The sequence below is a fragment of the Condylostylus longicornis genome, unplaced genomic scaffold (genome assembly GCF_029603195.1).
Source record: "Condylostylus longicornis isolate FDR11 unplaced genomic scaffold, ASM2960319v2 ptg000055l, whole genome shotgun sequence".
NCBI classification, from domain to species: Eukaryota; Metazoa; Arthropoda; class Insecta; order Diptera; family Dolichopodidae; genus Condylostylus; species Condylostylus longicornis.
In genome coordinates, this window is record NW_026578024.1 from 15,658,700 (window position 1) to 15,730,788 (window position 72,089).

Sequence of the window (72,089 nt, forward strand, 5' to 3'; positions counted from 1 at the left end):
TTTGCATTTCTTCTGCTGAGTGGTTCAATATGACTATGTCATCTGCATACTCCATACTCTGGAGTTTCGGCGAAAGGTTATCCCCTTTCTACGTGCGGCTACTTCTTTCATCTGGTTTATCGAAATATACCAATCTTAATTTTATTGTTAATTTTAAAGTGATTTTTTTTTGTATAAAATTAAAATGTCTTGAAATTCTAAACGTATTCAGAAATACAAAACGTTCATTCGTGAAAAATAATATCTATATTGTGAAAATTTTATGAAAATACAAGAATAAAAAAAAAAGCAAAAAATTATGCTAAACTTTTAATATATCAGAATTTTTAAATCCTTGCAATAATTTTCAAGGATTTTTAATATTTTTACAGCACCTACTCACTTTTTAATAGACAGATCAGATAATGAAAAAGAAAAATATGGAAAAAATAATTTTTTGTTTGTGGTATTTTGTTAGCTTTAAGTAAATTTCGGTATTTCAAGTATGACATTATCCATGAAATTTTTTTTATTTTATAAAAACTCACACTAGCTATACTACTCGTACTATTTCTTTTAGCTATATATAAAAATTTTCAAAGAAAATTAAAAATATTTTCCATTAATTCTTCAATCAAGTTATGTCTTTTGAATAGGCACTTTTGAAGAGATTTTGCAATATTTTATGCTCATACCATTTAATGCATATAGGCTACTCGGAATTCTTTTCTGTATGCATATAATAAAGAGATTGAAGGCACCAGCTCGTAAATAAGTTGAAATATTCAATAGAAATAAAAATTTAATTTAAGTGCTAAATTTAGTTATGCTTTTAATTTGTATTTTAACTTTTTTATTAGTTACATAGTCCTGTGGTGGCAGCTATGCGTATAAGATATCAATATTTGTTCTCAGAAACAGTTTATTGGAAGTATATCATTCTATATAAGCACTTTTATAATTAAACCACTAGTATAAATTTTACTTAAGATAAACTAAATATTAAATTCACTAAAACGGCGTCATTAATTTATTAGCGACAGCTTAAGTAGTAAATATAGAAGATGTCACTATCGGCTTTCATTACAGCAATTGATACCTAATAAATTTTTTAGATACCTATATCGAAATTTTAAAAAAATTGTTAATATTAATGCCTAAAATTTGAGAAGCTTAAGGTGGTAAATTGTGATTTTCCTACACCAAACCAAAAATTTAAAGTACCATTTTACAATTTTGAATATAAGAAAAACTGGGCGAAGTACTTAATTCTTAAATACAAAAAATGTGGCAATTACAGAAGCGGTCTCATTTTTCACTTAATCATTATACACTTCATTGTTTTTTCTTAGAATTTCTTGCTTTTCTTGTTAACAAAAAGAAAAAATCTAAAATACACACATGTGTTAGAGATAAACTCACATTCTCCATAATATTAACAAACAGTATGTAGAGATCAAGTGTGTATTAATATTAACGAGAAAAAAAATAGAGTTGACCTTGTCAACTCTGTGATACCCGTACGAATTTGTTATCCTATGTGCGAATAACTAATGTGCCATAACTAACTATGGGGCAGACTATGTCTTTAAGTTGCCGTATTAACATATTAATTTATGCAAAATTTCAGTACTATGTGTTATTCAAAATACTGGTTGTGCCAAACTACTATTGATGTTGTATGACAGCTACCAGAACATCGGCCCTACTAATATATTCACTTGTGTGAAATCTCAATATCACAGCTTTTATAGTTTCTGAGATATAGTCAAAAAACTTTTGAAGTTGTATGGCAGGTACTAGAAGGAGCCAAGTAATTTCAACGACTTTTATGTGACACATTGGCCCTACTAATATATTCGTTTGTGTGAAATTTCAATACCATAGCTTTAATAGTTTCTGAAATATAGCCAAATAATTTTTGAAGTTGTATGGCAGGTACCAGAAGTAGCCAAGTAATTTCAACGACTTTTATGTGGCATATTGGCCCTACTAATATATTCGTTTGTGTGAAATTTCAATACCATAACTTTAATAGTTTCTGAAATATAGCCAAATAGTTTTTGAAGTTGTATGGCAGGTACCAGAAGGAGCCAAGTAATTTCAACGACTTTTATGTGGCATATTGGCCCTACTAATATATTCGTTTATGTGAAATTTCAATACTATAACTTTTATAGTTTCTGAGATATAGCCAAATAAATTTTGAAGTTGTATGGCAGCTACCCGAACCGGTACCGCGATCATGTCCAATTTAAATAGGGTTCTGGCACTTACTACAATAAATCATTTGTGAAAATTTGGTGAACTTAGCTCAATTAGTTTTTGAGTTATCGTTCGGACGGACGGACGGACGGACGGACGGACGGACGGACGGACGGACGGACGGACGGACGGACAGACAAAGCTAAATCAACTCAGAATTTGACGCTGATCAAAAACATACACTTGAGTCTATATCTAACACCGTTATTTCTTAGCGTTACAAACGGTAAGGCAAATTTAGTATACCCTTCGAACATACGTTCGTACGGGTATAAAAATAAATACAAAAATCCTTTTAGGATTTTTTTAACATTTTCGACACAATAAAAGTTAAAAATAAGAGAAAAATGAAAAAAAAAAGAAAACATTATAAGTAAACAAAAAAGTGAGCAACTGAAGCGAAAAGTGAACGATTTTTATTTTCCCGAAAAAAAAGGATTTTTCATTTTCTTTTCTTTATTGTTCCTTTTTTCTTCTCACTCGTTTACTTTGTTTCGTATATATGGAAAATTAATTCAATTTCGGTGACTTGTTTCTCATTTTTTTTTTCAATTTTTTTGTGTACTTTTTCTCTTTTTTGCACGTTTTGCTTCCAATTTTTCTCTTAAAAGCAATAAATTCTGTGCTAACAAATAAAACAGTATTGGGAGATAGACGACGGTCATATAAACACCTTTTAAGAAATATTTACTTTTATAACAATCTAGTTAAAGTGGAAAACAAACATAAAAATCAACAAAATCAACAAAAAAAAACAAAAATTATTAAAAAGAGGGAAACCAAGGGGTAAATATTAAGGTAGTTGGAATGTTTTTGACAGTTTAAGCAGATTGTTTTAGAAAAAACTTTTAACTTTAATTGTTATTTATTCTTAATCTTTATTTTGTTCTATTATTTTGTCCAAAGAGAATTTGTAAAAGAATAATAATTGAAGTTTATTATAACCATATAATATGTAAAATTTCTGTACCAGACAGACTGAAATCAGACAGGACAGGTTGTTTGGGTGATTATTTTAAGCTATTTAAGTAATATCAAGTGATAGTTTTATTACAACAACCTAATCACCATGCTGTAACCCAAATCAATGTTCATAACAATTTTTAGATTATCAGTCCCCTTTAAAACCTAATTCATAAAAGCACATTTAATTTTTTCATTATGTTAGGCTAAGAATTTTCAACTATAGGAAAATATTTTTTTCTGAATAATTTTTCACATCGTTAAATTGAAAAAATTGATAATTTAATGGCATGTTATAGAAAACTTAATATAATTAATTTTATAAAAGCTACACCACAATGAAATTTGAATACACAATATATTATAATAATGAGTACACATACATTCGTCATACCCGAATATAATCTAATTTATATAGTGTAATTATGTAAGAGCAAAAAATTTTTTTATATGAATCGCATAATGATATTATGTTGTAATATAAAACCAATTTGTTCTTAAGGGAGCACCATTTTTTAGAATCATAACATGAACTCATATATTTCGTAATATTCATACTATTAGTACTGTTATACACCGCATAAAATGTTCATATGTGCTCTAGTTTGAAAACAGTATGTTTCTATTGTAATAAATAATGTTAACTAGAAAGGATGTCAGGAGAAAGAGTACAAAAATTTTTACTGTAGTGGAAAAAAAAAAGAGAAAATATGGGTCAATGTCATAATTATTATGAAAGAGTAGAAAATCACAAAAGTTGTGTTATAATGCAGAATTTTATATTTTATATTTAGTTAACATTAAAAATGGTATGTTCTTATTTCAAAAATAAATATTGTTTTTTCTTTTAAATATGTAATTATATTTGTATAAATATTGTATGCAGTGTTATAGTTTACATGATATTTAAATAATATTTTTATTGTCCTTTTATATTGAGATTTATTTGATTGTAATTATAGTAATAAAAAAACATTGTACATGTAGTTTTTGTTCTCATGATATTAAAGATTAATGTTTTGTAAAAAAAAGCTGTTTATTTACAGATTCCATATGGGCTTAAAGAAAAAGAGTTTTTAAAAACAGTTTGAATGTCAGTTTTCACATACAATACGAATTTTGCTGTTTCAAGGATAAGTTATTGTAAAAAGCCTTGTTTCTCAACAAGGGCTATCCCCATATAGCGCCATTGTAAATGGGGATACGTTACGTTGTGTTAACACTCACACACGAAACAAAATTATAGCTAGAATGCTAGGCAACAAGATTGCTAACGCTTGCGTTAATTTTCTCGCGTTAGTTGTGCATTAATATTTATTAAAATCGTGTCCGACATTGTTTTTGAACTTGTTTAAAATTGGGAAAATTCCTTCTAAAATTATGGTTTATAACTTTTTACTGAGTAATTTTACAAAAATTTATAATGAGTATGGATAATTTCTCTGTTATGACAATCTTAGATAAATTTATTTAACTATAATATATTAACAATTTTTTTTTTTTTAATTTTGCTAAATAGAAAGTCATTTATTGTATTTATAAAACCAAAAAAAAAAAAATTGTAGGAAAAGCATTCTAAATGTTCTGCTTATGAACGTATGCGTGCTGCGAGGTTTTTTTTTGATTTTAAGCAGGATTGTTATTGAAACAATCTTTGAATCAAATAAGAACGGCAAACTGTTTTATAGTGCAACTTAATCGTTATAATAAAATCATTAAAATTTATCGTATAAATGTTACGGAGAACCAATGAAGTATCGTTCTTCTAATAAAACAACTGCATACTGCTAATTAGTTTGAAATCTTGCAAAAATTTTACCCTACGTCATTTACTGACTTATTCGTATTAGAAATATTTCACTACATAAAATTTCTCAATGAGATTTATAAAAAAATTTTTTCGAAAATGCTGCACTTTTTTTTTTGAAAATTTTCACAGTAATAATATGAAAATTTGAGCTAAAAAAATTTGAGCCACAAGCAAAAAAGCTTGAAAACCACTGATGTAAATAATTTATCGTTTATTTTTAAAAATATTCTTTGTTGTAATTACTATATTAATTATTCTGTTAAATGCTATGTTCTAAGATAGTCCTAAAAATTAACCTTCGTTGTTTCAATCATAATTATGCAGTTTATTTTAAGACTGCAATGCACAGAGCATTATTCAAGAGCCAAAACGGAGGTACACAAAATAAAATCATAATAATTATTAGTTGTTTAGGAAATAAGTACACACATAGTTCCTAAAATAGAATGCAAGAGTAGTATTGACAAAAATTATAATACTTACTAGAAACTTGTTTAAATTTAAAGTTCATTGCTTACTGAATGTTTACATACCTGAAATAGAGAAAAAAGAAAATGTTATTAATAAATTTTCACCTATAAAATTTAGTTTTTTTAAAAAGTATTGACTAAATAAAAATTCAAATATTTCCATTTTAATAATGGGTTTCCGCTCCCGAACTTTTATAAAATAAATTAACTTAAAACGAATTCAACATGCCAATATTTCAAAATTAGATTATAATTGCAGTCCGGAAGGGCTATTAATTTGTAACTTTAAATCTCTGTTACAATTTTTTATTTTATGATTCATACGATACATTGTAATTAATGTGTACATAATATTCATTGTTTAGTCACTTGGATTTTCCCTCTACAATGCAAAATATTTAATTTCTTGTCTGCGGAAATATTCCGTTTTTTTCCTAATTTTCCAAGAACAATATACGATTTGATCAAATATCCTTTTCCGTAATGAAGATATTATAATGTACAGACTTTTATTATAATAATAATAAAAATAAGCTCTTCATTGGAGGTTTTTTATATGGGAAAAAATTCTTATGTATATTTCTGATACTCATAATACCTTATTAATAAGCATTTATACAAAATAGAAACTTGTGCAATTGCAGTAAATATAAATACAGATTACTAAATATGAAAACTTGAACATTTATAACACATAAATAATATATTATTAATCATTTGAGTTGAGTTAACAACAGGAGTGTGTTAAGGAAAATACAAGCCAAATTTGATAGCAAAATGTATAATAAATTTTTAAATAAATAAAATTTTTCATAATATTTAATAGCGGATTTCAATGAATGTTAATTTAAGGCGTTAAGAAAATTTTTCAACAACAATTATTCAGGCTTTATTGTATAAAATTTAAACAATTTTTTGAATAAAAAAAATCGTGCAGGTTTAAGGATATTTTAAAATACACTAATTTTGTGCTCAATATCATCATTCAAAGTTTATGAAATCCCTTAGATACTGAATCCCAACACTGTTAAATTTCACAAAAGCAACAATACAATTTATCCTTTTTTCTATTACAATTTAAATTGCATTGGAGCAAAAAAATAAACAAAAACTTTTATAAAGAGAATTATTAAAGGTATTAAAAATATTTTTATTTATTTATTTTGCAAAAATTGAAGGACCCTTGTATGCACTTGTAACTATGAATATTATTCCACAATATCCGCATTTAACTTCTTAATAAATAAAAATTAAAAGTAAGAGATGAATAAAACGTCAAATAAGGGTTAATATTAAAGATCAGATACAATAAATTTTGATTAAAAAATTTGCAGTTTCAATTTAAATGGAGTAAGCGATTTTATAATATTTAAAATTTTAATTCTGTATTATCCTGAATTTGATTCTTGTACAATTTCTCAATAGTTACTAAATTTTTTTATTATTTTGCATAGCATAAATACATAATAAGTATTTATAAAGAAACTGAGGGCTTGATCTGAATTTCAGACTTTTTTAAGAGCATTATTTCTCGCTATACATTACAAATAAAATGTAATGCCATAATTCCTTAATAGAAATTTCGAATCATCAATTTTATAATTCTTTTCAATTTAGATATAACAATAGTGTTGTTATTGAAGTGCTTATTCCTTTTTTTTGTGGAAAAAGAGTTCATCAGAGCTGTGATTTGCAAAAAAATTTCACTTTACAATCTGATGCTTAAAAATTTGCATTATTCATTAAAACTATTGCAATATAGAAACAGTTCAATAATATTGTTGAAGGATTAATAGTCATAAAATAAAATGAAGTAGAAAATTTTAAGCTGAAATTGCAAAATTTTCTTGATATGAGAGTTATAGGGTTTCTATACAAAATTATAGTTATAAAATTGAAAATTTTTTGAAAGATAAGAAAATATTTTATCTGCCGCATTTTTTTTTTAGCAACAAAACAAAATTTTACTAAAATTGCATACTTCTTGGTGTCGTTAAAATTTTGAAAGTTTGATTTAAATTTTTTGCCGCCATTTTAAATACAAATGAAAATATTTCCTTAAATAAAAATGATTGGAGATAATTTCGTCTCAATTGCTCTAGGTTCTGGATAATAGCAGCGTATTATTTTCAAAATGTGGTAGAAGACAAAACCTTCTAAGTCAGGTAATAATAAGATTGTGTTCTTGAAATTTATGCATTATGTAATTTGAAAGAATGTATAATTTAGATGAATTTGATTTAATTGTGACAAATTTACCTATTCAATTAGAAAAAACCTCGGAGGTTTTAATGGCGCAGATGCATTTTAATGTATAGTGCAGTTTTATTAACACTAAATTAATATGTTTATATAACTTTCATATTTCAAATGGTATTTTCATTTTCAGCTTATTTAATGTTTAATACTGTTATACAAATGTTAAATTAAATTTTTATTAAAAAGTACAAACTAAAAATTTTCGTCCAAATAAATAAATTTTTTTATTTCATTTACGTTAATTTGGAACGTACCGAATTTCGACTTCAATTTGAAGTGAAATCATAAGCCAATTTAATTTTAATTTTCTATATTATAATATAGAATTTTAAATTTACAAACACGTTATTATGCTTCATTTATTTGCTTTTATATTTTTATGAGGTCACTTCACTGCTTTGTTAACGCTCAATTTTATTCAATGGCTAAAAATTCATTATGTATAACTGCATATAATGCGTACACGTGAAAATGAATGCATAATAATTATTTATACTAGATCCTGATTGTATATATATATCATAATATATTATTTTTAAAATAATATTCTTTTGAAAATTATAATTTTATTATATTCATTATTCATAAAAGAATAAAACTAAAAAGATAATTGCAAAATTTGTAGGAAAGATATTAAAAATTTAATAGAATTGTTTTGTTAAAATTTAAACTTATAATTATTACAATACAATGAATTTCACGATCAAATAATTTTAGTACATCCTATTCTATTGTGTACTATTTTAATTCAAATGGTGTGTAAGATAATGGCGTAAAATAATAAAAGAAACTTAATTTTTAACATTATAATAAAATAAATTGAGAGCCGGAACACAATCTATGCTCTATAAATAAATAAAAAAAAACAGAAAGAGCTTCCCATATTTTTTTATGTGAAATGTGAAAGTGTGCGTAATAATAGTTTAGAATATTTTAAATTGACATTAATATTTTTTTTGCTATTCTAATATTACTGGCAAGATAATATTATGAGCTACTCATTTCTCTTTTGAAAGAAAATTATTTTGTCCGGTAGTATCCGTAAAAATCCTGAATATTTTAACTATGAGCTCTTTATATAAAGTATAAATATAAAAAATAATTTTGATATTGTATGAGAATGATGTGCAATTTTTCAAGCACACATACATATTTGAAATTTATATTTGCATTTATATACTGGAACAAATGTATGAATTACAAACGTACAAATGTACATGAAAAGTTTCTGATTTTTTAATTTGTACATTTTGTGTTTTGAAATTTTGTGTTCTTTTACAAAAATCAAAAAATATTTTTAACTAAAAATAGTAATTTATTCACAGTAAAGTATGAATGTCAAATATTGTTATTATTATACCTTAAATTTAACACAAAATAATTTACTATATAGAAAAATTGATGTAAATTTTGCATTTGAAATTGGATACATGTTTGTAGATTAAGTTGGGAATGTTTGACCACAGTGACTATTTTTTGTATTCCTCTTTAAAAGCCTCGCAAGTAATATTTAAATAATTTCCTTTCTGATAAAATGAATGTACATATCAATTATTACTATAGTCGGCATTGTAACAATTTACTGTCGCTTAAAATTTTGGTACATTTGCCAATCAACGACAACCTTTAAGATTAGCTTTACTCAACAAGATTTAGTATTCGATTCTAAATTCAACTACATATGAGATCTTTTCTCTTGTAATTCAAAAACTTACGCAATTATTTACGATAACTTAATTTGATCCGATTATAGTGCGTTCTTTGACCTCAATTCTCTTAATGCAAGAACAAAAAAAAATAAAATAACAAGAATTTTCAAAATTTTCTCTTGGATTATCATGACGTTTTTGATATCTATTCTGTACTCATGCAATTATACATATATTATATACATATATATGAATACACAATATGTACGTTTGTAATTTTAAAAATATTCAATCTAGATATTTATAATTTTTTTCATAATAATAATAATAAAATGCTAAAATGAAAAAAAAAACTAGATTTCCTTAAATTGGAGAATGGAAAATGAAAAAAAAAACAGCCAGATTCAGATTCGATTTACTGAAACTTCAATAAATTTTTTAGGTTCACTTATTTGTACATATCACATATGGGTACCGCAAGAGAAGAATTTTCTTCAATATTTTAATATTTTAGGTTTTGAATTTTTTTTTTTAGAGATTTCCATTTCAAGAACTTTCTGCCTCAAAGAAAACAATGTATGGAGGAGCTTTATATTTTCATATACTATTTTTTTCTATTTTATTTTGCAAGGAAAAAAAAATAATATTTTGAAATTCGAAAGAAGATTGATTGATGTTTTAGACATTTAAATAAAGTGTACCTTACAGATAAAATTTATTTTAATTTTTTTTTTTGTGCGTAAATAATATTAAATAATATATTTGTACATGTATATGTGAATATATGTTTATTTATTTTATATAAAAATTTATAATTCAAATATTATTATAATTATACATATACTATGCGTATGTACATAAGCAATATATTCGTATATACACTATACACGTAAAAATATTTACGATAACCATAAAATAGATTTTTTTTTATGTCAAAAACAAAGATTGATAAAATAATGATAAAAATGTCCAAATTGTTTCACTCGCATAGCCAATTTATATGATTGTTTCCTCAATTTTCTTTTTTCAATTTAATTTTAATAAAATAAGTTATACATAATATTAAATAGTGATATCATTTATAATTTTACTGAATTTTTTGATTTATATTATACATCTGTATAAAAAAGTGTATACAAAAGCTTGTGTATTAATATGTCAAATCGGATAGCACATTCAGTTCCGGGTATGGGTCAGAGATCAATTATTAAGAAGCATAACAAAAAAGAATTGTTCAAAGTGAGTCTTTTACAAAAAGAATAATTTTCAAAACTCTTAAAATATTATTTTATGAGATAGAGTTCGAAATTTTGCAAATAAGTAATCTTACAGTATTTCCTGAAGTCACTTGGAAAATAAAGAACACAATATAATATTTTAATTTTAATTGAATTAAAAAGTAATTATTAATAAATTCAAATAAATTGTATTTGCTGTGATTATTGTTAATATAAAAGAGGAGTAAAAATATCTCCTCCTTTTCGAATATTATTCTGGGGTCTAAAAATTTGCAGAAATATTTTCAAAACAGTTGTTGAATAGAATTTGAAAAGTTTTCGACACCTTCTTTATAGAAAATCTTAATTGATTTTTTTTTATTATTAGTCTACAATAGTAAAAGGCCTTTCTTAGAACGGAGGACAGTTAAGGGCCGATGATCAAATAGTCGCCAAACAAAAGTTGAAGAAATTTTGGATACCTTTTTGATGTATGGCTCTCCTTGATAAATTTTTTTTCGATTACTCGGACCTTATGCAGCAGGTATCAGTTTGAGCCTCGTTTTGAATAGCGACATGACGTGTGCTTGACAAATGGCATTCTTAAATCAGCGTTCGAACAACAAAAGGGCGGACACGGCTATAGATCTACTTGGAATTCGCCTAAGAACAACAATATATCAATAAACACATACTTTTTTTAGAGAGTTGCAAATGTTTCCTTCTTGGTTTTGCATATAGGTTTATATAATATACATAGGCTAATTGAATTTTAAAAATTATTGCTTATTAAGCGTGAAATTCTGTATTTACTTCATTGATTTTAATTAATTAAGAAATTAATAACTTCAAAAATATTATTGAATTATATTAGTTCAAGATTATTAGAATATTTTAAAATGATTTTCAAACATGATTTCTTTCTAATACTCTTATTGATTTGATTTAATTTTGAAATTCAAATTCATTATTAAATTTCTTTCAAACAAAAGTAACTCCTAATTCACATGTGTAATTTCTTTAATACAATAAATCCTTTAGGACTATTTTTATTACTTATTTTTCACTATTGTTAACCTATCTTTTTTGTTTCTTTGCAAATACGAAATTTACACTTCAAATACGAAAGGATAAATAATATGAGTCCGCTAAATTTAATTATTAAAAATCACATATTATTAAAAATCAAAAGATTGGTTCGCTACACTAATTCAATTGATGTACCTCATTAAGAAAAATTATTTGGATAAAGTTTTATAACAAAATTCAAATACCTTTGTAATTTCTAAAAAAAAGAAAAAGAAAATCGCAGCCTCCAAATAAAAAACTTGTAATTAACTTCGTTATATGAAAATTTAAATTTCTCACAAACCTATTCTTATTAATTAAGAGAAAGGGTTACAGAAGATTTTAAAAACAATTAATACAAACTAATAACAAATTTCAAAAAAAAAATTTAAATTCGGACCGATTAAGTAGCTTTGACTGCCAAACAGAATTTAAAAAATAAATTTCAAGAAATTTTATAATTTTTTTACAAACTTTTATAAATGGTAAATCAGTTCTCCTGATATCGCGGGTAGAGTCAAGGTTTCGTGTTCTTTAAATCAACACTCGACTTACATATCGTCTTTCACATTAACTCTGGACTGCTTATAACTTAAATTAATTTCTTTTTCTATTGTTCATCGCCATGTATTCTTAGGCCTACCGATATTAGGTCTATCCTGAGGATTTAATTCTAAAATTTGCCTGACTATGGATTTATCCGGCCTCCTACCCGTCTATATTTTTTCTTTCTTATTTGATTTTCTATTAAATTCTGCTTGCATAGGTCCTATAGGTCGCTGTTTCTAATTATGTTCAGCCAGAATATTCGGCATATGTTGCGGAAGCATTCATTTGTAAAGATCTGCATTCTATTAATGCTTTTTGTGTTCATAAGCCAAGTTTCACTGCCGTACAAGCTGTCAGCTTGACATTTCTGAAAAGTTGGGTGGATTTCCAGACCACTATCAAATCATTAGATTTCTAATCTAGTGATTTGATAGTGGTCGTTTTTTTAAATTTAATTTTGTTGAAATTGCTGAATTTGTTCTTTTTATCTCTTAAACGTTTCTGGAATTTGTTATTTGAAATGAAATTTTCCAAATATTTTATTAATAACTTTATTGTTGAGTTAATTTCAAAATTTAATCAAACTTCATCAAGAACAGTATTTATTTTTACACAAAATAAAATTCCTAATTAATTTCTAATTTACTTTAAAGGAGAAAGTATCCTTCTGGGACACCTTTCATATTGTGAGAAAAAGTATCATTTAGTAGAGGCAAAACCACAATGTTCATTATCCTAATAAATGTAAGTAATTGTTTTTTTTTTTTTTTTGTTATCATCGTTCATTTTAATATTATATACAAAGTTATAGCAGTCCTCTTTTATTAATATCAACAAAAGAGACCTTTTTCCGAAAATTTGAACTTTTTCAATAAGTTTATTTTAAATAATACAACATATTTTATTTAAAATAAAGTTTTTTACAATAATAATGAAAGACAAAGTTTCCTGCCTTTTTTTTTTTCTTCATTTGGTTTTTACAACTTAACTTGTCCTGTATTGGAGTATATTTCAATCCTTTTTAATGAAAAATCGTAAAGTAGAAAATGGTTTTTATCTTATTTATGAAAATGATATAATCTGGAAAATTTCAATTAAGTAAATTAATGAATAAATCTTGTGTAGAACAGCTACAATACGTGACACAATCATTACGCTTATCCTATATAATATAATTAAGAATGAAAAGAGATCAAAGATTCAACTCTTTATAATATTGATGATTATTTCAGGTTCTTTGAGATTTAATTGAATAAACATTTTAATTTTTGTTTTTTTTTTTTGTTCATTATCATTGTGTCATTATCGTTTAATCTTGTATAACAATATAAGAAATAAAAGAAAAGTTTTGTATAATATTATGCAACATGAAAGTGCCTATTTTGATACACAAAATAAAAATGATGAAAAAGATTTTTTTATTTTAAAATTTTATTAAAATTGATTTATGTTAAATTAGAATCTGATAATATTGTTATAATAATGTGTATTGGTACCCATGTAATTTCAATCATACCCGACATTATTATATACATATATAGAAAAATAAAGTTATAATCAAATAATATTCATGTACTGCCATACGCCATCGAACTTGAGTGTTAAAATTTCATTAATAGAAATTGACAAAAATATAAAAATAAACAGTTATATGACAATTTGTGTCAAAAAACAATGTGTCGGAGGAACCGCTGCTACAGGTAAAAGAATAATATTTCGAGCTACTTTAACTTCATTAAAATCTGTTTCATTCTTTTCATTACAGAAAGTATTAAAATTTCATAATTGAAAGAAGTTTAGAGTATACAGTATGCATAAATTTTGTGGGAAAATCTTAATACGAGATTGATTATGCAAAAATGGAATTGTTATCACAGATTTTAAAGCTTTCGCTGCCAGCTACAAAATATGTAGTAGTTGAAAACCGCACCAGAAATGCTAACTACGAAATAATTTGTAGCGAGAACTGTTTTACTACATTAAAATTGTTTTTGTTATGTTTTATTGAATTAATTTTATTATTTCATTTTGGCTCAGAGATAAATGCCTTTTACAAAAACAATTTAATTCGGAGAGTTCTGTTATTGTACAAATATTGGGTATTCCTCAAAAAATAATTATAAAATATTTTTAAATACAAAATAAAATCTTGAATAAATTGGCACCAACATTCGGCTATTTACCAAAATCGCCTTGGAATCGAAAGCGTTGAAGAAGTCAAATCACAACATTTTTTGTTCACGGCAGTATTTGCTAACGTTGTTTTTCTGTTCATTTTTGCTATGAAATTCTATATATTTCTTTATATAATTGACCGTAATGTTTCGAAAAACTGGAAAAATATTTGATAAACAAAGCCAACTGGGAAATGCAATAACAAATAATGACCACTGGAAAATAAAACTATGTAATGTTCTAGTTTTGAAACCCTCAGCTTTCTGATCAATGCATATAAGATTGTAATAAGGTTACAAGGATTTGTGGAAAAATTTGAAAAAATAATTTTAATCAACAATAAAAATTAGTTGAAAAACAAAAAAATAAAATTGTGCATGAGATTCCAAAAAATAATAATTGAATTTACTGGATTTGAAGGATATGACTTATGATTTTTTCTTTTCTCTCACTTTTTCTTCTTATTTTTATTTTTTTATTTTCTTTTATACCTTAACTTCAATTTCCATTTCAATTTGAATTTACGAAAACTGAAGTTGACGTCTTCATTTTGCGTAGGAGATTTACTCTTTTAATAAGATTTCTTATTAAGGAGAAGGAATCTTTTTTTTCCCTTTATTTTAGCTTTATTGTTTTAATTTGAATAATCATCATACTAAAAACTAGTTAAAAGAAGTCAAATTTAATGTTAAAGCATAAGAAAATTTTTATATTATTAAATTTCGTACATCAATTATTTTCAAATTCAATCATTTTCATCATCGTTATCAAATCCGAATAGCCAAACAAAAAAAAATAAAGCAAGAATCTTTAATGTACAGAAATGAAAATATTTTTTTTCCTTCTCCTTATTTATTACGATGCTAAACAAACTAGCCTTAAGGATAATAAACAATAAAAAAAAAAAAGAGAAATTTTCATTTTTTCAAAAACTGAAAGGGAAAAATGAAAAAAAATTTAAAAGAAAAGGGTCATCAGGAAATTGATAGAAGCGTCGTCTTTAAACTGAAATTTCCAACATTTTTGACTGAAATTAGAATTGATGTGTTTTTGAACGAATTTGAATAAGCAATAACTAATAATTAGAAATTACAAAACAAATCTGAGAAATTTCAAATCTAATACAACAAGGATATTAACTATAAGTGAAAGGGAAATTAGTTTTATTTTTTATTTTTGTAGGGTATAGCATTAGAATCCTAAAATTTTTAAAATTAAAAGACGGTAATAAATAAATTATTATAATTTTCCTAGGGAGTGTCATGGAAGAATTTTGTAAAATACGAAATGTTTTACGTTAAAAATTATAGAAGAAAAAATCCATTTTTATTCAATTTTTATAATCCGGAGAAAGATCTAAAATGGGGTTTTGAAAGATCTAAATGGGGCCCAAAGCTGCAATTACTGCCTGTCGAAATTTTAATTACCTATACTGTTACATCGAAATCCTGCAAGCTTTTTCAAATTTCAATTAACGCAAACCAAACCGGCAGTCAATGTCATGCTCTAAAAAAATGTAAAAAACTATCACTTATTTAATCGTCCGTTTCAGCCATTGTGTTAAGGCATTTTCTCAATTGTTTCTTTTTGCTCGTTCTAAATGATCTTAATAATTTAAAATATAATTTTAGTAATGATTAGACCTCAGGCAGATATGCAATTTTTAATTTTACAACATCTAAGCAACTAAAATATTCTGTCAATGCAAATCAGTTTATAAAAAATTACAAATTGCATGCAATTTAGCAATCAAGCAGTAAATTGCATGTATGCCTTGAATATTAACCTATGGAGCACAAACAAGCAATCAAACAATTGAAAAACTATAAATTACATGTTTGTCTGAGGTCTTCAAATAATTTAAATAATATTGTGTATATCGCTTATTTAAAAACAGTAATTTTTCTTTATCAAAGGAAAAGTGCTACTTTATAAATCATTGATTCGAACCGAATTAATTTTTTTAAAAAATATTAATTTAAATTTAATCTTAAAGAAATTTCTTACTTTGGAATGTGCTTTGGATGACAAATATTTTAATTATAATAAGCGAATTGTTTATACATACTTAGTTCTTTATACATAACATACTTAATGTAATTGTACCTTAGAAGGAATCACAGCAGTATAACGAAAATTTAAAAAATCTTGTAACATAATTTTCTCAAAAAAAATTAAGATTAAAATTTAAGATTCAAAATTTTTATCCTAGTTTAATTTTTTATACCTAGTTGAATTGTATTTTACATACAAAATTATTGGCTTTTGTATGTCACTATGACATTTCTATATGTCTAAGCTCTCATCCATTTTAATATGAAAAACAAACACATACATTATCGATAAAACTGAGGGAAGAAACATAAAAGGAATTCGTGATAAAAATTATTTTTATTTGTTTCAATTTATTTCGAATTTATTTATTTTATTTGTTTTTTTTTTTTGCTCGTTTCCTTTCTATAATATTTACCAATCTATATAATTCGTTTGGTTTGAGTTAATAAGTATTCCAAACTACCTCCGTAAGTGATTTTGATATTTTTTTTTGTTTCCTTCTGATTAAATTTTTTTCTTTTTTTCAATCTGTAAGGATTCTTTGAAAAACTAAAGAAAATATGTTCTGTGTAATACCTACAAACATATACAGATTAATAATATAAATAAAAGGAATAAAAGATGGCCGGATGTACATATTATATTTTTTTTATAAGAAATTTGTGACAGCCTGACACATTGGTAAAAAATTATTCTATTGTATTGTTAAAATTTAGTTATAAAATTAAGAGCATAAGTACAAAAAATTTTCCAAAAATTAATGAGAAGAGTAAATTGAGGGATTCTTGAAAATAGCCCAGGATTTTACCATTCGAAATTGAATTCCTGTTCATATGTACACAATTAAGTTATTCAAATTAAAATAAAATCGCAGCAGCTGTTCATTTCTTAATTTTATTGCTCAGTATGCCGATTTCTTTCAGAATGTAGAACACATTTTAAAAAGAGAGTAAAACAAAATTAGGATTTTCATGTTACTTTAGAGAAAATTCATATAACGTGAATCTGAAAAAAATTGTACTATAAGAACAAGTAGAAGAATAACGTTATTTATTGAAAATAAATGGCAACTCTATTTACCGTAATTGTAGCTACAAAAATAAAATGACAAAAGTCTTAAATTATTGTGAATAGAACCTGAAAAAAAATTTCCTTTTTCATCTTATACAAATACATAGAAAATAATTATAATTCCATCTTATATTTACTATATACAAAATTTCTTTCTTTGTGTGTAAATTTTCGTGACTAGAATTGATTAAATGACATAGCAAAAGATACCTTACCTAAAAGAAGTCAAATTAAATTGAAGTTAACTTACAGATGTCCTCTCTCATTCCCTATTCATAACTTACTTATACTCGAATTTATTTAATACAAAAACTAAGAAGAATGTGTAGACAAACATACGTACATTATTATTTTTTGTCACTTAAATAACAGTTTATTAGTTTTTGTTTCTTCGACATCAAAACCATTTTTTACTTTTTTTTGTATTCAGTCAAAGATTAAATGTCAAATAATATTTGGCAATGACATTATAAAAAATAATGTAAAACTTATGGGAATGGAAAAAATTGAGGTTCAAAATAAAAAAATTAAGCAATTGAGTAAATATAAATCTCTAAATTTATTCTAAAAGCCAGTTTTTTATACCAAAATGAATTATTATTGAAATATTTTAAGAGTATGTTCCAATCTACTAAGTTTTGGTACTAAAACTTTGAAATTTGAATTTTGTCTAATATTGAATAAGAAACAGATAATGAGCTGATATTAGAAATCAAAAAATCAAGATGTTAATATTGAAATATTGCAATATACGAGAAAGGGGTTCAAAGTGTCAAGCGTGCGCTTATCGACTGCCATGTTAATTGTTACTGAACAGATTTTAATTTCGTAAGATAAAATTTTGTGATTAAATGTTTTTTTTGAAATAAATTTGATTATGTATATTTTAAGATAAGATAATTATACTGAATTACAATATTATTTATATAGTTTCAAAAAATACAATAAAGAAAAAAAAAAAAATCCTCAATTCAATTTCTTTCCAAATTCAACTACTTTTATGTACATTGCATAACATGGGTTTTAAATTAAATTTTAAATGGTGGGATATGTGAATGTAGCGTGAGATAACAAAGCTGTATAACCCAGTGTGGTGCTCTTCTGAGGAACAAAAGCGGAAACCTTTCGTGGAGAACTATTTAATGAAGTGAGAAAGTACCATACAGAGTTCCTGGAACGGTTATCCAGTGTTTTGGCAGGCTAACGAAGTTCTAAATCACAACCGACTAGACAGGTAAGAATCATATGTAAATTCTCATAATATTCCGATGGAGCATTCCAGACAGAGAGGCTCCTTTGGAAAACTTGGCTCTGAAAGTCATGACTTTTCTAGCAATGGCTTCCCAACAGTCAAGACCGTCTTCAATAGCAAGTAAGCAACAATACAAAATTGAAAATAAAAAACAGAACCAGCATTTTTCCTTTTCTTTTAATTATTGGTAACTCCAAAACCATTTCCCTTAAAGATTTCAAAATTTGGCTGAATCAATGCAATCCACGAATTTCATAGAAGGCAAACAAAAAAAAAAATAAATTATTTTTTTTTTACCTTTCGTTAGAATTCTTCGAAAAGTACTCATATAAAATTTAGATAATTTTCTCCTGCCCTATTTATTTATTTATTTTCTCTCTTTTCTTCTTTTTAAATTTTTAATTTATAATTTAGGTAATCTGAGTAAGCACTTCAAAAAGAATTTTATTTGCTTAACTGTAGAAAAGAATATGAAATTAGAAGAAAATTTAAAATAAAAGGATTTAATTTCCTTTTAATTATGAAAAAAAAAAAACAAAAAAAAAATGTTGTTATAATTTCTCTTATGAAATCAAAAAGGGAAATCAGCATAATTAATATTTTGTTTGAAAGATTAAAGTCGACTTTACTTATTAACATTTAGGAGTAGGGGTTTTAGCGATTTCAAAAAAGACATACGGATGTACTAATTTAAATTGATATAGGATGAAAATCATATTATTATGGAAAATTTCAAGTTAAAATATTGTAATTTTTATTATTTTGTTATTTTTGTAAGGATAAGAAAATTAATTTTTTTTTAATCATTTATCAATATTGTTCCTTTTACGTTTTTGAAAAATTAATTTCCTTTTCCTTTGCCTGACAAAAGTTAAAGTAAAATACGATAAATACTAAATAAAAATTTATTTGAACTCAAGTTATATAATAACCTTTACTAAAAATATTGTACGATCCAACCCGCTAGTCACTCTAAATTAGATTTATTAACGAAAACAATAAAACGGCAGTCTAGAGGTGGCTTAAGAAACTCCATGAATTAGGTCGGAGAAATCGAATCACATTGTTCTGGACGCCAGGCTATGTAGGCGGAGAAGGAAATAAGGCAGCTGATGCGCTGACGAAGAAAGGGGCCAATACAACCCCCTCGGCACTAAGTCCTTCTTGGGAATCGGACCGCATACTTAGTTCGATAACTGAAAAAGGAATTAGAAAGAAGACTACCGGAGTGTTTTAGAGATCTTCCAAGGCTGCGATAGGCCGATAAGCTTCTTTGGAGATTATAACCAGATGCGATTTAAGTTGATTATAAGTTTGGGCAAGAATCAGGTGAGAATTTTAATGGAAGTCTTCTCGGAGACTTAAGAGGGCACCATAGCAGTCTGAGTCTAAAAAGTGAGGACACTTGCAGATTCTGTATTAAGGAATACGAACTACAGTATATATTCAATTCTCTATTGAATATATACTGCAGGAACTACAAGAAAGGGTTAAGGTGTTCTGATGATAAGAATTAGCTCTTCCACTAGTTTAATTACATTTATGCAAGATTAATCTTTTTATCACAGAAGTGTTTAAATAATATTTAATTTGATTTTTTAGCTTTTAATTTTGAATTTTTTTTATATGTGTAAAATTAAGGGATGTTAAGGTATATGTGCATATGTATATGTGTATACTAAAACAAAAGGTAAAAAAAAAACAATATTATTTTTTTATAAACTGTCAAAATATAAGTATATACTAGATCTTGCAATACTAATTGAAATTCGGGTTCAAAATAGAAAAAAAGGATAACATTCTTTTGTTTTTTTTTTTTTAACATATCCTCATTTAATTTCCTTTCAACATTATTATACTTGTGTACCCAGCTCATATATTAAAACTATATAAAAATTAACTTTATTTAATTTACGGAAAAATACATATACATACGTACATATTATGTAATACATGTTTCCTTTTTCCAAAAGCAGATAAACAATATTTATAATACATACATATGTGTGTGTGTTTAAATGTATAAGAGGCAAAGAAAAATTTTTAAAATAAGTTTCCATTAAAATGAAAAGGATTTCATTAAATTAAAAGTCAAAACAAAAAAAGGGAGATAGTAAGAGTGAGATATGAAAAAATAAAGTAGAGAAAAAAAAAGGAAATTCTTAATTCACAAAAAAAAAAAAAAATTATCAATGTCGTATCCTCTTTTTTAACTTCTTTTTAAGGATTCTCAATGTTGTTTTTTATATTCTTTTTCTGTTTTTAATTTTACTTAAAAAAAAAAAGCAACAATACAACAAAAATATGGAACAAGCACTATAAATAGTCCTTGAAAAATTCATGTATAAATTACCCAATTTTTAAGATCTTATTGTTGTTGTCTCTTTCCTTTCTTTTTTGTAAATTCAAAGCACTTTTTTTTTTTTTTTCATTTTTTAATTTTTTGATTTTTATGTTTTCATGTTTTACTTGTGTGCACCTAACACATTTTTAAATATGTAAAAAGGGACACCCAATTATGCAGATTAGCATAAAAAAAAAAATAAGTATGAAAAATAAAAAGCAAAAAAAATCATACAATTATACATTTTATCCTTTGTACAGGAAATATCACATACGACAGACACTAAACACAAAAAAAAAAATTTTTTTTTCAATTGTTTTTTATTTTTTTTGTTCCTCTTTTATTATAATGAAATTAAGTATAAACATGTCCTTTAAACGTTATCCTATTTCTTTACTGTGAACACATATACAAAAAAAATAAAATGTATAAAAAGGAAGAATTTTGTTCTTAATAAAATGATTTTTTTTTTATATATAAAATTTTTAAACATTATGAAAATTTACATATTTTTTTTTTTTTAAATGTGTACAGAAATTTTGCTTTGATTTCAAATGTAGTCACGACTGAACACATCCATTAGAATATCTACATAATATTAGAAGGAAATATGGAAATTGTTATATTTTTGCATACATTAACAATGAATGTATATGAATTTTAGTTTCAAATAAAAATATGTCTGTTCTATATAAGTATTTAGAAAAGTTATTGCATTCTTTAGATATTTTGACTTCACTGTGCTGAGAATATTCTAAGTCTCAAGAAATCTAATTTAAAAAATTACATTTTGTTCAAAAAATTTTTTATTTTGTATTAATGCTAAATTTGCTTTAGAAATTTAATTTCTCGAAAAACTTTATCTACTTATTTGAATTAAAATTTTTTACTTTGCAAACTAGCAATAGAAATGATGGTATGTACACAGCGATTTCACATACACAGCTTAGGCATGAACAACTATATAACAGCCAAATAAGAATTATTTTTAAGCACTTAAAACTCTTTAGATTAAAGAGCATTTTATTCAATTGAATTAAAATTTTGACTTTTTAAACTAGCAAGAGAAACGAAAGCTTGTACACATTGATGGCATGCACACAGTTTCATAGAAATTCTTCAGGTTGAAAAGAATTTTACGAAAAAAAATGAGATTGAAATTATTTAATTTATAAGGCTTTTTATATGACCTTTATAACACTTTTGGATTTTATTAGAAGAGTTTTGTTGATATTTCTGGTATTATAATTTTTTTAATACATAATTTTTCTCTTCTCAAAAATACGGTTACAGTTACTAACGTAATTATGTAAAATATTTTAAAATTATAGGAGAGGAGAAATCGATAAAGTTTATTATTATATATGTGTAAAAATGCTTAGAACACCATAAACGAGATATGAATTTTTAATTAAATAAACTGTTTATAATAAGAGATATCATCTTTGAACTTTAATAGTTTACAGTTTCTGTAAATGAAAATCTCTACATAACAAATGTAACATGTGTACGTGAAGGCATAATATGTTAATTTGTTATTTTCTCATAATAATGTTACAATACTGTTGCGATAATTGCTATATAATTAAATTTACAAATAAATAAAAAATTTTTCTTGAAAAATATGTAATTTAATTTACGTTAAAAGAACCCAAATGCAATTAACTAAATTATAAAAAATTCATAAAATTTAAAATTATAAAAAATTCATAAAGATTTGAAATTTATGAAGGAAAGAAAATTTCTTTTGATGTAAGCTCATTTTTAATCCAGATATTGCAATCCCGTTTTATATTAAAATAATATTTTTGAGTCTTAATCCAGCCGCGCCAAATCAAAGTCCGCTTGTCAAAATGCATAGCATACAAAAAATTTTATTCAATTCTTCATCATAAATGTGTTGAAAGAAATATTTGTACAAAAAATCTGATTTGAACATGTAAATTACAAAAAATTCCATTTCATTTCTATAGGAAATAAAATTTTACTAAGAAATTATTTTGTATAAAATATTTTTCTTAATGTAATTCTAGTGAAAAGGGACTACTACAATAAACATAATATTATATTCAAAGAAATGTATATAAACTTTTATCCTTTTCGGTTTTTAGTTTCCTCCATTAATATTATGCAAAGCTGAACAAAAGAAACACTAAAAAGTTTTATTGAAGTGACAATACAAAATAAGAAAAAAACGAAAAAATTCTTTAAATGTTAAGAAAAACTTTAATTTTCCAATGAATACTTTTAGAATCCTCATTACATTTTCGGAAAATATAACATTCTAAAACTATTTTATATATACATATATATATATAAATACACAAACAATAAAAATAAGAAAATGAAAACAAATATAAAACCAACTAATTTTCCGCTATGATGCCCCGTTGCCAAAAGTGCTAATGCTATTCAAAATAAGCAATGACAAAAATTTCATTTCCTTCAATAAAATTTTCTTAATTTGAATTGCTTAATATGTAGCTATATGGTTCGTTTAAAATTTATACTAAATTTATTTTTAAATGACACTCAAATTATATTTCTCTATTATTACTCAAAAAAAAAAATTTAGAAGATTTTGAGGATTCTTTTATTTTTTTTTCATAAAAGTTGAATTATAGTAAAATTTAAAAAAAACATTTGTGAATGAATTCTTATAATTTGGAGTATATTATTCAAAATTCTGCAGCAACAAACTGTTAACAAAATGGTGAATTCTGCAAGAACTGTTATTTCTGCTTCCACAACTAAATATTGTCAAAATTCTGTATCGCATTTTCCAATAGTAAAATGTGACGTCTACAAAATTTCATGTCATGTTTTGAATTATTTAAAAAAATCTTTTGGAGTTGTGGGGCGCACCTATCCAAATCCCTTGTTTAAGCTATAATTACAATAACAACCTTTTTCGACAGAGAGCAAATTATTTATAAAAGTTTGGTAGTATATTATTATGCTCATTCATTTTATAGTTGCCGTGCTAACAGATGTACAAATGGACATGATGTCTAATGTTATATTCATTATAAAGTCGTTATAAATTCCATACCAAAGTTAATTATATTCTTCAATATGATGTATGGTATAAAAAAAGAATATCTATAAGTTTATAAATCTCTAATGATTAATGTGACAACTGTAATACAATCTATTGTATATAAAATAAACACCTGTATTATGCGATAACATAATTTAAGTAAACAGGTAAAACATTTCAATTTTAATTTAATTTATTATTCCGCTTGTATAAGCTTAGTAAAACATTATGTGATAATTTCTATAGAACAATTCGAAAAGTGTATAATAGCGGTAAATGAACTTTTTATATATTAATTTTACATTATATAATTTTCATTTTAAAATTCATCTAATCTCTAAATTTTCATACAATACTCAACGGATTTATTTTTTATAAAAATAAATTCTCATATTTTCTACTCTACATCGAATAGTCAGAATATCCAATTTATTAAAATGTCCAATAATCATTAATTTTATAGTTAAAATGGAGTATAACAAAAAAAAAAACACTGAACAATGACGGTTTAAATACATAAGTATCAAAATATTTTGTATAAAAATAAAAATATACAAAAATATTTAGAAATATTTAATGTTAGTATGACAATAATCACACATTGATTGTAATCGTCATTTGGTCGTGACCAAAAAAAAATTTTTAGTTTAGAATCATTTATAATGAAAGGATTTTATATTTTTTTTAGTCGTTTTTGTATTTTGTACATATTTTTATAGCTACAGTTAAATTTACAGATAAAAAATTTGTAGGTACAAGGTGTGCCGTTATAACTTTTTTCATAAATATTTTTATGATTCTATTTTAATATCGTATCTGACCATTGGTGAAGTGGTTATGGCACCGGTCCTTTATCCGAAGGGTCTCGGGTTCAAACCCCGGTCAAGTCACTATAAAAATTATATTCAATATTATTATAACTTAATATACAATACTAATATTATACAAGTAATTTTCAAATATTCATAATATTTGATATTAAAAAAAGCTAAGAAAAATAAACAGTAAATATTAATAACCTCAAATAATTGTAATATACATAAAAACTACGGCAGGCTAGTCACCTACCTAGTTAACTGTATGAGCCCTATGCTCCTTCTAGGAGTGAATAAGGAAAAAAAAAATTTTAATATCGTAAAATTACATAAAATTTCCATGAAATACATAAAATTAAAAATACATAAAATTTATGAATTGTAATTGATTGAAAGAGCTAAACACAATAGTGGTATCTCGTCTACAAAATTTAATCAATCTGAACTCTTAAAGCCATAATAAAATATACTACATTCTAAAATACGACCAAGATTTATTGAAACTGAATACGCGAACTAATGAAATAAAAATTAAAAAAAAATTACTCTATTGCGAAAAATCGTTTTTGATCGATGAAGAATACCAAATCCCTAAACCAAAAAAATCAGAGGCAAATATGTGTTACTTAATTAGTGGAGTTTTTCTAATAATTTTATAATTTTCGGCAAATTTTTTAAAAATTTATTGTTCGACAATCTTTGAGTTGACATTTTTCATTTATACTTTCATATTTTTTAATTTTAATATTAAAATATTGTTTAGCACACACACATATTTTATGTAATGTGAAGCATCCTGTTTTAAATGTAAAAACTTACAAAATAAATTTTTTTTTGAGTAAAAATTCCCAGATTGAAATTTAAACAATTCGTCACTTTCGAAATCTCTGACATTTTAATTTTTTTTTATCGTATTTGTTTACATTTTGATACAATAAATCCTTTGTTCACTATTCGCTATTGTTATATTATTATTATCCTGATGGAGTTGAAAATGACAGACATTTTATTTATGAAGGAATTTAAAATGTGAACAACTTTTTACTGATATCAGTGTTGTAGATTCTTATCATCATTTTCAATTTATATAAATATACGAAACTATTTTTACGTGTATGTACGAGTATGTTGAATAGAAGCATAATGTATAATTATACTGTTAACGTTGATTTGGCGTTTTTTAATATTATAATATTATGCGTTCACTTATGTCAGACCTTCAATATAAAATAAGATTATGTTTGTTTTTTATACAAATTTCATTATTTATTTAGATTTAATTGGGCGTCCACTCACATTGTTATTTTATTATTTTCATTTTGACTTTTCCTCTACTTTAATAATAGTTCTAATACTCGTTGACTATCTTCCAATTTTAATTATTTTAAATTAAATAATTTCCCTATAATGGGTCTATTTGTGCTACGAGTATTACAAAATTTGATCATATAATGAACAAGCAAAATCATATTTTTGATGAATCCGAGCCACTTTCCCGAGGAAATATTGCACAACAAAATGCCCACCAGCAAGGGCTCGTAAAAGCTGTCCTTTTCTAATGGATCAATGCGCCACACTCATTGAGAAGATACATCGGGATCTTCTTCCCTTTCTCATGGCTTGATGTTGCTATGAAAACGGAAAAAAGCAAAAGAAAAGTACTCAAATGATGTGGCGAGTCCATCAGATGGGTGGATTTTTTCTAATGAAAGTTTTTTAGAAAATGTTAGCAATGTTTCCAACCATTTCTTTTTAAAAGAAATACAAAACTCTTATATACATTCTTGAAGTATATAGTTTCTTAATAAATTTCATTATTATTTTCGAAATTTTTCTTAGAAAATATTTTTCAAACTGTAGCTCTAAATTATTCATTTATTAGGATCATATCTTACATATTGTTATATTTTGTATATTAGTTTATTACAATACGAGTATGACAGAATAATTTTGATTTCATAACAATGTTATTGTTATACAAAAAAAAATTTTTTTTGTGGTGACTTTAATAAGATAAGTTTTTAATATTAAAATATTAAAAATTTTCTTGATGTCCGTGATTTTAAAGCTGAGCTATATTGGTTAGGGAAACTGAACTCTTAGTATTTTAATTCAAACAACTTCAAAGTATTATTGTGGTTGTATTTGAGTGTTTATTCAAAAACAATATTCGCTTGTATTCATTTTTCTTCTTTTGGTTTTTATTTTTGTTTAGCTTTAGATACTTTATGTTAAAATAGGATTACTGCTAATATTAACAGGATATTATAAGGATTAAAAATAAAGTTTTTTCCTTCCTGAAAGACGAAAGACCATTTGTAAAAATGTTTTTTTTTTATTCTTATTTTTATTCTTATAATTTTAAAAGCTTTGTCTCCTTGGTTACCCATGGAATTAAGACAAAGTTTATTCTTTCCGGTTTCATTTTTTTCTTCCCATCATAGTTCTTATACAAATACACATACATACATAAACACATTTTAAGTATGTCGATATGTAAACATTTTATATTTTCAGTATAATAGTACAGTTATGGCATCACATATATTTTTTCCAATATATTATGTATAATATGTAAGTATGTATGTACATATAGAAAAGAGAACATCATTATTCCGTTCATGTATACATATATATAGAGCTTTACGATCAGACTTTTAATGTAAAATAAAAATATCAAAAAAAAAATAATCGGCTTGTTTTTATACAATAGATTATGTTTAGGTATAATAATAGGAAAAGAAGAATAAGGCAAAAAAAAAAAAATCGTTAAACCTTAAAAAGTTAATGCAATAGAAAAGGAAAAATGTTAATAAAAATGTTTTTAAGGACTATAATGCTTTCTCTTTTTACATACATACATATCATATGTATATAATATGTTTTTTCTATTATACGCATTCTCTTATGTATATTACAAGCAATATATACCAGGGATACAGAAGTTACTGAATACATAGATATTATAAAATTTTTTCTTCGGTTAATAACAATGATAATGATAATTATAACAATATGTATGTATGTGTGTTTCAAAAACTAATATGGACTGTGGTTGAAATAAAGTTTATTTTTGTTTCCTGTATTGTAGGTATAATTATCATTAACGGGATCCTACCCAACATAAGTTTAATGTACAGAAAAAATAATAATAGAAAAGAAAATATTAATATGGGTTTTATATTTTAGTAAGTATACTACTGTATACAACTATTTAGAAGAAAATATAAAAATTCATTTAGTCTACTAAATTATTTTCAAAAAAAAAAATAATTAGAAGAAGATGGGATAGAATTTAGAGTTGCCTTATTATATAAATAAATTTTATTAGAAAGAAAAAATAATTATACTGAGATTAACAGAAATCGAGTTTAAGTTTTATATGGTATGGCCACGCATTACCTATACCATAATACTGGAATACTAGTATGATAATACTAAAATACTAATAGTGATAGCAATTTGGAACGACTAGACCACAACTTTTCCATATTAACACTCAATGATTATAAAATTTGTACCTTAACTGTGTGTTAGCCAATATATATAATATTATAACACTAAAATCCTTCCTTGATACACAAGTTCTTTATACTTATAAGAAACCTACTTTTTGATAATAAGTTGCTACTCATAATTTCGTGAAAACTCTTAAAAATAAATACAATCTAGTACTAGCTTCTCAAAATGCTAACAATTTCAAGCGTACTTTTATTCTCTTAAAAGCTTATTTTTAAGTTACCCAACCAATTATAGTTATACGTGTTTTAATAGTTAAACTTTTGATGTTCACACTTGAATAAAAATGTAAACTTCGGCCTTTTTCTACTTATGTAGTACATGTGGTGTGCACAAAACTAATGATATTAAAATTTATATTGGTACTTTATCTTTGTTGTTGAATAAAATAAAATTCACCAATATTGTTCTTGATAATAGCATCGCCCTATTGTATGCACTTTTAATTTTAAAAACCTAAATAAAATTTTCCAATGCATAATTGAACTTGAAAATATTCACAATGGAAGCTATAGAACAAAAACACTGAAAGTCACATTACAGTTATAGATTTCATATATATTATAATTTTCATGTCAAAAGTTTGCATACAATATACTGAAAAAATTTTAAGATGATGGCACGTGTAACACATTTTGTTAAATAAACTTTTTCTGGTTTACTAATAAACCAAATAAGCGTTAATAAATAGAATGTTATTAAAAAATATACTTTTATTTACATTTTTTTTATAAATCCTGTGAGAGGCACAAAAACTAAAACAAGTAATAATCATTTTACACTAACTAATTAGATCAATTAACGATCTCACTATATTTTCTGATAGGAAATCATTTACATTATTTCTTTTAGCGTTACATTTGTAGATTGGAGAGGGTAGAATGGGGCGATGATGAATACCGACTAAAATGACCCATTTTGCCCCCCACCACAAGCGCCCAATGTCTCTCCTAGATCACTCCGTGGAGACGATTCCCACTGTTTTACAGAGTAAATATCCTACAACGGTATGCCAACCAGAGAGGGTCACACTCATTGAGCAGGTGCGCCAGAGTCCGCTTCCTCTCCTCACAGTAGCTGCAACATCCATAGACCCTATTTGCTTAAGTGCTTCCTAAGAATATAGCTGTCTTAATGATTATATCCAAAATTAACTTAATTAACAATATTGTAAACAAAATGAAATGAACAGCAAGGCAAGAAGGATATTTATACGAATTGTTTACATGACTATATACATTCTAAATGTTATTGTACATTATATCAATCCTTTAATTACTATATATTTAACATAAATTACACTAAGTTTTAATAGAAAATATTATTTTAGTAAAGGGATTCCAAAAATTAAATAAAAAAAATCAAATCAAAATTTTGTGCGTGGATTTAATTGTAATATGGGAACTTTATAAAACTTTCTTATTTTTGTATTTAAATTTTATTTTATTCTCATTATTTAGTTGAAAATAACAATATAAATTTACGTTAAAAGAACAATACTATTTAATTTACCTAAACTACTCAACAATTCCTTGAAATGTTATCTACGAGAAGAAAAAACTGTTATATAGAACAATCGTAAACTTCTTTTATTTCCAATAAAAAAAACTTAAAAAATTTATAACACATTATATAGACACTTTTGTTTTATAGACAACAATAAAGGTACCCGCAATGGTTTTCATAGGTACAACAATATTAAATTGTTGCATACATATACAATGGAATAAGAAATTAAAACCGTTAATATAATAATCGAATTTCACCGTTAAATGAATGAGTTAAAATAAATAATTCTTCTTTTTCTTACTAGGCCTTACAGACCATGAAGGTCCTGAACCTGACTTATCATTTCTTTCCATCCGCCGCGGTTCTGGGAGGCTCTCCTCCAATTGGAGACACGAAGTTTTTCCAAATCTACCGAAATTTCGTCTCTCCAACGAAGATGCGGCCTACCTCGACGTCTCATTCCTTCGGGTCTGGATTCGAACACTCTCCCTGCCGGGGCGCTTTCGGACATTCGTGCAATGTGGCCCAACCAGAGCAGCCTCTTTATCTTGATTTTGCTGACTACATCAATGTCTTGATACAGCTCGTAGAGTTCGGCGTTATATCTTGTCCTCCAGACCCCCTGCTCATTCACAGGACCAAATATGCGACGAAGAATCTTTCGCTCAAAGACACCAAGGCATTGCTCACTTGTCCTAGACAGTGCCCAAGCTTCCGAGCCATAAAGTAAGACCGGAAGAACGAGCGTCTTGTACTACTGCAGCTTAGTGTTTCTGGATAGGAGTTTTGAACCCAGTTATTTTCGCAAACCGAAGTAGCAGCGATTCGCCAGGGTTATTCTACGTCACACCTCCACACTGATGTCATTGGCGGAATTTACATTAGTTCCCAGGTAGATGAACTCCTTAACTACCTCAAAATTATATGAGTCAACCGTGATGTTTTGACCAATATGATGGATAGTGGTCGCCTTGGTGGTTGACAACATATATTTTGTCTTGGTCTCGTTAACATTCAGACCCACTTTTTTTGCTTCCTGATCAATCTTTGTAAAGGTTTCGATGACCGTTCGTCGCGAGCGAGTGGCTATGTCGATGTCGTCAGCAAAACCCAACAGCTGCACGGATTTAAAGAAGATTGTGCCTTCGGTGCTAACACCCGCGCGACGCACTATTTGTTCCAGCACAAGATTGAAAAAGTCGCATGACAGTGCGTCCCCTTGGCGAAAACCGGAACGCGTTCGAAATACTTCCGATGTATTTTTCCCGACTGCCATCAAACATCTAGTATTTTCTAGCGTCATCCGAGATAAGCGAATAATTTTGCTCGGGAACCCAAATTTTGCCATCGCCTCATATAGTGCGGCGCGATGTATGCTGTCATAGGCAGATTTAAAATCGATAAATAGGTGGTGAGTATCGATTTGAAATTCGTGGGTCATCTCCAGGATTTGACGAAGTGCGAAGATTTGGTCGGTGGTAGATTTTCCAGGTCTAAAACCACATTGATAGTTTCCTATCACGTTTTCCCGCACCATCGTGCAGAGCACATGTCTAGGACTTGAATCCAGCTGAGAGCTGTTTTGTTTTTCTATAAAAGCTCCTTACTTCCGCTCTGTCTCTATTCCAAGAGCTGAGATCTCGCGTGGTCCCGTTTTTTTCTCCTAAGGACCCTCTTTTCTTCTCGTCTCTTTGCCTTATATTCCTCTTGTGCCGCCCTAGTTTTCCGTTGCAGCGCTCTTGCCTCATTTTTTTCCGCCGTCAACCTCGAACATTCATCATCATACCAAGGGTTGCTTGAAAATGGTGGTTTATAACCCGAGGTATCACTGGCCACCCCCTTCATGATGTCTGCGTACTGTTTCCATTGTTCATTAACGGACGTAAAAACAAGAGGCTCGGAATTAATTTTCTCGCAAAGACGGTCTCTAAAGGCTCCGGCTAGCTCGGTGGATTGCAAATTTCCAATGTTGAATTTCCGCGTTGTCGCAGTATGCAGTTTTCTAACAATGCATATTCGAGCTCTGAATCTAGCTGCAACTAAAAAGTGGTCAAAGTCGATATTTGCCCCCCTATACGTACGCACATCCAAAACACTCGAGCAGTGACGAGCGTCGATGAGAATATGGTCAATCTGATTGGTTGTGCGACCATCCGGGGTCAGCCAGGTCCCCTTGTGGATATCTTGGTGCGAAAAATACGTGCTACTTATGACCATGTTGCAAGACGCCGCCAGATCGATCAAGCGGAACCCATTGTCGTTGGTGGTGTGGTGAAGACTATGGGTGCCGATAGTTTTTCCAAATATTTGCTCTCGACCAATCTTCGAATTGAAATCCCCCAACAAGATTTTTGCATCATATCGTGGGCAGGCTCCATAAGCTTTGTAGAGAACATCATGGAAATTCTCCTTAGCGGAATCCTCTGCCTCATTGGTTGGGGAATGTGCGCATATTAGGCTTATGTTGTAAAATTTGGCCCTGATGCGGATAACGGCCAAACGCTCATTGATTGGCTTAAACCCGATGACGTTACGTCTAAGTCTGTCACCAACTACGAATCCGCATCCCAATATGTGATGTTTTTTGTGGCAGCTGTAATAAATATCACATTTCTGTTTCTTTAAAATTCCAGATCCTATCCAACGTATTTCCTGTATTGCAGTAATGTCTGCCTTATACTGCACGAGAATGTTTTCCAAATTATTAGATGCACCTGGCGTGTAGAGTGTTCTTATATTCCAGGTGCAAATCCGTAATTCATAGTCCTTGATACATTTGCCGTGTCTGTTACCATTAGATCCAACCAGTCTATCCGAGGCTTCACTTAAGTCTCTCATAACTGACGAGTTTTACAGGTAAGGTAGTTAACCTTACGCCAACCCCAAACCGGGGCCAAAGTTCGCGCTTACAGTTTCGGCCAGTTCTGCCAGCGGGTGCTGGAAGAAAACTTGCCAGGGGCCGCCACGTGGAGGTAGAGTAAGCACTTGCCCAGGAACCCAAACAGTTACACAACTGGGTCAGCGACCGATCGGTTGCTACCCTGTTGCTCCCAGACCAGACCCCCACCAAAATAAATAATTACATTTTCTAATAGGCATCAATAATAATTAGCATGGAATAAGGGCATGGAGTTTGAAAATCTATAATGTGCTACTAAAACTAAAACTACAATACTATAATCTATAATCTACAATTCCTTACAATGAAAATAATTATTTTTTAGTTTACACTAGCTGCTACAGTTTCAAACTTCCACAAGAAAAACGATATTAAAAATTTGAAAGCTGCCGCTCTGTATGGGTCTAGAATAAACGAATAGCTACTCTCTGCCAGCGTTCCCACTTGGATACAATTGTATCCATTTGGATATATTTTTGCTTTAAATTTGAGCTTGGATACAAAGATACTCAAATCTGCTAAAATGCTGAAATTGGCTACATTTTAAAATTTTGCTGAAATATGGATACATTTTTTTTCAAACACTAAATAAATATTAAAATGCTGCTAATATTAAATCGCGAAGTTGCTTTATCATCAATAAATGTTATTTGCTGGCTATTCTAAGCAGGTTTCCGAATTTTTTACAAGAAAGTAAAAAAGATACTTTATTAACTGCCTCTTCCTGTATTCAAATTTAGAAAATTCATACAAGAACGTACCAAAAATATTTTAGTGTTAGCTAGATGTAATAGAAAATGCATTAGATGTAGATATTTTTTAAAATTTGTCCGTTTTCATGGTCAATCGTCTTTACCGCATATTTTTTTTCTGACCTTAACTTTCACATTTAAAATATAATAGAAGTTGTATGTGATTTCTTAAAGAATTTAGTATGAATAACAAAACTCATATTGTGGAATAAAGCAAATTAATATTAATTATGGGTTAATTTGTACAAAATAAGACGACTTATTATAATAATGCTATTTTACGAGGTTGGATACATTTTGGATACATTTTTTTCTCGAAATTGGATACATTTTGTTTTTTCCGAGTGGGAACACTCGGGTCTCTGCCTTTGCATACTTTGCTCTGTATGGCTCTGGAATAAATTCAAATTATTAACTATTACCGAATTAATAGTTCCTAATCGAATTAACAGGCATTCTGCCATAAAAAATTAATTGATTTAATTAAAAATCGATAGAAATTGTTGAATTTGAATATACGCAAGATTGCGTATATTGGGTATATACGCAATATACAAAGATTGCAAATACAAAATGAAACACAGATTCATATTTTAACAGATCTGACTCTTAGATCCGATCGAAAAAAGTGAAATGTCCTTGATCAAAATTCAACCCATTAAGTTATTGTTCAACTTTAAAATTTGTTAAATAACATGTAAAAACTTAATTGCATCACGAACGTAATTGAAAGAGTGAAAAATAATATTTTATTATGACCTCGATAAATGAGCGACGTTTCCTTTACGATACAAAATTTTAAGTATATGTATAACAATAAAGCTAAAGTTACATACAAAAAACAAGCATTATTTTACTCATTATAATATTAAAAATATCAGGTTTCTCATTATTTTTAGCAATCATTTACAATTTTTCAACATTTACTTCTACTTCAAGGACATTAAAAATATTTCACCATAATTATAATATTAAAAAGAGAAAAAAAAGTGAGTTAATTCAATTGTGTAAATAACTATTCAAATATCAGTCAGTGTGTGTTGCGAGAATGTGTGCTCAAAAGAAAAAAAGAACAGATTTTTTATTTTAAAATGAATTTATATTGTTCAAACATACATATTTACGTACATAATTATGTAGGTATAGTACACATTTGTCTTCCGAATAAGAACGAGGAAAAATGTTGTTAGCACAGAACAAAAATTGAGTGCCTATTCCTTTGTGAAAAAAAAAATCTGCAAATACATAATTTTGTAATTTAACTGGGTCAAAAATAATCTGCAAGAAAAAAAAATTCTGAATCATCAAAATTTCATCATTTTTCTCTCCAATGTATCTTCAAAGAATGAATCTCTTCTTGCTTCCATTTTTAATATTCATACACTTACGGACATAAAAATAGCCGCGCACAATTTATTCAATAACTTTAATTTTAAGGCAATAGAATAAATAAATTAAATTTAGAAAAAATTATATTCAATTCCAAGTAGAACTTCTTTTCGGGACAATTAAAATATATATAGGTTCTAAATTGCTAACAAAGAAAAGCTTAAAGTTTCGCGATAGCTGTGCGATTTTAATGTGATTATGGGTTTTTTCAAAATACATTTTATGTATAGTTTGAAATAGATATTTGAGCAGTCTGCTGCGTAAAAACCAAAAGTAAATAATTGACAGTTCTTGTCAATAAAAACAATGTAGCCAAAATAATATTTAGGGTACGCCTGACAATTCTACGGTGCGACTTTTTTTTATCATTGAGTGTATATGGCAATTGTACTCATAATAAGCATTTAAAATTCAAATGTGGCAAATTATTCCTTTAAATGATATTGTCTCTGAAAATGTGTTATATACAAAAGTGAAAAAAGATTTTATACTTACATAATATGTATATATACATACATATTATATACGTTGCCAACATACAATGTTTATTCGTAATTTATAACAGTCTCATACCGTAGATTTTTAATTTATTATTTTCAAATTACTCAATGCGCAAAATATTGTGGAAGGAACACTATAATGGATGTATAAGTATGTGTATAATAGAAAATCATAAAAGAAAAAAATTAAAATGAAGTGTGTTAAAGATTATATTGTAGACTTCTTGTAGTCTTCTTATAAAATACAAAAACTATTTGTGAATTTTTCAAAAGATTAAGGCAAGAACAATGTCAAAATTTTAGAATTGTAGCCTTTCGTTCTATTCATTTCTAATAATGTAGAAATCATTCTATTCATTTTTATATTTAAAGTTATATTATGTTTGTGTACCATTTTAAATGTATAACAAATCAAGGACCAATGTCATTTTCATCGAAAATAACAATTTCATATGAACAAATATATTGTAAGCAAAGTGTTCGTAATGCAGAACCATGTTTTATTCAAGAAATAGTAGAATGAAAAATAAAGAACTTATGTTATTACTATATTGTTATTTGTGTAAAATTTCTATGCTGTATACTACAAACAGCTCTTGAGACACTTGCCTAGACAATATTCGAAGTTGTGCTGCATATACCCATAAACAGGTCTTCTGATCAAGACCAAATTAAATACGAGACTCTGATGTTAAGTATCTAAATATTAAGCTCTCCTTCCGTCTAACAGATCACTGCAGTGTCTTTCAGGTGTCGGGAGGTTCGGCGTTGGCTTGGCGGCAGTGTGATATCTGTTGATAACGTCAGTGTTTTCACGGATAGCCAGACCTTGATTAGGGTTCTGGAATCTGATCTTTCTACATCCAGAACGGTCCTAGAGTGCAAGTCGTCTCTCAACGAAATGGTGAGGCAGACAAGCTTGCGAGATATGGGCCAACCCTTGCGATTCTACCTGGAACGGAGAACCAGGGCATGCCTCTAAGCATCCACAAGCTGCTGCTAAACAAGGCGACAGTGGAGCGCACCAATCTCAGGTGGCAAATGGAACCACGTGTAACGCGACGAGGAAGCTGTGTTCAAAGTTAGGCTTGCTTTGCACAGTGGACCTGATGTCTCTCCGACGGGGGGATATCAGTGCTGTGATAGAGGTTCTGACAGGCCATTGTCTGTTTGTCGAACATGCGAGAGCTGCCAGGACAAGGGAGAAGATGAGACGGTGACCCACCTCCTGTGCTCATGTCCGGCACTGGTGATCTCCGGGCAAATAATAGAACAAATAATAGAAATTGAGCGGGAAAGGATGATATTAATATTTTGGAAAAATTTCAAAAATATTATAAAGTTTACGATATTATAAAGTTTTCTTTATTGTGGAGGAAGGGTAAGATATCAGGGGTTTATCATTAAAATGCTGTTTCTAATCTAAAAAATTGAATTGAAAAAAATTTGAAAAAAAAAAATTAGAAACTAAAATTTTTCTTTGTTATTCTTTTTATTCTTTTATAATGCATAACTGTTTCACACACATGACTATATTATTTTACATTTCCCTAATGCACAAGTAGTCTACTACTAGTTTTACCGGAATTCCCTGACGAATTATGCAAAAATCAATAAGTAACAATATAAGAATATTAAATATAACCATTTAGGAAGCTGAACTACTGTGAAATAAAAATATTATGAATACTTTATAAATCCAGAAAAAAAGCAATACTTTATAAGCCTTTTTCCCATTGGTTGTCTTACGATTCCCCTAAATAGATATGGAGTAAATATTATTTTTGAGTGAAAGTGATATTATTTATAGCCCCATAAATATCTGAATAGAAATTATTTTGTAATAAATTTTTATGTTTGTGTATGAATTATTTGCAAGTAACTAATGATGAAAGAATATGTTGAAAAAGGATATTTGATTTCTGAAAATGAAAATATACTCGTAACTTTTATAAAAGATTTACTTTGATCATAATAAATTCAAAAATTCTTTAAAAGTGTACGTAATTGCAACACTTCATAAAAATCTAAAACTTTATTTCAAAATAATAATTAAGCTAAAATATTAACAATGTTCGATTAACTCAAAGTTTTCATTTTATTTAGTGATAAGATAAAATCAACTTAATCAAAAAAACTTAAATTTGTCCCTTTGATATTTTCTCAACAAACATCCCAATATAATTCACAAAATTGAATCTCAATTCCTCCTCTATAATTCGAGCAAAATAATTATGTATTGAAAATAAAAAAAGGAGCAACAAAACACTTATATAACTAAGCGTAAAGTGTTTTTAGTTAGAACAGATCCTTTTTACCGACCGTATTGTGTAAACAATAGGTAGGTTATGTGATGGCAACAAATTTTGCATATCGAGTTTTCGGTGGGAATGCACTTCTCCATAGTAGGGAAGTGTAAGTAAACTATTTTTAGCAACCTGTCGGTCTGTCGGTCTGTCGGTCTGTGTGTGTCTGCTGAACCGATTTTGATGAAATTTTATATGTAAGTTTATTTCCACCATGGCACGGATTAATCAACTTTTGGGATATATCAGGCCTCGGGAACTGCACTTTTTAGCGGGCCTGTTTTATATTTTTGAACATTTTGAATAAAGTATTCAACCGATTTACTTGAAATTTCATATATAAGCTTTTCTCGACCGTCCGCAAAAATTCCTAACTTTTGGAAGAAATCAGGCATCAGCAACTGGACGTTTACTACGGGCCAAATATACATTTTTGCGTATATAAAGGGATACAATTGACCGATTTCATTGAAATTTAATATATAAATTCCTCATATTGAAACAATGAACATACAAATTTTTTGGAAAGATCAGGGCTCGAAAACTGATCTGCGTGCCGATTTTACATTTTTCACCATACGTACGGAACGAATTGATGGAATTTCTTGAAATTTGATATTTGAGTTCTGGTTATTACCGAAACTAACTGGCGAGCATTTCATGGAGTTCGGGTAGCACAAAGCGAAATTCTACTAAGAGCCAAATTTACATTTTTCTAGGTATGTTAACTACAAGCTTACTAATGTCCTAAAAATTGGAAAGAAGTATTTAACAGACATTTTTATAATATTCTGTAACATTTTCACTTAACTAGACAATACACATTGCGGTCGGTTATGTGCTGACCACATCAGATTTTTTTATTTTAATGCACAATACATTAAACAACCCTATAACGAAGATACTTCTAGAACACAAAAAATAATTTTCTTTGTCCTTTATATTTTAACAAAAATATAATTTTTTCTTTTTGGTATCAGTTTTCAATTTAATTTCGTATAATTTAAAGAAAATCAAAGAAGCAGAATAAATATTGAACGATTATCACATTTTTTGTAAAGAAAAAAAATAGAAAATTCGATCAAATTCTATGATTCCTTTTGCTTCAAAAAAACTATGAACGCAAAAAACAAAAAAATTACAGTTTGAACCTTTATTATAATCCCTAAAGGTATAGGTAAGTGTTCTTAAAATAATCTTTATTATTGTTAAATTGAAAAGAAATGTCGCAATATTAACTCAGATTTCTGTTATTTTATACAATATTTAAATGGAAAATTTAGCTCAGAAAGAAAAAAAAAACAAAATAGAAAAAAAAATATTGATAATATCAGGATTTTCTTTTTTCTTTTCATTTTCGAATCGATAAACTTGTCCTTAAATTCGGAATTATTTCGAAATTCAGTTTCAATTTAATATAATTTGATTAAGTCTAATATCGTCGGCTGAGAAAGAAAACAGCGTATAACATTTATACGTCGTTATCCGATTTTATCACCATTGGATTCTCCATAGTCGATTCTATAAGTTGAGTTACTTTATATTTCTCTATCTTTTCATTCTAACATACTTTTTAAATAAAAACGAAAATATTGTATAAAGCATTTTTAGAAACTAATTAATAACAAAATAGTGTAAAATGCGTTTACTTTGTTTTATTGCCAAACCGTAATTTTTTACAAAATTTAAAATAACGTAATGAATTCTTACACTATTTTGGTAGAAAATTTATCATTCAGTTGTTAATTTCAATACCAAATAAAAAAGTGTATGTTACTTTTACACGCTTTTTAAATTTTAATAAAAAAAATTTTTGCAATAAACTGAGAAGTAAAACGGTGTAAGAATTTGATACACTGTTTCTTATTGTCTTATACACTACTTTAATTTTGAATTTTGAATCGTCTTCCCTGGCAAACAATGCAATAAAACAGCGTACAAAACAAACGTACATATGTACATTGTACTTGTTTAATTGTGTTTAATTCTATATGCATCTTCATGTATAAGACAAATATTTTTAAGAAATAAGTATTCTGTTGGATTTTGTTGATCAGTACAGAACTTAAAGTTGTAACTTTTTTAATAAGTGAAGCAAATAATTAATAATTTAAGGCAAAATTTTATACACACAACAATTAAAATAATTTTGTTGTGTTACGTAAAAAGAAAAGGAATAAAAATTTTAATGATGAAGAAGTGGTAACATTTTTCGAGAAGTCACCAGAAAATTCTATTTAATTTATGTTATGTTATGTTCTATTATGTTCTATGAAAATTCTATTTAATTTATGTTATGTTATGTTAATTTCATTTTACGTAACACAACAATTAAAATAATTTTGTTGTGTTACGTAAAAAGAAAAGGAATAAAAATTTTAATGATGAAGAAGTGGTAACATTTTTCGAGAAGTCACCAGAAAATTCTATTACAGACTTTTCTTCTGGTTCTGATGACAATTATGAACCTAGCAAGAGTTCAGCATCTGAAACGGGTGAAGCGGAACCAGAAAAACTTACAGAATGTTTTTTAGACTAAACGTTTGATAATGAAACCATTACATCTACATCAGCGGAAACACTACTCGAAAAAATTTTATAAAGTACTAATCCAAGTGAAAATGTAAAAAAGCAATAAAAGAAATTAAAAAAGAAAGAATTCAAAGCAAAAGAAAGTTACAACGGAGTTTGCAACTGCCAACACATTAACTTAAGCATTATAAAATACACATAAAAGTTGGCTAGCATACTTATAAAAGAATCTTTAATACAAAATTTAATTACTCGTTTCATGTGCGCAATATGAAAACATGATCAATCAATCTTAGTTAGAAACATTCAGTAGCATTTTATCAAAACTTGGCAGAAAAAGCCTAATCTAAAAATAATTTATCTAAATTAAACGAACCAAGCTATTCAGAAGACGAGATTGAAGAGCTATAATTAATTTTTAAAACTAAGTTTCAAAATTTCAAGTAGAAATAATGTACATTTGAATTATCTTTTATGTTAATATTACTTATTTTTGTTTACGACTTTTCATGTTACATTAATATCGATAAAAATACCTGTTTATATTTTTATACGTTGAGTTAAAGTATGTAATGTTAATTTTGTTTCTCAAATTATATTAATTTTTTACAAAATAAAATAACGTATAAATAAAAATGAAATGGTGTATACCATACAAAAAAATTAAAATGAAACAGTGTATAACTTTCTTCATACAATTTCTACCAAAAATAAAATAGTGTAAGAAGTACCAAGAAATTTCAAACCTCTAATTTTCTAAGATCTACAAAAATTTATTTAATCAAATTTATGCAAATAAACTATTTTTTCCCCCAAAAATGTTTAACATAACTTTTCAGGATAGTCAAAGATGACAACCGGAAGATTTTAGATTCGAAACTTCATTTTCATTTTGCAAAAAACTTCAAACGCGATTTACTCAAAACTATACCTTTTTTTATACACTGTTTTATTTCTCAGCCGACGATATCATATATTATGACCTATTTTCAAAGTAAAAATATATTTTAAGTATTTAACACTATATAGAGAAATATTTTCTAAAGAAAATATATTAGTTGTTGTTTTAATTCTGAATTCAGTGAAAGAATAATAAAAATTTTAAATCATAAACAACTTGAAAACATTAGAAAAGAAAATTATAAGGAAAAATGGAATCTATTTCAAATCAGACGCATAGAATTTATTGAATTAATGATTTTATAGGCTTATAAATGCTTGGTGGCTCACTCATATCTCAAAATTTTAATATAATCAAATGCATATCCTATTATAATTTAAATCCCAAAATTATTTTTATAATATAGAATAAAATAGGAAATTTCTAATTCCTTTATTGAACATAATTCCGAGCTCATATTCAATTCAATTATTTATTTTTAATGAAATTTTTGTTTTGCTACAGTTTTAATTTTATGCCACGATTTCTGTGGAAATTCTTAATAATTTCCAAAAAAAAATATATTTTTTTCATTAATTTTCAGATTCAGTGGATTTGCAATTTAAGTTGATGTGAAATTTCAGTTGATTTCGGATTTCTGATATTATTGCAAAAAAATCTTATATATATTCCTGTACTTAGTAAAATAATAATATAAATTGAAAACTTTTTACATGAAATTCAATTTTATTAATCATTATTAAATTAAACACCCTTTATACATTCAATTTTTGCCTAAAATATGTGAAACTGCCTTTTTTTAAATTTTCGGGATTAAGTGAATATTCGAAAATAATTAATTTATGTAATGGAAAATTCATGTAAGAATACAAAATTTAAACGGGTCCCTGCTATAGAGGTGTTTCATTTTTCTCGAAAGATTAGCTGTAACAGATTCAACTATAGGGGAAAAATTCAATTATAAGCACAAAATTTAACCCACACCATTTTACTAACATAAAAACCGCATGACATGTCCTTTTCTAGGCCAAATGTTTATTTCCTCGGAAAAACTTTGTTTCTTTGGATTTTTGATAAAAAATATTCAAATGATAAATGATTCTATTAAAATAGGGTAAACAGAATAGGTCATAAAATATTTTATTCTATAATAAGTTCTTCTTCTTTTGTTTATGTACATAAATTATAAATACAAATTTTGCTTTTCTTATCCATAAGAAATCTACAAAAAAAAAAAAAAAAAATTAAAAATTTATTTTAATTTGCACTCTTCTTCTACCAAGAAAAAAAAGAAAACTTCAAAAGTATTCAAAAATTTTGTAATGGTCACTAACATTTATTTAGTACCTTTGTATTTTTAGGATGTTTAAAGAACTGAGCAAATAAAATCTTATAGCAAAAAAAAAATATTTGCTTTTGCAAGTAAAACCAAAATCCATTTTAGATGAGAAAAAGAACTTGTTAGCAAAAAAAAAAAAAGAAAGAAACTTGAAGGATTGAGTTAAGAAAATTTTAATTTAAAAAAAAAAACTGAAGAGAACAGAGAAATATTTTTATATTTTTAGAACCTAATTTTTAGAATGTTAAGAAAAGGTTAAATAAATATTTATTTCAATTTAATTTTCAATTTTCTATACGCATTTACTATCTTCTATTTTGGAAAAAATTCAAGGGATTTATTTCAGTAGAAGATCATTTTTTTATAGAAATAGTTAGGAATCACAATAATATGGTGGTGAAATTTTTGAAAAATTTATTAAAAATTTTAAGTTTTCTTATATTACAATAAATGTGTTATTTTTCCTACTATCCTTTAACATAGAATTCTATAAAATATTTTTATATCTAATTTCTAATTCATGAGAAAATTAAGTAAAATATCCTCAGCATAGCTGTTTTATTATCTTCCATTTCACAAGCTTTACATTTAAAATATTAAAATTTATTTTTATATATTTTAAATTTTTAAATTCTGGAAAATATTTTGAAAAGTTACGAGCTTATCTCACCATTTCAGATGGCAAATTTAATTTTCAATGAAATTTTCAATTAATGAAATTTTTCAATTAATAAATTTTCATTATATAAAACACCCCAATACCCAAATATTTAGCATAAAAAAATTTTGCAAAGTTACGGTTATTTCTACAATTATTTCGTTTTTAAAATGAAATTACTGTCTATAATAATTTAAATTTATTAAAAATTAATAAATAATTAAAAACATACCCTCTAAAATCAAAGTAGAATTTGTGAACATACCTGAAATGAAAAAAAAAGCAAAACATTAAAATTAGGTATACACGGTTTTAAAATTGAATCTGAAATTAAATTTTTATAATAAATACAATGCATATATTTTAGAGCAATATAATAGTTTCAAGGTGCAGTATAAAAGAAAGTAATTTAAAATTCAATTAATCAATTTTAGTATGAAGATCCCAGTGATGTCTTCAACGCACTATTGCAAGATCCAACAAACCATCTTAATTTATAATAACATAAACACTTAGTTTCACTGAAAACTTATTTTGAAATATTTATGTATACATATAAATTCCTAAAGTTGGTTTGATAGAACTACATTAAAAAATTTTATTCAGATACTTCAAACAATTGCAAACAATAAATTCTCTTCAGGAATTTATTTTATATGTAGTATAAAATACATATAAAATATAAACATATAAAATTTATTTTATATGTTTATATTTTATATGTGTACTCAAAATCGCTTTATGTTTCTCAGTTTAGTTGAAAAAGACGTTCAATACATGAATAATTTACTTAATAATTGAGACGCTCAGCGTGTTAGTGGCCTATGCAATATTTTACTATTCTTTTAAGTGCATTTTAACATAAGTTCGTTTTTGCTTTTAAAAATTTTCCTAAAAATTGAATATTTTAATCGCAATTTATTCGAAATTCGTCATTTTTGCAAATAGACCACTAATGCGCTGATCGCCTCAATTGTTCTTTTACACAATGCTCCTATACTTTTTCAACAATCTGCGTTTAAGAACGTGTGCGTTCAAACAATTTCTCCCCGAAATATTAACAAAAATAATTTTCAGTGTATTCAATGTGCCTAGTTTTAATTTCATTGCCTATGTTATCTATTTTAACTTTAATTTTCCATTTTCGTTAACTAAAAATAATATTGAATTTTAAGGATACAAAACGTTTTTTTAATTTTTTATAATTATAATATACAATCATATATTATTTAATTGGAAAAGTTCCTTATTAGTATGAGAAACACATTTTTAATAAAATTCACCATTAGGCGGGGATCGGGGGTAAATATAATTATTATTATAGGGATAATGATATCCTTAAAAAAATTTCAAAATTGAAAATTTTTACTTCAATGAATTTTCATATTATAATATGGGCAAAAGTTATAATAATTTCCAGTTTAACTTTTTAACAACATATCCTTTCCTATTATTCTTTTTAGAATGCAAAAAAAAACAAGGAATGGAAAAAAAAACTTTTACATTTCTGTTAGCAGAAAAGCTAATAATAAAAGAGAATAAACTTTTAGAAATTTTTGCATATACTTAATCCTTTTTTTGAAGGAATAAAAAATGGAATATAAAAAGAAACTGCAGTGTAAAAATCTGTTTCACATTTTAGAACTGAAATTGGTAGTTTATTTTTAATAATTTGCATAATATTATTGTTTTTTTTTTCACTGACTGACTATTTTTTTCCAAAAAGTTTTTTTGTAAATTTTTAGTCAGTGAAAATTTGCTGCCATGTTATATAAGGATTATAATTACATATTATGATGAAATGTGCATTGGAATCGTGATTATCCTTTTCAATTTATTTTTATTCCTTAGTTCTGTTTTTAGTGTTATCTTTGTTGATGTTCAAATCCTAACACTGCGTTGTTAATGATTTTATTTGGTAAAAATAAATGTAAATCAGAATAATGTAAATATCAGAATAAATCAGAATCTAAAAGAATTTTTGATATTATTACAAAATATAGTTGTGAAAATCTAAAAAAATATTCAGATTTTTGGGGCTTAAAATAATTTCAATTTTATTTAATGCGTCATAAGAATGCAATTATATATTGCAGAATATTCAACATACTTGGTATTGTAAATTTTATAAGCTTAAAATTAATTTTAACAAATTAATTTTAAGCTTATCCAAAGACTCTAATACTATAATGTTCAACTAGCCTAGAGTACATATGTGAAAAACTGCAATCTCCTTCTAATTTGGTTTTTAAAATATTAAAGTTTCTTACTAAATTTTCATCATATCCTTAATTTTTTTTTAAATTAACATAACTTACATTTTTTCTGCTCTAATAATTTCAAAAAAAATTTATTCAAATTTGATTTGAAAAAGTTTAATTGAGCAACCAAAAAAACAAAATGTCTTTTATTTGCTTTAAAATTTATTCTTGACCCAATAAGAATAAATTCTTTGTGGATTTGTTTCATAAAGAAATGCTGGCAATTTTCCTAATTTTAATTTTTTTTTCATAAAAATAACAGAAGAACATGTAAGTACATTTCTTTAAATTTTATTTAAATTTCTAATATTTTTATTAGATGCCATCAAAAATTTAAAATCATTTTAATAAAAAAAACCAATAATTTTGATCACATAAACGTGATGAATATTGAAGTATAGACCAAATTGTAAAGCTGATTAAAGTCTTTAAAATTTGGCATATTTGTCTAATTTAATTGAAAATTATTATGCCGGCTTTGTTTAAATAACATCATTTTTTTCAGTATTTTAATAGAGTTATGAAATTTTAAGTAGAACGTTTTAATTACACAAAATATGCTGTATGGGTACATCTAATTATTTCCGAATGAACTGTATACAATAGGGTAGGTTATGTTCTGGCACCAAATTTGGTATGTCGAGTTTTCGTTGGGAACGCACTTTTCCATAATAGGGAAGCATAAATAAACTACTTTTAGAGATATTTCGAGTCTGTCGACCTTGAAGTGAGTTATCAAAATGCATTTTGATAATATTCTGTAACACTTTCACTAAACTAGGCAATATAAATTGCAGTCGCCTATGTCGGCTGACAACATTAGATTTGTTTTATTATTACATTAAGATTTTCCAAATATTTTATAAAAAAAGTCGTGCGTGTTAAAGAATAAATAAAATAGATAATTGAATTCGTTCTGATTTGCACTCATCTGTCTTGAAAATCAATGAATGAAAATTTTTAATTAATATTATTCTTTCTTAACCCGAGTCCTTGATTTCTGAATTGATGTTTTGTATAATAATATTATACTTGTTTTAACTCTTATTCAGTTGCAGCCTCAAAATTTTTATACAATTTAGAGCCCTATTATTAATTTTGCATCTAATGCAAATATAAACATTACAACTAGATCCTTATATAATTATGAAAGTTATACAAGTAAATTTCTAAGTAATGAAAGTTTTATTGTTCATTTTCATTTCATTATTTGCATTTTATTATAAAATAAAATTTTTTTCTTATCTTCGCTAATGACAAACAGCATTAAAAACCACTAAATTTGGTTAACAATGTTAATTTTAATAACAAAATTTATACGATAGAAAATTGAAAAAAAAAAATAAAGAAAAATAAAATTAAAAAATAATGCTAGGATCTTTAGAATGACAAAGGTCATTGAATACATGGCCAGGCCAATTGATTTCATACAAAAAAAAAGACCAAATTACCACCAAATGTTTATGAAACTGCAGGCGATAAATTTACCAAAATATATGTGAAAAAGTACATTGTAGCAATATTTGTTATCCTTAAGGGACAAAAAGTTATGAACGTATAAATGGTTGGACAATACACAATAATTTTTTATTCTTTTTTTACTGAACCTCCAAGTTAAGCTAATGACGTTCAAGTTTTCTGAAAATGTACTATTATGTATTTAAAAAAATCGTATTGTTCACAATTAAATTTGCAATTTATTTCGTTTTGCAACAAAACTTATGTACTTCAAGAACTGTAATTTGGTTGTGTTATGCATGCAACCTTATAGTTATACCTAGATATTAATTTCTTTTATAGGATCGATAAAAGTTGCAATATCCAACATTTGTAAAAGTAATGGTATACCGAAATGATAATGACTATTTAATTATATATACACGATATGAAAATTATAATTTTGTGGGGGCGGTAATGAAAGTATAAATTATAACTAAACTTTTAAACGATAGATTCATTGGCGTAATTTTACTTGTTTTCTGGTCATTCTATGTTTTTGTATAGTGAAATTTTCTGTATTAAACGGGTTTTCTTCTATATTAAAAATTTAATTTACAATTTACTTAACAAAGTTAATTTAATTTTAATTTTTCTTTTGTAAAAATTTCTTTATAATATGGAAATTAAATTCTGAATCACAAATTGTACCCTTGTAAAAGTTTTGAAAACTCTTATACACTTATATGAATTCCATAACTTTTATTATTATAAATTGACGAGGAAAGGAATAGTTTTGTGTTCGCCTTAAAAATATAGCAATACAATATGGGCATAGTTTTATATTAAAACTATAAATGATAATGTGAAAATAATCAACCTTGACCCAAACGTTTTTGTAATAAGCCCATAAATAAATAATAAATTTTTATTAACAAAATGTATGAAGATCCTTGGACCAGCTAGTAATACAGTATTATTGAATAAAAACAAATCGCGTAAATTTAAATCCGAGGAAATAAATTACTAGAAAATTGTATTTCAACGAAATTAAAATGGATTGCCCTGTGTACCTTAATTGGGAGATGAGCAATTTTTTATAATATGCTTATCGTATTCTTACATCTAGATAACTAAATTTATGGACGTTAAAAAATTTCATTAAAAGTAAATTAATTTTAGCACTTCAGTCCAAAAAAGTTTTAAAACAAAGTGCTTATTAATTTCGTCTGTCTGTTCGCCTCTCCAAGTGTTTTGTTTAAAAAACTTCTACACCCTTGAAGATACAAAAATGAAATTTCATATGTACATAGAAATTATTTCCGTAGAAGAAAATTTTTACCCATTTCACCCCCTCTAAAACTTATACTCACCTAAAACCGTAAAAATGCCATTTCTCACCATAAGCATTTTTCAAATTTTGCGAACACAGAAAAGTAGTAGATGGATTTTTCTACCGTGACACACCATATTTGAACTTAACAAAAAAAATGGCGGCTAAAATTGACCATTTAGCTAGATTGTTACACAGCTTGATTGTTTTTAAAAGCAATATTTTCAATTGTTGCAGAGAAAAGTGCTACATTACAAACCATTGGTTTGAACTAACTTTATTATAGTAGGACACTTTCCCAAAAAACGCTTTTGTATCATTATTAATGTCAATTTAGGTAAAATTTGAAATATTTTTTTGAATTACCACAATCTTTTATAATTTGTACTCTTAAATACTTTTGAATTTAAAGAACTCTTCCGTACGTTCCACTTTTGTTTGATGAAATAAATTAATGTTAATTTCATAAAACATCCAAGTCTAATATATAAATATTTACATAACTTTAATTGCATTTTAATAGTCGTAAAATTCGTCTCGAGCACATTAAATATAATGTTGAAAATTTCGTACGTTTAAATATAAATTTTCCTTTTCAAATAACAAAAAATTCAAATAATAATTCAAAATTTCATATTTACATCATCATTTCATTAAAACATAGCATTAAAATTTTAATTTTAAATTACGAATTTAAATCTAATTTTAAACTGTTTTATAAAAGTTTAATAAACTCTCTATAGCCCCCAATTCGAAATCAAACTAAAATACAAGTACAAGAACAACAACAGTGTACCTTTTTAATTTTCAGAAATTTATTATTTATGGAAATCAAATGAATTTGTATATTTTTGTATTGTATTACTGAATTTATTCAAAAAATATGACCAACATTTTCCATAAATTTGCATTGACTAATCTAATATGACAAAAAAAAAATTTTAAACTTTGTCTGAAATCCATTTCAAAGTAATTAAACACAGCTGCACCATATGGCACACATTTTTAATCTTAAGAAAAGAATTGTATTCAAAAATACATAGTTAACAACCAGACATACAGATAGAATGAACACACACATAATAAAGACTATAATGAATCGACAATAATGGCAATTTGTAGTACAGAATTTTTTAACATAAAAAACGTATAAAATTTCGTAAGCACTAATTAAATTTAATTACAATTAAAAAAAAAATTTCAAAATATTTAACTATATTCATTTTTAGTTTAATATTCATTTTCGTTATAATTACTATACACACATACACAAAAATAATTACAATGTATGTAGAATAGTTTTGATAATTTTTACAGAGGATTTATGATTTTAAGGCAAGCAATGAATCATAAACTAAAATATTCAAATTAAAAATAATTGTAATTAAAAACTTTATTTTTATTTTTCAACATTTTATTGAAAATTAAATAAAAAATTTATTTTTAAATCATAATTATTATATAATTGGATTTAAATTATTTTTAGAGTTCTAAAATGAAATTTTACGAGTCTTATACAAAATTCACATATTATTTAAATTGTAAATTGTATTTAGTTTTCAATATGCACACTGAAAACGTAACTTAACCTGATAACAGCAACTTTATATCAAAAATTGCTAAAAAAATTGTAAAATTAACAATATTTCTGCCTTTATATTTAATTCATATTTATTCTATAGTGATATACATAACTGATTTGTGACATGTGTATAAAATGTATAGCTAGATTTTATGACCACATTTTCAATTGACCTTGTGATATTCTTTATGTGTACATGACAAACAAAATATTTTTGAAATTACTGCGTAACATTGTAAATTTAGCTAAAAATGTTATTACTGTTTTTGCAACAGAACATATTAACTTACAACTCTCAGTTTGCACTCAATTGTGCATTAATAACATAGCTTTAATACCTAAAATATACATACATTATATGCTGAAAATATGGTCAATTTATATAGCTACATTCTTCTATATATAGGAGCTGGAAGAAAGCTGCTTAAGTCAAGTTACATACTCTTGACTAAATTAATTAATAATTACGAAAATAATAAAATTTTATGCTGTATCGCCAATTATATAGCGCTCTTATTAACGAAAACGACTTGCTAAGCAGCATAAGATTAAAAAATTATCAACTAATCTGCAATAAAAGAATGCAGTGCAATAAAACACGATAGAAAATGCTTTTTTCCGTACTATCTCGATTTCTAGCAGTTTCTTGTCATAAGGAGCATGCGAAACTGTGGAAGATGTAGTATAATAATTTTTTTTATGAGTGTAGTAATAATAATATGCACATAGATTATCAAGTAATAGTATACATATAATAATTTCAAATAGGTATATTTATTGTTTCAAAAGCAAATAATGTTAACAAAATCTTTAAAAAATTAAAAATTTCGATTTTTTTAATTCAACTTAACAAACAATGTGAATTGTTATATAAAGCTATACATATACATTATGTATATTTAAAATATTTAATATTTTCATTTAAAATAATAAAAAAATTTTTCGTAAATTAATATTCTATGTAATACTCGTATAATACAAAAATAAAGAAAAAAAAAAATTTTAAAGGAGCCTTTAAAAAAAAGAAGCAAAATGTCCTTGGACTATTTATTTCAAGTTAAGTAAATTTTTTTTTCATATTCTGTATCCAGGCCATATAATACATATATTGTGTCTATTATACATTCTTAAAAATATATATTTATGATTTTCATATACAGAAATAATTTATTTAATATTATAAAAAACAAAAAATTAAAAATTATACAATAAAATAAACTAGACTAAATATTTAATTCAGTTTTATTTCAGTTTTTTTGTTATGCAACATAAATATTTATGTTATTCTTTACGATTTTCTTACACACTCCTGTATACATATAGATTTTATGCATAAATATATATATAAATATTACATAGTGTAATATAAAATCTAACATTTTATGTATATTAATGCGAACTACAATTTTAAGGAGTGTGGAAAATCCATTTTTTGCTACTTTAAATATTCTAATATAAATAAATATTTTTAATTTCGCCTTAAAGCAGGCAATTTTTGTTAAATTAGTTTTTTGTTTGTATTGCTGTAATATTATTAAGTGTAGCGCTTTAACAATTCCTATTAATATTTTCTTTAACTAAATAAAATATAACCTATGAAATAAATTATATGCTTATTTTATTGAATTGTGAAGTTCTTTTGTGTAAAAACCATATTTTTAATTAATAGATAATTGCAGAAATTATTAGAATTATTAGAATTATATAGAATTTTTTTCGAATATTTTATTATTTTAAAATTGGAGTAAGTTTTTCCATATTCATACTTAATATCATTTGAAATTTCATTGTAATATTATTATTCATAAATTGTACTGTGAAATAATTGTTCTAAAAATTTCAGAAAATTTTCTAATAACTAAATTTAAAGTTGCGTGCTTTACTAATTCAACACTGAAAAAAATTTTTACAAAATTAAATTAAAAATTATTAATATTGTTTGGGGTGTATAAATAAATAAATTGATCATAATTTTTGACGTATGCAACAAAATTTAGCATAGCGTTTGCCACACCATAAATTTAAAGTTTACCTATTTTGTGGCGTTTACGGCTAATCAAAACTAAATATCTTGTAAATTAAGGCAGCTGGGGAAAATCTGATTACATCACTCGACAGATCATAAAAAATTAAAGCAAGATTGCTTTTAAAGGTCTCTTTAAATCTGAGGTGACATTATATAGTTTGTTTAGAGTCTTAAAAAATTACAACAACTATATCATAGTTTAATAAAATTTTTTCATTAGAAATAAGCAATAAATATTTGCTTTATACATTTAATAAAATTTTGATAATATTATTTTAACAAGAGCTTAGTAAAAAACATGTAAATGAAACATGCTCGGAAAAACAAATTTTAAATTAAAGTAAGAATCAAATGCATAAAACAAACTGTTGGTCGCAAAACACAATAAAAATAGGGCATATATAGCAGTTAGTACACAGTTTATTTTAAATCTGCATACATTTTTTTGAATAGAAAGGATACAGAAGGTTTAAAATTTGTTTCATCTACTGAGTCATAAATGCTCAAATTGAAAATTTAACAATAATTCTGAAATATTAATAATTTCTAATATAGTTAAAATAAACTTTATAAATTCAGTCGAATTTTGTCGTATATCTATTCTTCATAAATTCTTAATTAGGAGTTTTCACCTATTCCATTAAATTCAAGTTTCTAGTGACATTCATGTATCTACATTTTATATTTCAATTTTTGTTTGTTTTTTTTTTGAAACTACAAAATCATTCCTCTTATAGATTTTTTTTTTTGGTACACTAATTTATAAACATTACCGTTTAATTTATATTTTTACCTTGTTTCATTAATAATATAAAATTTTATCTCCTATGACAGTCATTTTCTATTGTTTTTAAGGTGGATTTGCCCCATTTTCAAATTAAATTGGTCGCATACTAATGAGCATAAAAGCTTCTAGTAAAAGAACAAAAAAAAAAAACAGAAACTTAATGTTTTTTCTTTCTTTGTTGCTATTTTATATACGTTTTCTTTATCACTCAAATATGAAATTTTATCTTTTCATCCTTAGTTTACCTTCTTTCTGAATATATTGTTTTAAATTTTCTCTTTTTTTTTTAACTTGTGGGTAATAATTTTTTATTAAAAATATGTAAATTTATAAATATAAATATGCTGAGGTTTTCCCCTTTTTTTTTGCATTCTGAAAGATATAAGAATTTTTTTTTTTTTTGGTATGGAAAAAATATACAAGAAAAACATACGACCTACATACATATACACACACATTTATGAATAATATTATGTTTAAATGTTGTCCACAATGGGTTTGGTAACTTGTATTAATTTTATGCAAAAAAAAAAGAACGAGGAAAACGAAAAAACAAAACAAAAACCTTGGGATTTAGTTTCGTATTTTCCCTTGAATATTTTTTTTTGTTCTGTTTTGTTGAAAAATGTAATTTTATTTTAATCTAAGAAAAATAAATGTAGATAATTTAACATTTTAGGTAGAAACTTAAGTATTTAGGAAAAATTTTTGTTATTTCGTTTCTTGTTATCCTGACATTTTTTTTAAAAATTATAATAAAATAAACTGAGATTTCCATGATTCTTGAAATAAACATAATTATATGCATTTCGGAGAAAAGTAGGAATATGAATTCAGAGACGTAGGGGTAGGAAGTATTACGACGTATATAGTTTTTAAATATGCTGATTATTAATATGGAATTGGAAATTTTTTTAATCAAAGTACAATTTGACGGAGCTCTTCGACACGGATGTCTGTTATTCTTAATGGCATTACAATTAATTATGTATATAGAAAACAAGAAATGCGAAACTAGAAATACGCAAGTATTTCTTGTTTGAGTTAATTAAATAGATAACTTCAAATAAGAATGATTTGAATTTTGAACCCTGCACTTCCCTCAAAAACTCTTTCGCACGTTTAATTTTAATTGTATTTTAAGTAAAACGTGCTATAGATTTTTTCAATTTTACTGCCATTAAGTGTAGTAATTGTCTATTGTTCTTCAATAATATTCACCATAATAAAATTTTAACATATTTTTTTACAATTATTTCAATTAGTTGAAATAATTATTGACTAAATAGAGTAATGGAAGACAATTTTCATACATGCTATTTTAATTCGTATACTGGCCGAATTCGTAAAGTATAATCTAACCATTTTGTTGCGGATAAAACGTGTTTACAATTACCTACTTTATTATAATAATTATTTACTTATATTCAAAATTAAAATAAAAGAAGAGAAAAAAAACATTTATTTTCACAGTTAGTTTTTGTTTTTATTAAAACCATAAATATTATTTTGCAAAAAAAAAAAAAAGAAAAAAAAAACGAAAGTCCTTGTTTCCATATCCATTAATTAGCCATAATTTTTAATGAATAAAATTCAGAAACACACATACACATACATACAACATACTCTTAAAGTTTTAGTTTACAGTTTATACGCACAATTTACTAACGCCTACATTAAAGGATGAAATAAACAAAACTATATTTTTTATTTTTTCTTTTGTCTTATCTCTATCTGTCTCTCTCTCCCCCTTTCTCTCTTGCTCTGTTTTCATAAATTTTTTTATCCTTGCTGTCCTTGTAACATAAAATACTAAAGCAATTATTGAAAGTAAGCAAAAAAAAAATTTTATTCAGAAAACGAATGAAGTGTTTGGCGCGTTTGAATGTTTCTTAAATTTTATTTATTTTCGTTTTGTTTTTTTTTCCTCGTGTTTTGTCATATTAATGCTACAATGGATTACGTTCACTATACAAAAGAAGAAAAAAAAAAAATAAAAAATATTTTTTTTTTTAGAAATAAGCGAGACGATCTCCCAATAAATCACAATTTTGCGGTTTTTCCTTTCTATGCCTTATGTTTTGTGAATATAGATACGTAAATGTCACTACATTATATTTTGTACCTATGTATGTATTTGGTATTGTGTACTAACGCATTATATTTTCTTTTTCATTATTTTGTAAATACTGTTAATTTTGTTGTTTTATTTTAAGTCAATTCCTTTATCCTTGAGAATCATTTAAAATGTGATTTTAATATACACACAAGATTCATTTTACATTCAATAGGCGTTATGCTCTCTACTCGACGTTCTATTGTGTTTGACAAAAAAAATATGAGTATATAGAAATCAACTTGGATATATAAGGATTGTAGGGCGAACAAAAAAAGGAAAAAAATATCTTTTATTTTTCTTATGTTTAGTCAAAAAATATTTTCCTTTGTTAAATTTTTTCTTTTTGTTATTCTTTTTTTTATTGTTTTTATTCTGTATAAATTAAGATTTACGCATGTGAATTTGTTCTCACTTAAAAAAATTACCGAGAATTTTTCTCGCATAAGTATAGCAAAAGAATGAAAATAGTCTAGGGGGAATGGAGAGAGTATTTTATAAAAAGGAAAAAAAAAAAAAGATTTGAAATCGAAAATGAATAGGAACAGTTCCAGTTGCAGTTCAGAGCTGCCGCTGAGAATTTTTTTTTTCATAGAAAACCATTTTATAGGAAAGAAGAATCGAAATCGGGAGAAAATAAAACATCTTACAAATAGTTCAAAATTGCTAATTCTTTATTACGAAACAACAATTAAAAATTACTACGTTTTATAACATACATATGAGAATATTGCCATTAATCACGTGACACGTAAAGTATTTGACAAAAAGTGTCAACAAACAAAATAAACAATTTTGGAAAATTACTAAAAATTAAAGAACATTGTGAATTAAATGAAATTAAAGAATATTGTGAATTAAATATTGTGAATTAATCTAGTATTGTCTCCAAAAACAACTAAATGAAATACGACACAAAAATTTGCTATAAAAATATTCCAAAACGGCAGCATTGAAGAAATATTATAAAACGGCAACAATGTTAAGCCTCTCTTATTATTTCTTGTTCGTTAACTTTAATGTTAAATTAAATTAAGGTCACAATAATATTTTTCGGACAGATATTTTTTGTAATAATTTGTAATAAGTATTCAAAAAACAAATAAATTCTAAATGTTAAAATTAATAATGTTGTTAAAACTTGATTACGAATTATTATTCATTTTGATTACAAGCGGTTTTAAAACATTTTTACTATGAAAATTTTAAAATTTTTATTAAAATTTTCTAAAATATCACGAATCTTAAAGTGTGACATAAAAATTTGTGTTTTACTCGTATATTCAAATATTCCGATAAAATTAGTTTAATAGAGAAAATAACCCAATTGAGAAATGGTCATAATTATTATACTCGCAATAATATCCCATTAGTATATAAACAACTTAAATCAATTCATAAATTAATACCTACTCAATTTCAGAAAATATTATTTAATAATCGGGCAGATCGAATAAAATATTTTTATTTTACCGATATAGCTGTGTATATATTACCTACTTACTTATTATTTACTCAATCTATGCTAAAAATTGCCATTTTAATACAATGAGAATTAATTCCCTTTGGAATATTTTATTGTATTTATATATATATGTATACGTTATTATACTTGTAAAGATTCCAATATTGTGCCTACTTATTAAAATAAATTAATGCACAGAGGTGAACCATCCTTAACACCAATATACATTTATCTTTTTTATATCCTGAAAATTAGTAAATGAACGTTTTTAAGCATAAAAATTAATTTCAAAACTTTTTTTTTTCCTTTTTCTTTTGTTGCCGTTTTGTTTTTGTTTTGATTTAATACTGTTGTTATTTTGTTAAATTAAATTTTCCGAAAGTAAAATAATTCATGAAATTTTATACAATAAATGTAAAGTGATTACAATATTTTTATATTATTTAAAATGGAAATTAAGTAGCTTTAGAGTAAATAATTATATTATAAAATGTAATTTGCATATTAGAACTTGATTAAGAATAAAAATAAAAGTTTGAAGTTAAAAACAAAAATAATTTGTTTTTTACATTTTTGAGCTTTTTTATTGTTATAAGGACTTTATACACAATAAAATTATGGCTGTTTGTCGTAAAGTTATAATTGATTCAAATACAAAATAGACAGAAATTTTTTTTTCAGATAACGATAAATTTAATTTAATTTTAAAATTACCTGATGTCCAGAGCATATTGAACCATTTGGTACACGTACTCTAAAAGGACTATGTACTGGGCATGATGTTCTTGGACCCCATCTTGATGATGATGGTCCTGGTAATGGTACTGTATTAAAATTATTTGAACTACATGGATTACATAATGGTGGTGGTGGTGGCGGTATTTGATTACCACTATTACCACTTCCAATATTATTAGCGCCAATTATATTTACACCAAGATTATTACCACTATTACCACCACCACTACTATTATTTAATATTGAATTTAAACCACCTCCGCCACTAACTCCTAATCCAACTCCTCCTCCACCACCTCCTACTACTCCTCCTCCTCCACCTACACCTCCTATATTTCCACTTACATTTCCAACTCCTATTCCACTATTAACTGGATGTATATTACCAGGATTATTTGATGTATTATTACAATTATGACCATGACCAACACCACCAATGCCAATATTGTGGGAACCTAATAAATGACCACCTGTAGAACCACTCCCAATACCACTTAATTGTGATGTATTTGGTATTGTTGATTGTGGTGGTCCTGGTGCTGGTGGTATTGGTGGTCCAGGCCCAGGACCATGATGACACATTGGTCCACCACAATTTGGTATTTGTGTCCATTGAACACTTGAGCTACTTATCTGTTGGTTTATGCCGCAGTAATGTTCTACGGCAAAACTCTCTTGGCTACCAGAACATTGTAGCCTATGCGATGGTGGTGGTGATGATTGTCTTGAATAAATTTTTAATTTTTAATATCCTTCTATGAAATTATGATGTATGCTATTTTTTTTTTTGTTATTTATTTTAATTAATTATTATTATTGTTGTTGTTGTTGTTATTATTATTATTAATTGCTATAATATTGTTATAATTTTTTTTGATAATAATTATATATATATATATATATATGTATATTTAATTAAAATGAGTGTTTTTGTTGTTTTTATATTCTAACTAAATAATAATGTGTTGAATTTTTTTTGTTTTAATTCAATTCCAATACTTTGTTATATTTATATGTGTATTTCATATATATTTGTTATATTTTTGTTCTTTGAACTAAGTAGTATTATTATTTTTTATATTATTATATTATATAAGTAGATATTGCGTTTTAATTTATTTAATAAAATATAATATATTTATTTTGTCCCCATTAATTTCGAAATTTTATGAAAAAAATTAGTTATTATATTTTGAGTACAATAATTTATTGCAAAATCTATTTTAAATTTTAATAAGTATAATAGTTAAATTTATAAAATAATCATAATAATAAACTAAGTATAATTTGATTTTAATTAACAATTTCTTTTGCTAGATATCATCACAGTTAGACTAACAGAAATTAAAAATAAATATATTTTTGTTTTTTGTTATGTATTTAAATAATTTAATATTTAAAAATTTATGAAATTTTTTAATAAATTTTTAATTAATTAATTAATTGATTTCACTGTGTTTATGGTTTTTGTTTTTTTTGTTTGGTATGCGATTGTGAATTTTGTTTTTGTTTATTTTTTCTTTTATTATTCAAAAAATATTCTTTACTTATTTTTTAATTTTTTAAACACTTACTATTATTTTTTGTTTTTAAATTTACTACTTAAGAAAATATATATATATATACATTTATATATATAAGTAATTTCTTCAGTATAAAGAATTTTATTTTGTTTTTTTGTTTGTTTTTACTATGGAACTATTTTGTTTTATAATATATTAATTTATATGCTTATTTTATTTTTATTTTATTTTAATATGTGTGATCTGTAATTATATTGTTATTTATTATAATATTTATATACATATAGATATATATATATTTATGTTATGTAATATGTTCTCATTCTCTTATATAATTAATATTCTTTTTGTTTTGTTTTTTTTTTTTTGTATAAAAAAATAACGATTAATAACAACAACGATTATTTAAAAAATTATTACTCTATATTTATAAATTTTATCTTTGTTTTTTTTTTTTAAATTTTTATTTTATTAATTTTAATTTAGCAACAATTAATTATTATATAAAGTTTTATTAATTTTAAATTGATTTTTTTATTTATATTTTATTTTTGTTTTTTTTTTTTTTTAATTAATATTATTTTAATAATAATGATGATTATAAATATTTATATAAATAATTTATACGTTGTATCATTTTTGCTTTGTTTTGGTTTTTCATTGATATTTATTTAATTATTTTATATAAATTTAATTATAATGTTCAAATATTAAATTTATTTTTGTTTTTAAATATAAATTTTAAGTTAACATTATTTTTATTGTATACTTTTCAGTTACTTTTGTTCATTTGGTTTTATTTTTGTTTTTTTTTTTTTTTTTTGTAACTCTTAATTCATTTTGTTGTTTGAAATTATAATAATGTATAATAAATTAAAATATATAGGGTGTTTTCTTTGTGAATAATTTTCACGTCATTTTTAATATTTCATATATATTTATATAATTTAAATCTGGAAAAAATTTAAGTGTTATGAAGGGGGAAATTTTATATAGCTTTAAATTTTATTTTAATTTTTATATAATTTGCATTTATATTTATAATGGAAATTTTATTGTTTTTAAGGATATTTTTTGGTCATTTTGTAAATGAGTTGAATATAGAATAACAAGTATAACAGTTTAATTCAGTTTAATTTTGTTCACTATTTTGTGTAATTATAATCCGGGCATGCACAAAATTGGTGTTATAATAAAATTTTTTTTTTCAACTACTTTTAAAAAAATTAAATATTTGAATAAAATTGTTAATTATTTGAGTTTTGTGTACCAAAAATGATCAACACTATTTGTACTACTATATTCACATTATCTAGTCAAAATATTTATTACGATAATAATTAATTTACTTATTAAAACGTCATTGAAAATTATAGTTTTTCTTAAATTTCTCTCAATATAACAAAAATATTATGCAGAAAAAGAATAATTTATAAGCTGTTATATAAAGAATAAAAATAACTATTTCTTTGAAGTCATATTTCATTCATATAACAGTTAATTAATATTAGCAAAAACAGTTTTTGACTCGTATAGAAAATGTTCTCATGAAAATTGATATGATTTTACATTTATTACTCAATTAGTACAATATTTTATTCATAGTAATATGGGTACATAAATGTTGTTTTCAAATACAAATTTTTGGAAATTTTTAATTTTCTGTTATACGTTAAAATGAAGATCAATGTTGCCAAAATATTATTGTTAATACTACTACAATTTTAAAATTAAAAATAAAAATTATTTTTCGAAATTTTCTTATTTTTAGGTATTTAAGTTTATTTTCTCATGCCAGGGTATTTTAAGTTCAAAATCTTAATTTTAGTAATTAACTTACAATTAATGAATACAAAATAACTGTTTTCTTTGTAAATATGAAAAAAAAAATTATAAATAATGCTTAAATAATTATTATTTATAATATTCTCGCCCACGTATACCTAAATTTTTCTTATAGAACAATCATTTTATCTATACAATCAAAAAAAAAATTTTCTATATAAATTAAGAAATGACGTTTTAATCATTATTTCTATGAAATGACGATCATTTCAATCAAATCTAATTTTAAATTCGATGACATAAAAATAAATTTTACCCTTTTCTTTTTAAAAAAAAAAAAATTATTAAATAGTAAATGTAGGTATGTCTATGCATAAAAATATTTATATAGGCATCCTTTTTTTAGACTAATAACAAAAGTGAGGGAAAAAAATCAGATAGGCATCAAGAAAACTTTTTCCGTAAAAAAAAAAAACAAAAAAAAAATTGAAAACAAACAAATACAAATCATGGAAACTGTCAAAATGTCACCGTTGATTTTTTTAATGATATTTTTTTTTTTTTAATTTTATTTTGTTGATTTTCATTATTAATAATACAAAATTTTCGTTCAAAATTTGTTTTTTTTTTTATATTACAGAGAGGTGTGGAACAAAAAATTATATTGAATATTAATTTTATATTTTATTCCTTAAATTCCCTTTTAAATAAAAGGTGTCCTTTTACTATTCAAACCACGTAATTTTGGCATTCGCTATAAATTTATGTAAGTGTATACTCGTATTTATTTTCCCTATTTTTTTGTGAAATATGTAAATTTTTAATAATTTAAGCATAGCTTCGTCAAAAATTCATTTTATTTTTCAAAATGAATTTATTAACTAAATTTCTTCTTTTAACCTTGTAAATTTATTTGTTATACACAATATTTTCTATTTCGAATAGAAAATATTATTTTGATAGTGGCATAATAATTTGGCTTGAAAGTATCAATCGTATCATAAGAGTCTTCTGTATAATAGTTTTAAGGTGCTTGAAATAAAATGCGTACACATAAACCTAGCCAAAATATTTTAGTTCAAAATTAACCTAAATACTGTTACTGTACCATTTTTATTCCATTTCTTCTATATTATCAATATAGTATGGAAATATCGGTTCCATAAATTGGGGTGACAACAAGTTTTTAAACAATATTTGCATGTTCAATTCATTTTTTCAATCATTTAAATGGAGAGATTAAATTATACTTTAAAGAACAAATCTCAAATATCACTGCGTTAGTCGACCAATTTGTATAATATTTACAAAATCAAGACAACTTAATCCAAGTCAATATTGAACCTTCAAAAAATTTTTGATCCAACAGTCTTACATACTACAATATACAACTCAGCGGCGTTCTATTTCGAACTTTTGTAACAATATTTAGAAAAAAAACATGATTTTACTTTCCAGTTTTTTAAATTTAACCTACAAAATACAAGATATTGTTATATAATATTAAAAAGTATGATTCAGTGATACTATGTAGTAGTGTATAACACAAATGCACACAAAATTACGTTTATATGTGCCTAGCCTTTTTATGTTCTTATTAAAATGAAATTTAATTTTATACCTTTTGCAATATATAAAATTCTAATTTGATATTATATTGAAAAAAAAACAACATCTCTACCATTATAAGTACGGTTAACACTTTAATGTTACTTCAATTTATATAAATAATGTAGAATTTTAAAAAAATGCGTATAGGAATGTAGCTTCCAAGAAAAACGTCTTGATTTAAGATTTTCTACATTCAAATACACCTTTTATCGATGATTGGAAAAATAAATTTTTGTTTTCCCTTCTTCTTTTTTTTTACTTCTTAATGACCATGAGGCCTGCAATAAAGAAGGTATTGTGAACATATCAATATTAATAGTCGAATTTTCCACGGAAAAGCATGTTTGAAAAAATGTTAATAAAAATCAGTTTTCCTATTAATCTATCAGTCTATGTGGTGTAGTTTGTTAAATTAACTCGCATTTGTGCTGGCAAGAACTATATAATATAGTTCCATTGTGGTGGCTCACTCGTTAGATTTGGTCATATGTAATACAATAATGAATTTAATTGAAATATTACATTACGGCTCTTTTCGCTGAAATAATCTTTTCTAATAAAGGTTTAGGGAAACTCTATTTCTACATGCATACCTTTGACAAAACTATGGTACAATGTGAGTTAAAAAATATATACATGATTTTAATTAAGTGGTATCACAGTTTTGCTAACGATACATAGATAACATGTCCTGCTTAACATTATTAGGGGCATACTAATAAAATAATAATAAGCAAACCTAGACCAACCACGAAATTTAAAATAAGTCTATAGAAAATATTAAATATTTTTCGTAAGTTCTTTAGCCAAAATGAATTCAACGTGATTACGTATGGTCGGTCATAAACTGTTCACATCACTTTTTTTTTGGAACACATTGATTTCAATAAATCGAAATCAAAAAAAAAAAATTCTTTTTTTTTTTAAGAAACTTATTTTTTTACCTTCTTCTTCTTATGATTTTTGTCAATCAATTTCACGTAAATCTTATATAAATAAAGATATCATATACATACATATATACATTAATGTATATATATCAAATATTACATAAATAATTTATGTAATTTATAAGTACATATATTAAATATATATATTTCTATATTGAAGAACCATACACGTATGTATGTAGATATGAATAAATTCCCATATGACGTGCGCAAAGATGGTAACTTTTGCCTCCTTCTTAAATTTACTTGTTTTAGACTTTGATGAAAAATTATATATATTTTGCTTTTATACATACTTTGTAAATATACATACATACATATATAATGTAATTTAAAAGAAAAAAAAATTACATAACAGTATAATAATATTGCGAAACTGGGTACGTTTTGTATACTGATAAGCGCATATAATATGAACAATAACTTTTGAAATGAAATTGAGAAAAAAAAGGCAAATAACTTCACAATCATCAATTCGGATTAGTTTGTTTTAGAAAAAGAAAATTTTATAAAATATATTTTAATATAATTTTTTAATTTTTTTTTTTATTTCTCATAATTTCAATGTAATTTAAATATGTAAATTATAATATACATTAGAATGGGTTATGTGGGTGAAGGAAGAAGTAGGGAAAGGCAGGAAGTCAACGGGAAGATGAAGAATGGATATAATTATATTCTTAATCTAAAATATAATAATAATTTTTTATTTAAAATTTTCTTCAAATGAGAAGTTTCGGTTTTAGCACTTTCCCACAAAAAATTTGAGAAAAAAAAGTGTAGTCCCTCCGTAGACGTGCTTACAAAACTTCCACACCCTGGAAAATACAAAAATGAAATTTCATATGTACGTTGATCTTCAGTAGAAACTTATTTCTCTAGAAGAAAATTTTTATCTGCACCCCCTCTAAAAGCTATAACCCATCAAAACCCTAAAGATGTCACTTTTTAATTATTTATTGTAGCGAAACCATGAACATTTTTCAAATTTTGCTAACACAGAAAAGTAGAGGCAGATTTTTTTTACCTCATACCATATCTGAATTTAAAAAAAAAAATTTGATATTGTTTTTCTTCAAGACCTCAAGTTTTAGGAATATGAAATTTAGAAGCTTTTAAACACTTATAAATAGTTTATTTCGCTAGAAAACATTTTTTTCCATTTCCACCACCTCTTCAAGTTATCGTCACACAAAATTTGAAATTGAATTTTTGGCGCCTTATATTTCCGAAGCTTCTCTAAGTTTCTATAAATCCAGAAGGTTAACGGTAAATGCCGTGCCATAAAAAAATATAATTATTTTTCATAGCGCAATTAATCCTTAAATTCGAGAATTATGTTAACGCTAATTTCAATTTTTTTTTTGTTTTATTTGAAAGATTGTATACAATGCTCATCCTAAATGTATGCAATTTTAGAATTATATTCGTATATGAATTAAATTAATTTTTAAAATGTACATAGCTAGATTATTTTTAAAAGCAGTATTTTCACTTATTGAAGGAAAAGTGCAACATTATAAACCATTGGTTTGACCCAATTTTATTTAACTTTAAAGTTGTCAAATTTATATTATGAAAGAGAAATTCTAATTTAACTTTTCGATTGCATCCCGAATGTGTATACATTATATAGAACTAATATAAAGAACTCACCTATTTTAGATATTAGAATAAAAGCGAAATAGCTTTTATTCTTATACTCGTATCTAAAAAGATTTTATGCAAGTTTGAAAACATGGTATAAATTTATAAAAAGTATTAAGTTTTATAGTAAAAGTTTTCATATTAAATATATTAATTTTAAAATATTTATAACTTATGAAATTAAATTCACAATATTAATAATGTTTAAAGTTCACAATATTAATAATGAATTTTAGAACATAAAAATATATAAGTGGAGTTTATCTTTAAAAATTGCAAAAATATTACTAAAACCTATAAAAGTTCTTAAACAATAATTTTAAGCAGCATTATACCGCAGTTAATAAAATGCCTTTTTTGCATCTAGATCTTTAAAATTTAAGTTCAATTTTATTTAATATTTTATTCTCTTAATACAGGTAGGTACATAAATACATATACAAGTAATATTATATTGCAAAGAGAATAATAATTTTGGAGCCTGTTCTGTGCATACACACCTGCGCGAATAAAAAAATATTACCAGAAACAAATATTAAAATTAAAAAAGATAAAAAAGAATTTTTTTACGTTTTCTTATTTGTTATTTTGCTCAATACTTATTTCCCTTCTCAGAAAATTATTCAGGTATACAAAGCAACATTTGAATCAAATCAAAAAAAAAAACATACATAGGCACACATGAAGTATACAATATAAGTTGCTGGCACACATGAAAAGGTACAATGTACGTAGATCTACACATTTTTATATGGGAGAAAAAAGACCCCCTTCAGGATATGGAATAAATGTAGTATATGTAAGTGTATGTTTTGAGTACCTAAATATTTTTTTTTTGATATTGATATCAATATCATGTTTAAAATTCAATTTAGTATTTTTTTTTTCAGTTTTATTCAATCCGAACGTGACTACAAAATTTAAGAGAATGTAAAAAAATAAACTATAAAAAGTGAAATATTAAAATGAATAATATTAGACAAAATTTAAAATATTTAAAACATTTTAAATTTGTTCGAATCAATTGTGATTCAATGTAATACAGAATATTGTATCTGGAAAAAAAAAAGGAAATTCCCATTTTCAAATAAGATGAATTTTCGTTCCAACATCAGAATTATAATGATTCGCGCAAAAAGATACGAAACATAATGTCATTACACACATTATGCCTGCTGATTTCAATATATAATAAAATTATATACTTGTATACAGTGTCAGATCTATAATATATATGCAAAATAAGCATTTTCAATGAGCACTAGAAAACAGGACAAAATAATTATGATTAAATTTTAGAAAATAATTTTATTTCAACTTTTTCTATTATGTGTTTTCCAAAATTAACTTGTTAACATGAGTACTAGAAATTTAAAAATAAAAATCTGAAATTTGAACTCCATTCCCATTAATTCTGTAAATAGCCTTCAATTCTGTAAATTATTTATTGTGCAGAATGCCCAATATTTTAATTGCATATTGTTCATTCAGCCACAGGATTATAGAAGTCAAACTTTTTGAAAACTACATAAGGCGTCAAACAATTCAGAACTGAACCTGGAATATCAATTTTATTTTCAAATAACATAAATAAAATTAATTAATGTATTCTGTCAATTGATTTCTGCTAATTGATTTCTAATACATTTTAATAATTTATGATTTCTAGTTTGAAAAATTTAAAGAAGAACAGAACTAATAGGAAAAAATAATTAAAAACTTTTGATACGTATAGTATTCTCACACTAGTTTATGCAATAATAATTTAAATTAATTTTTAAAAAAGAACACCTACCATCACCTAAAATTATTAGAAATATTCTAAGACACCGAAAAATGTTTCCCACTTTAGTATAAAAGTTCTTGTAATTTTCACATATAGAGATTAAAATTCCAAAATATTTCTATAAATTTAAGAAACAAAAATAAAAAATTTACCAAAAATTTCTAAATTTCACATTTTCAAAATATTAAATTAAAAGGTTAAGTGAATCAGATTTTTCTTTTAATATTTTTTACAAAAGGACTTTGAAAGATAAATTTTTATGCACGTCAAAGAAATCTCATATTTTTAAAATTCATATGTATATGTACTTGAAACTCATACTTAAAACACAGCCTCTGTGCACAATATGTAAATGTAGGTGTACATAAAAAATGTAGTCATATTTAAATATATTTATGTAAGTAAAAATTTGTATGTAAATCCAATTAAAAAGCACAAAATAATTTTATTTAAAAAATGTATATATAATAATTATTTTGTCATTTGATCTTTAACTGGAGATCAAATTCAAAAAAACAAAGTCCTTTTTAACGGATTTTAAAATAAATTTATTTACGATATTGAACCTGCTGACATTATTTTCACTTTTCATTTTTAATTATCTGTCATTTTCTCTTATACACCAAAATTCATATGGGAACATTTTTGCGGGTAAATTTTGAGATAAAAAGTAAAAATTCGAATATTTTCGTAGCTGTAGAATCTTGCTCATTCATACGAACACAAGTCCTATGACTTAAGCTACCATACTTAATTTTTGATACAAGATTGGAAGTACAGGCTTAGCCCACAATTTTTGGTATTGATAGTGTAAAATCAGCTCTTTTATGATCCCTTAAGTTAAATTGTAAATTTTGATAATCATTATAATAATTTTAAAATTTATATTTTAAAATTGCCTTAAGCAGGTCATTGGCTTCACTTTTAAAGCGAATATTTCAGAAAATTTAAAGAATTTAAGGAATAGTTTGATAACAACAATAAATTTTAAGTCGCAAAGCGAATATTCAATTTTTATTGCACTATTTAAATTTTTTTTTATGTTTTTTTTTTCTGCGTTAACTTTTTATATATTAAATTCCATTAATTTGAATAAAAATCAATATATAAAAAAAAAACTATATAAGAAAAAAATAATGATAATGAATTTCATGTTTCAGAGCCTCAATTTCTTTCCCTCCTATAAATATGCAAATTTTCGACAAAAGGCAAAATGTAAATTAAATTATTATTCAAAAAAAAAGCAGAAATGTCTTAAAGCCAACTTGGTATAACCAACAGACTATTATACAGATATTTTCACCAGTAAAAGGATAGAAAAATATTAAAAGTTCAATTTCCTAATATTCAAATTCAAAATGAAATATAAATCAAAATTTTATATAAGAAATAAAAAGAAAAGAATTCAAGAATAAAAAAATATTCTAATAATTCATTTAACATTTCTATTTTCTGCATCGCTAGACCTACATATATATGGCATATATATACATACATAATGTATACGGCTAGTAAAAACAGAAATGAAAGATTTTCATCTATATTTTCACTGGCTCTTTCTGATTATTTATCTTTTTTTAACACATTGTTATGAATGTATGTACATACATATATCAATACCCATAAATATATCTACAGACATATGATATAGCTATGGGTATTAATATATATAGGTAGTTCGTATATATTATGGATGTTTATATAGCTACATAACCTTACAGTATAATTTACATTAAAACAAAATAAAGGTCCATGTTAAATTTTATGTTTATGGACAAGTAGGTATAGTGAACTAGATTAAAGGAACTATACATAATGACTAATATATACATATTTTGTCATAAAAAATACTAAAAAAAAAAATAAATGTCCTGCTCAATTTTATTATTCTTTTATTGTTTTTCTTTATCATTGAATATGTTATACATGTGTTATATGTAAAAGTAAAAAAGTCTAACAAATATATATTATATATTATATATTATATTATTATATACACACATATCATATGTATGTATGTATGAATGTATATGCAAAAAGATCATTAATTTTATTTGATCAATACTTGGTAACAAAATATGTATATACATTTATGTTATAGTAACATACTCACGGAGTGATTCATTTTGAATTTAATCATTTTATGTATAAGAGAGGAAGAGAATTTATAAGAGAATTGAAATATTAATTGCTTTAAAGATATTGCAATTTTCTAGCTCTGTAACATCCTCAGTACCAATGGAGTTTTTAACAAAGAATCCTATACAACTAAATAATCTGAATTTTACACAATTCAAAAATCACGGCTGTAATTGTATAACAATTTAAATTATCCATATAAAATATGATGTAAATAAGAAGTGGGTGAGTAAAAGTATAGGAGTCAATAAATCCCTAAATTTTACTATACACTTCATTTCCAAACGAATTCTCTCTGTTCTCTTGTTCGAATTGATGAAGATATTCAAATTATTTCCCCAAAAAACATTCATTTCTCCAGTAAGTTAAATAAAATCACGAGTAAGTTAATTTCTGAATATACATGTAATTCTAATATATACGAAATAGTATGTATTTGAAAAAAAATCATAATAAATCTTCAAATCGACAAATAAATTGAGAGAAAAGTAAATTAAGAGAAAAGTAAATTTGCAGAGAAATGAGAGAAATTTGTTATGCATTCGTTTCACATGATCATTGAACTGAACGAGAAATAGTGAATTCAGTTTAAGCTTGTCATAAATTGAATAATTGTGTTTGCGATATAAAATTTTTGGGCAACACTTTGTTTGGAATTATTTGTATACGCCCAACTTTAGCGATAACATTTATGCAAAAAAAAAAAACAATCAAATAAATAAAGTTATTACTGTAGATTCTCTTAAAATTCACATAAACTTAAATAAAATATTTTTATACATAAATATTTTATTTTTTATATTTCGGTTTATTTCATTTTTATTAAATAGTTTAAGGAACGCGAAAAATGAAAACTTAAATTTTGATTACTGAAAATCTAAGTGCGTCGCATGAGCTACTTATATGGGGTCATACTGTATAATAAAAACGAATATTAAAATGACATACAAGTATACATAGAGCGTATACTTTATGTATAGTAACCTTAAACACATTTTTTTTTGTATTGCTTATTGTTTTGCTTGTCTTTTTATTTAGATATTATTTCTTTTTTATTTTGCATCCCTTTTTTTTTAATATTTTATTTTCTTTGGAAGTGTCCTTATTTTATTAGTTTTTTTTTTGTTTTTTGTATATAATGTAGGTATGTACATAATGTATATCTAAAAATTTAGTTGTTAACAATTCCGACCATTTATCAATGTCGAGTTCTTTTCTTATTATTATTTTTTCTTGTTCTTTATAACTTTGAAAAACGTTCGAAAGGATTCTGATTTTGATGACAAAATGAAATTCAAAAAAATACATATAAAAATTTATAAATTTAAATTTTAAAAAAATATTATGTATTTTGGGAAAATGGTTTCCTAACATAATAAAATTGAACAAAATTAATATTGAATTTGATTGACAAAATATTTTATATTGCATTTTGAGTATAATAGATTTGAAGTTTGCTGACAATTTAATGTTAGTCATGTTCTCATGGAAATATTTTGCAAAAATATTTCCATAATTTGGTTCTACATTATGCAAGTATATATGCGTAATTGTCTTTAATGAAAAAAGTTACATAATATTGGATAACAACACACCGGGACCCTTGAGAATCTCTTGTGGCTTCGTCCTTATTGTGAAGTATTAACATATATCTACCACTCATGCTCAATTTCCTGATATGCACAACATTTTGTGAGGAACGCAATTCTGTCAGTGTAGACGGGTATATTTCTTTCATAATGCTTTCTTTCAAACATAACACATTTTCTCTTGAAACTGACTTCAAAAATTAACAACGATGTAATTCTGAAACATATTTTTGATTGATTTAAATTGGGAATGCATCGCAACCTGACAAAATTAAATACACTTCTCATAAATTCGAGTATCTGGTGAGAATGAATTGCTACGAGAATGTTGCACTGTAAAATATCCCTATTCAAGTGGATTAAAGTTCTAAAATTCAATTTGAACTCACATTATTAATTCAAATCACTCCGTTCAAATCGATTTTAGCATAATTTTCGGAATTTCATTTTGCAAAGTAATTTTTCACATTTTAAAGTTTCAAACTCTTAAATAGCCCGACAGACAAACGATAAAAAAATTCTAAGTTCATAAAAATTTTTTTAATGGAATTATTATTTTGCGTTTAATGGAGAACAATAATATAGTTGGTTAATGGTTTTCCAATAAAACATTTAATGTAATTATTATACACATACATACTAAAACACTTATACATATAATATTATATAAAAAAGTTTTTTAGAAGTTTTCCAGTTGATAAGAAAACATTATAATACATTACTTTTTTTTCCGGAACAAAAGGCTCAGACTCCATTACAAAAGGACTGCTACTCAACAAAATTAATTCAAGTGTGCGTATTGTTATACAATTTTTTAGTCAGAAATATATCAATAATAAATGGACAAAAAAAAAATCGAAAATTTAATTGAGCTGTACGAAAGATGAAAATATTTTTATTATATTATAGTATAACAGTATTATAAATGAATGTATTTATTATTATGTAGATAAAAAGTCTTTATAAAAATAAAATTGTAAATTTATAATGGAAGGGGCTGCTTCATTATATAAGTATACGCATCATGTTAATGTCAAAATTATTGACAGTTCGGAAATTATATTTTAATATTGTGTTTCAGTTAATATTGAAATTAAAATTTTCGGATAGATATAAGAATAATATGATTGTTTTTTATACTTTTCAATATGGTCTGTTAAAATATACATGAATTATTTAAAAAAAATAAAATTCAGAGATGTACGCAGACAAAGTCTATTTTAAATAAAAATAAGTATGAATTCTTTTCAAATTTGAAAATTAATTAAATAAATTGTTAATGCCGCATATAAATTAATGGTAAAATAAAATGGTATACAAGGAGGGGAATAAAGAGTGGCGCCCCTGTAGAGTACAGCTGTGGAATGCAAATCATGTCAATATAAATGAAAAATTTTTAATGATCAACTATCGCTGTCACAGGCCAAAATTTTGGCCTACAGTACTCGACTATAATTAATATATTAAATATTGAACAATATAATATTATACAAAACATTTTCGAAAAAAATTTATTAAAGTATTAAGGGCCACATACACACACAATTGCATTATTAAAACACAAATTGTTTGATTTTGATTCGGAATCACCTCTGTATATAAGTTCATTTTCAATTTCAGAATTTCCGGATCAAGGAAATTTATAATGCATATTTACAATTTTAACGTTTTAATGACACATCCTTGTATTTGTATGTCCAGTATTTATACCCAGTTAACATTTTTTTTTCTCAATTTTCTCAATTACAGTCCATTCGATTTAAAAAATTTGGTGATTAAAGGAAAATTAATGAATTAAAAATTTTAATTAATTTTTAAGGCAACTCAGTAAAGAACTGATAATTTGTTTTCCATTAATATTTTGTGTCTAATCAGATGACATCGAAATAGACACTTTGAGAAATGATTTATAGAAATATTCAAAAAATTTTTGGAATAGAGGTTTTCAAGGACTAAAAAGTTAACAATATTGTCATCATAATATAACAAAAATGGGCTAAAAAGTTTTGAATTTAAATTTTTAAAAGTT

The 72,089-nt window shown here is 25.3% G+C and overlaps 1 protein-coding gene across 2 annotated transcripts; it reads right to left on the reverse strand.

Moving 5' to 3' along the window:
* Nucleotides 1–4,218: 4,218 nt before the first annotated feature.
* Nucleotides 4,219–58,334, reverse strand: LOC129611782 (loricrin-like). 2 transcript variants are annotated; one of them, XM_055525089.1, is made up of 2 exons: nt 57,007–58,334; nt 4,219–5,550 (listed from the first exon to the last, which is right to left on the reverse strand). In XM_055525089.1, exons 1-2 carry the CDS (start codon nt 57,610–57,612, stop codon nt 5,518–5,520), a joined length of 639 nt encoding a protein of 212 aa, XP_055381064.1. In that variant the 5' UTR covers nt 57,613–58,334; the 3' UTR covers nt 4,219–5,517. The 2 variants fall into 2 exon arrangements, with proteins under 2 accessions (XP_055381064.1, XP_055381065.1); XM_055525090.1 differs by lacking the exon at nt 4,219–5,550 and adding an exon at nt 43,411–43,550 and having other exon boundaries at nt 57,007–58,333.
* Nucleotides 58,335–72,089: the final 13,755 nt, after the last annotated feature.

Bases quoted from the DNA above. Each gene is read 5' to 3' on its own strand.
- LOC129611782 (XM_055525089.1), bottom strand. From the start codon at position 57,612: ATGTGTCATCATGGTCCTGGGCCTGGACCACCAATACCACCAGCACCA. The intron at 5,551-57,006 runs GTAATTTTAAAA...TCTCTATTTCAG, and splicing joins CAATATGCTCTGGACATCAG to GTATGTAAACATTCAGTAAG.